General features: G+C 42.3%; 2 protein-coding genes across 7 annotated transcripts in view; both read right to left on the reverse strand.

Moving 5' to 3' along the window:
- POLR3B (RNA polymerase III subunit B) overlaps positions 1 to 27216 on the reverse strand; it is a 133492-nt gene extending 106276 nt beyond the window's left edge. The window contains exons 1-9 of the mRNA XM_034778223.1: positions 27107 to 27216; positions 23597 to 23629; positions 19110 to 19166; positions 18964 to 19028; positions 18381 to 18456; positions 16163 to 16263; positions 11405 to 11496; positions 9228 to 9345; positions 7429 to 7537 (exon numbers count right to left, since the gene is read on the reverse strand). Coding sequence (XP_034634114.1) covers positions 7429 to 7537; positions 9228 to 9345; positions 11405 to 11496; positions 16163 to 16263; positions 18381 to 18456; positions 18964 to 19028; positions 19110 to 19166; positions 23597 to 23629; positions 27107 to 27178 — 723 coding nt within the window. The 5' untranslated portion in view covers positions 27179 to 27216. The remainder of the gene's footprint in view (positions 1 to 7428; positions 7538 to 9227; positions 9346 to 11404; positions 11497 to 16162; positions 16264 to 18380; positions 18457 to 18963; positions 19029 to 19109; positions 19167 to 23596; positions 23630 to 27106) is intronic.
- Positions 27217 to 34531: 7315 nt separating this feature from the next.
- On the reverse strand, positions 34532 to 59977 carry TCP11L2 (t-complex 11 like 2). 6 transcript variants are annotated; one of them, XM_034778245.1, is made up of 10 exons: positions 59773 to 59977; positions 49001 to 49170; positions 47604 to 47739; positions 46223 to 46343; positions 45450 to 45670; positions 44241 to 44377; positions 43162 to 43352; positions 40234 to 40415; positions 38295 to 38467; positions 37345 to 37589 (listed from the first exon to the last, which is right to left on the reverse strand). In XM_034778245.1, exons 2-10 carry the CDS (start codon positions 49134 to 49136, stop codon positions 37345 to 37347), a joined length of 1542 nt encoding a protein of 513 aa, XP_034634136.1. In that variant the 5' UTR covers positions 49137 to 49170; positions 59773 to 59977. The 6 variants fall into 6 exon arrangements, with proteins under 6 accessions (XP_034634173.1, XP_034634136.1, XP_034634127.1 ...); XM_034778236.1 differs by lacking the exon at positions 59773 to 59977 and adding an exon at positions 59074 to 59204; XM_034778271.1 differs by lacking the exon at positions 59773 to 59977 and adding an exon at positions 59027 to 59048.
- Positions 59978 to 65336: the final 5359 nt, after the last annotated feature.

A 65336-nucleotide genomic window follows, 5' to 3' on the forward strand; every position in this document is an offset into this window, starting at 1 on the left:
ACAGTGAGGGAGATATTAATCTGCTTCTTTAAGATTTCATATTACAAGCTTCAAATTATTACAAAGTTAACACCACTTCTTAATGAGACAACGGGAAACCCTGTTCAATTCTTTCTTTGCAGATCCCAGAGTGTGCTATTCATAGGCTTCAATACATGCAGCAATTAGAAAGGTTTCAGCGTAAAGATGTTTTACTAAATTATCTTTGGTCCTAAAATCTGACTTTAAAGTTCCTTTACACCAATAATTTTGGGACAGTGTATGATCTTCCATTATTTCAACTTCCAAGTCACTCACCCAGGTCTATATCTGACCACAGAGTAAGAAAACAATAGTCTCTAGGGGGAAAAACAAAAATACATACAAAATCGAATTGCCACTGATGTGTAACCAGCACACAAGTGAAATTTATTAAGCTAAAACAAGTGTTTTTTTGTTTGAAAACTGAACTAAGGAAATTTCTTAGAAGGCTGTTTTTAGTTATTACACACATATGTATAAATATTGCTTTCAGATCTTTTAGATGGAGCTGTTAGTGATGTCTATAGTTAAGGTTGCCCAACACTTTCCATTATAAAGCACTCTTCAGTTACTTAGAACTGACAAATATTTACTGTTTGGACTAAATTTTTCCATGCCAGGTGTTGGCCTCAGGGTGAAAAGAGATGTATTATCTTCATGAAAATTTCAGCAAACATGCCGCAGCCATTGCCAAGAATGAAGTTAGTAAAAAGTACCTATTTTTCCCTCTGTTTATATTAAAAAAAAAAAAAAAAAAAAGAAGGTCTGCCAATCGTTTATTGTAAGTGATCTATTGCGTCCATCTCGTGGAGCAAAGACTTGACATTTGGTGATGATGAAAGAGGGGGAAAGGAGGAGGAAAACAGTCTCTTACCGTCACTGTCAAAATCCAGCCAGCTAAGCTTTGGTCAAATTATAAACCCTACATGTTCAGTAAAGCTTGCTGCTAAAATGTCCAAATTGCACCAACTCCTATGAAACTCCGCGAATGGCTCCATATGGTATGCAGGCAATGCAGCCAAAAAAACCTTTTGGCCTGAAAGTCTGGAAGATACCATGAGTTCTAGCCTCAGCAGGAATATGTCATGTTAGTTCCATGTCTCTTATTTTAAATAAAAGATTTGTTTGCATAAGTATTAAACCTCAAACTGTTGTGGGGCATTAGCACAGTGGTCTTCTAGGTGGGGAAACTGAGGCAAAATAGTTCAACGACTTGCGCAAAGGATGCAGTGTGTCAGTGGCAGAGCATAAAATCCAGGACTCCTGACTATAAGTACAACATTCTAACCTCTAAATCAGGGGGTCTCAAACACACAGCCCTTTGCTGCGGCCACCAAGCTCCCCTCACCCGCTGCCCCCCCTTTTCCCCAGGGTGCCGCATCCCCACTCCTCTGCCTATCTTCAGGTGCTTCCCGCCACCAAACAGCTGTTTGGCAGCACTTAGCACTTTCCAGGAGGGAGGGGGGAAGAGCGGGGAGCCGCGCACTCAGGGGAGGAGGCAGAGAAGAGGCGGGGCAGGGGCAGGGATTTGGGGAAGGGGTTGGAATGGGGCAGGGAGGGGGCAGAGTTGGGGTGGGGACTTTAGGGAAGGGGTTGGAATGGGGATGGGGAAGGGGTGGGAAGAGGCGGGGCAGGGGCGGGGCCTCATGGAAGGGATGGAGTGGGGGCGGGGCTTTTGTATCTTTATATGAAAAGGTGTCAGTGATGCAGCCCTCGGGCCAACGTACGAGTCCTCATGTGGCCCTCATGGTGATTTGAGTTTGAGATCCCTGCTCTAAATACCACTCTCTATTTTGATAGTGTAAATAAACACACATTACATAGCATCCTCAACAACAAAATACACCCATGCATACTCTACCACTTTCATGGCACACTTAGAAGATCCTTTTCAGCAAGGAGCTAAGTAATAGCAAGACTGTTGGGCATATTTTCATGATGTTAAATCAAATAATCCAACTATGGAAACAAAAAACAGACACATGATTCCATATGCTATATATTTTTCTCTAGTCCCTCAAGAGTTTTTCTAAGATTATAACCATTGATAAAGTGGCATCTTGAAAATGAGGAAATCTTTGCAGGCCGAAAACTATTGATGTTACTCTCCTCCAAAAGAACTAAATGTTTTATATATTTGGTAGATGAACTTAACTGATTAGAAAGTTTTGATACAATCAGAGGTTGCTAGCTCAAGTGACTAAATCAACGGACATCCTGGTTAGCCAGGAGCAGCAAGTATTGCAAAGGAAAACAGTTTGCTCTGAAACACAAAAACTAAGTATTTTATTTTCTTACCTCCTATCCATATACTTAAAACATTTATAAACCAGAATATGGTTTATATAGTGCCATTCATACCCCGGATCTCCCAAATCATTTTACAAAGTAACAAATAAAATACTGATAGGAAAACAGCACAGCCATTATACACTCAACAATAGCTCTCTCACATCATGGGACAAAATAAATTGTTTTCAACAAGAGAAGGGGAAAGAGCTGATGCCCTGGCCAAGATTCCTTCTTAATAAAGAGTCCCAGGGGGTCCTTAATTTCCACTTGTATCATCACCAGATGTGGTGAGAAGGACCTTAATTTAATATTTCATAGAAAGGATATTGCAAAGGTATGGAAAGCCCTATCGCGGAGTAGGAGAATGAAGTTGCTACATTCAGGATTATTAAGTATACACAGATAATTGTTTATTTAGGCATATCAATAGAAATCTCTAAACTAGTTTATAAAATACATTGCTAACCACACTGCAGAGAACAGTTGTGATTACCTGTCCTACTGCAACACGGTGTAAAAAAATGTTCACGTAAGATTTACAAGAAGAGTAGGTGGGGAGGGAAATCAGTGATGCATGATGAGGAACGTTGCCAGGATTTGATTGAGGTGTCATTACCACATTGTAAAAAAAAGATTTTCTACCACTAACAGCAGGGAGTAGTTGAATACCTCTGTGTATCTGAATATTTGGACATACCACTGGGTGACAAGAAACTGACAGTTCAACTTTGTAAATAAAGATAGAATCTAACTTCTTACTACTTGGGCAGTCAGATCAAGACTTGCATAGGCACTTTAACATTAATCTGATTTTCTAGAATAAAAGGAATTGTGAGCCCATTGCTTCCGATACTTTTACAGTGCATTTCTACCCACCAATCATTTCTTAATCCCCTTTAACACTGGTTGCTAAAACAGACAATATTGCTCAAGTTTTTGAAGAGATCTGCATAATCAAAGATAAGAGATACTCTGGACTTGTTTCTCAAGACTTAATCTAAATATTATTCAGCTAGTTTCCATCTGCAAAAACAAAACTTGCAAGTCTTCTTGCAAGTCAAACTGCTCCCCCACATATTACCAAAATTCTAAAGCTGCCTACTAAAATGGTCATATACCCATCTCTGAGAGGACTGTTCTGATGTTATGAGCAGGTGCTGCCCTCTTCTGGAAATTTATTTTTGATTTGTGTAAGTGATTTTGTCGTCGTTGCATCATTTACATTTTCACTGACTATAGTAAGGATTTCATTGGCATGAAAATGGACTTTACAATTTCCTAATCAGGGTAGGGCTCTTCAAAATTATGAAAGGGATTGATTGAAGCCATCACATACATTAAGATGTTGGTGAGCTTTGGAAGTATACGAGAAAAATGGAACTCTGAGCAAGTAAAAAATTAAGGTAGAACTGATTTACAGAGAAAGACAATCATATGGAATAAGATGCAAGAAAAAGCAAGCTCTCTTAAAAATGTTAACCCTAAACATTATGAAAAACCTCAATCTGCCAAGGTACAGAGGACCTCCTGAGAAATGTTAATTGCTTTCAACTCCCTGTGATAGCTCTGGGAGTGGAAGATACCCAGGGCCTGATCTAAAAGGTGTTGAGCACCCACGGTTCTCCTGATTTCAACTGGAGGTTGGATGCTCAGCACTTCTGAAAAGCCAGGCCCATTATTAGGGTAAAGGTTCAAAGAGGGCCCAGATTGAAAGGAGTTGGAAAGCCTAGGACCTTCTGCATTCTGAGGAAGGAAGGCAGCAGCAGAGACAGAGGAGCCCAGCAAAAAAGTAGGAAGGCAGCATTACCTGATTTGTAATTTAGAAGAACAGCACTGACTGGAAGAGGACAGAACTGACTGGATTGGGAGGGATGAAGATGAGTGAATAGAAAATGAACACGCATGGCTTTGGGGGAAAATGATTTGGCAGGACTTTTCCAGTTTGCTACTAGACTTACGATTTGCACAAGGTGGTATTGGGAAAATTTTTATAAGCCCTGGAGCAGAGATGAAGTTGCTGTGAGAGTTTTACTCAGAATCAGGCCTTAACTTCACAAGAGTCAGAAAACGATCAGTGCAGAGTGCTCTCGGTATTCCCAGTGACCTCTTTCCAAAGCTAGCTCCTTTGCTTCTGCTACCTGCATCGCTCCTCAGGCTTTCCTGAGTCCTGATCATGTAGAAGGCACTGGGGCCTCCTAGCTAATCCTCTCTATCTGGGCTCTTTGCTCCTCTTGCCCCCTCCCCACCCCATGCACTGAAAAGATTGCCAGCTCATGAGGCACTCTCCACAATGCCTTTTCCCCTTCACTCCTGTGAAAGACGTAGTGGTTCCAACTTCTTGGATCTCTGCTCCCTTCCTCAAAAGGGACTAGCAGCATGGAGGATGATCTGCCCCCTCATCTGCTGTCAGAAAAGGAGCAAGTAGCATTGGAGCCTCATTCAGCCCACTCTCCAGAGAAAAATCCCCACTTACCCTGGGCAAGCCGGTTTTTCTAAACCCGGTCATGCTCCACTGTACATATGGATTATAAGGGGTCCTCCATTCTATGATCATACAAACGATGCAGGATTTTGTATTAATGCATTACAGAATATGCAGCCAGGGTTATAAGAATTGGCTAGATGCAGTGCATGTAACACTGAGAAAAACTGCTCTAAATAGAAAAGATTAATGGGCAGAACTAAACTAAACATAGTCCATATCTTTAAAGTGGGGAACAAAGAACCTGGGAAACTACAGCCTAGTCAACCTACCTTAGCTAGCTGGACAGTTATTGGAACACATTATTAAACAATCAATGTATAAGCACCTAGAAGATATCAGTGATAATAGTCAGCATGGATTTATCAAGAACAAATTATGCCAAACCAGCCTAATTTCCTTCTTTGACAGAGTCTCTGGCCTAGTAGATAGGCAGGTGTGACACAATGCTAGCTGGAGCAGTCTGGTCACTGAAGTAGCTGCAGCACAGAGAAGGCTGTAGGCTTAATTGTAGCCACGCAACCTGTTTCTAGTGGGAACTACTGACACTGGGTGGTAATTGCTGGGGCTAATGAGAGAGTTGGCTCAGTAATCAGGAGGATATGTAACTGGGAGGAACAGGAAGCAGGGGGAAGCTCAGAGAGTGAGCTGGGTGGACAGAAAGCTGTGTGAATGGCTCCTCCTGCTGTACACTTGTGCCATGGTCTGTCTTGTTCGGAAAGAGAGGATTAGAGGTGCTCATGGTGGAAAAGAAACAGACTGTGTGTTTGTGACAGAGACCATGAAAACAGGCTAGGTAGTGCGGCTCACTGTGTAGCTGAAGGAGCACCCTGTGACGTGGGAAGCAGCAGATGTGATACATCTTAATTTTAGTAAAGCTTTTGACACAGTCCTACATGATGTTCTCTCAAACTAGGGAAATGTGGTCTAGATGAAATTACTATAAGGCGAGTGCATAACTCTTCGGAAAAAAACACACTCAGAGTAGTTATCAGGGAGGACATATCAAGTGGGGTCCAGCAGAGGATCTGTCTGGTACTATTCAACGTTTTCAGTAATGACTTGGATAATGGAGTGGAGAGTATGCTTATAAAATTTGGAGATCACACCAAGCGGGGAGGGGTTGTAAGCACTTCCGAGGACAGCATGAGAATTCAAAATTATCTTGACAAACTGAAGAACTTGTCTGAAATTAACAAAATGAAATTCTAGAAAGAGAAGTGCAAAGTATTTCTTAGGAAGGAAAAAAAATCAAACACACATATACAAAATGGGGAATACTTGACGAGGTGGCAGTACTGCTGAAAAGCATCTGGGGGATATAGTGGATCACAAATTTGATATGAGTCAATGTGATGCAGTTGCAAAAGAGGCTAGTAGTTTGGGGTGTATTAACAGGAGTGTCATATACAAGACACAGGAGGTAACTGTCCCGCTCTACTCAGCAATGGTGAGACCTCAGCTGGAGGTCTGTGTCCAGTTTTGGGCACCATAATTTAGGAAAGTTTTACAGAAATTGAAGACAGTCCAGTGCAGAGCAACAATAACGGTAAGAGATTTAAAAAAACGTACCTATGAGGAAGGGTTAAAAAAACAGGCATATTTAGTCTTGAAAAAATAAGACTGGGGGGGACGGGACCTTATAAGTCTTAAAGAGGATAGTGGTCAATTGTTCTCTATGTCCACTGAAGGTAGGACATGAAGCAATTGACTTAATCTGCAGCACAGAAATTTTAGGAAGTTCCCCCGATATCTAACCTAACTATAAGGATAGTTAAGTACTGGGATAGGTTTCCAAGGGAGGCTGTGGAATCCCCATCATTAGAGGTTTTTAAGAACAAGTTAGACAAACACTTCTCAGAGGTGCTCTAGGTATACTTGGTCCTGCCTCAGAGCAGGGGCATGCACCAGTTAACCTCTCAAGGTCCCTTCCAACCCTACATTTCTATGATTCTATGAAACATACATGGTTACTTTCACCATTACTGACTCAAACACTCTTTAGCTGTTCACCAGTTCTCTGATTCAGCTAATAAAAATGCCTTAAAGATCTTTCAAAATACTTTAAGCAATCTACATTTTATAGTTCTATTTTGTATCTTGTACATATACTACCTTCAATAACTGGGTTTACAGCATATTATAGGAGAGAGTAGAGTAAAATATAGAGATACGGGGGGAAATGTTCAAACCTTTGGGGGGAGGGATAGCTCAATGGTTTGAGCATTGGCCTGTTAAACCCAGGGTTGTGAGTTCAATCCTTGAGGGGGCCACTTGGGGATTTGGGGCAAAATCAGTACTTGGTCCTGCTAGTGAAGGCAGGGGGCTGGACTCGATGACCTTTCAAGGTCCCTTCCAGTTCTAGGAAATGGGATATCTCCACTAATTATTATTATTATTTCAAAAGAAATATAGCAAGGACAGCTTTTGGCCTTTGCAGGAAGAATTAAAGGTTTGAACATTTCCCCCCGTATCTCTATATTTTACTCTACTCTCTCCTATAATATGCTGTAAACCCAGTTATTGTCAAACTGTTAGTGTCCAGAATTCCTTTACAGAACATATTAAATCTTGAGTGCTACTACAGAGCTTTGCTCTTGAACTAAAGTTTTGTAAACTGACAGTTATATTACCTTAAATATAATAGCAATGGGAATATCTTCTGACAGAGTGTTATGCCTCAGGTAAAATCTTCCTTGTTTCACAATCATATTTGTTCTGCTCTTCTTCTCATGAGTGGAACTAAAGTTTAAAAAAAAAAAAAAAAAGTATTATGTTTGATTCACATCTTGCATTGGTAATTCCTTTGCCTAACCATTTTAAAGTGCTCCATAAAGAAGATTTCACTCACTCAGATCAATAAATTCCAATGCCTTTTATTGATTTTAAACAACAGCTACAGATGCATAGACCAGAAATAACAGAAGGTTACACGGGAACATCAGACTTAAATTTAGCAGGATGAGGATTAATTGAAAATTGCAAAACATAAGTGGATAATACATAAACAGACACATGGATCCAATTAGCTCTTTCTATGCTCAAGGACTGTTACAGTTTCAGCAGTGAGATATAACCACATATCCTGTTGTAGTCTTTTGGGACTCACATGGATTGCTTGTGTAATAGTACTCTAGTAGGAAAAGATAAGTGCTATGGGCATCTACTAATAAAGCAAATAAGGTGGCTCACAACACAGCAATAGGTGCTTTAGGATGCACTGGTTTTTGGTTAAAAATTAACACAAAAGCTGAAATAGAAAATAAAGCTGGTTGGCTAAGAATAAGAGGCCCAACCCGTAAGAATATATCTGCAGTCTTCAACAATCTGTGGAGTACAAAAACAAAACCCTCAAAAAACACAGCTATAGATTTTGGGTCCATACTAAGCTGACTTAGCCAAAGATTAAGTTGCCCCCCCGCCCCACCATCAACAGATTAACTTTTTCCTTGAATGGAGCTTGTGTAAATAAGTCTTCTAGTTAGCATGGCATCCATTTTCCCTACCCCACTGCGGAGATGCAGCCATTGGGTAGCCCTAGATCAAGGGTCTTGTAAAGGACAGGCCGTTTCATCACTAGTTAGATGGTTCAAATCCACTTCAGATTTGTGTGACTGAATACTGCCATACTCTAATGGCCATTGAGCCGTCCAAGTAAATTGACCAGTACCAAAAAGGCAGGGAGCCACAACATAAAACATTACACCCCAACTGGTTGCTGGCAGCATCAGCAGGGAGGTCAGAGTGGGTATGGGAACCTAACTACCCTCCTAGTTTTAGAGGTCGTAAGAGGTCATGCAGAAGCACATTGGCGAGGCAGTGAGGGAAGGCCTGAAAGTGTCACTATGCATGCTGTACCTGATATATGACTGAACACACGATTCAGGCTCCATGATGTTTCAGACTCTGACAACTCTCATGAGCACTAAAGAAGTTATACTTCTAGAGCTTGAATAAGCCTCCTACACAGACACATGTGAGTGAGAGGTCAGCATGCTTATGCATCAAGGTTGGATGGCAGGTTTCCAGCATTTACTAGAAACCAAAGATAGAAATCTTCCAATGTTGTCACTTGGAGTTTGCCACTGATAACTGGAGCAAGATTGGGTCAAATACTATAATGTAGAGGTGGCACTTGTTTTCTGTATTTTTACAGCAAAAAAAAGTGTCTCAGCAAAATTTGCTCTATAACAAAAACTGGAACTCGCTTCACTAACTTAGGGCCAAATCTGAAGTCTCCCATTGACTTTGGTGGGAACTTTGGGCAAGTGGACTTCAGGACTGGGCTTTAAGTTATTGGAACTACGTTAGCAGGAGAGCGGCGCTAAATGTGCTTTCAATATTTTTTGCACTAAATTGAAGTAAATGAAAGTTAACTCCCAAGTGATGACATAAACAAGACTCTTAAGTGATTGCAGTGCATTTGCCGTACCTGGTAACAGAAGCGCCAACTGTCCCTTTTCTATCAGCTTCCACAATGATCCTGTTTTTGGATAACTGCTCTTGAATAAGAATGACTTTCTCTACACCTTTGACAATGAAATAGCCACCTACCAGAGAAAAAAATGGGTTTGCACTTAATCTTCCTTGGCTATTATTCGCCTCTTAGGATATATTTTCAAAATTGTTACAATGTATAAACACAAAAGTAAATTAAAAAATTAAACTACAAGAAGTGCATAAAGAGAATTACATATTAGGGAAAGAGGAGGAATAAACACCATCCCCACAAAATGTTATATATATTTCTAACCCAAGGGGAACCTCATAACTATGGAGAGAGAAAAGACTATTTGATCTTGTTGGAATCTTGTTATGCTGATCTACACAGGATCTTAAGATCTTGCTGGAAAGTGCTTATCTGCAATAATGATGGGTGCTAAAGAGAACCCTAAGGGAGACAGAAAATATTTATCAAAAGGATGTTGTTGAACTGTTGCTACTGCAAGTTAAACCAAAAATAAAATTGTTTGCCAGAACAGCACCTGATTAAGACATCATGATTAAAAGGACCGACCATGTGAGGTACTCAGCAAATTACAACATATGGACTCAAATTAAGAAGCTCGGTTTCCATAATTACTTTTTCCAGTGAAACATGAATTTTATATTAACCTTTTTTCACTCATTTCAATTCCATTGTAATAACTGAAGCAATGAAGACTCTATACTTCATGTTATTGTATTCTAATCAATCTGACTCGGAACAATCCCCAACTTGTATAGCATTTTACGCCAAGGTGTTTTGTGATCATAACAAATGAACATAGTGATAAAATGGAACAGGGAAATGATAAAGGCACTTCCTGAAAGCAGTTTGATAAATGACAGGAAAGGAGCGGGGGAAGGAAGAGTGAGAAGTCAACATACTGATGAAAAATACAACCAATTTAAATCGGTCTTTAATAAAAAAAATAAAATAAAAGTGGTATGGACAATTAAGAAATTATGAAGATCTTGGCAGCTGTTGCTAACAAGCAGATATATGAATACTTAGGTAGAGATAACATCTGTATTTCCCCAGCTCTCTGGATTTTTTATTTATTTATATATCTTTCGGTGGTTTCCTTATGAACCATTAACAATTTTTTTTTAAAATTATGGTAAAGCCAGGTTTTTGACATTAGTAATTTTAATTTAAAATCCCTACTTATATAAGGGAAACATAGGAGATGCTGTACTGGATCAGAGCACTGGGCTGCTCCTTTAAGCAAAAGTACACCTGGCCAATAATGCAACATTGTATCAGTGAAGGAAAATTTCACTCATACTCTAAGAAGTCATCAATTTATGTCTTGAAGCGTTAGATTTGTCTCTAGCTTATGTACTCTAGCTATAAATGCTAGTCATGCATATAAACAATTAAAGAAACTATTGAACTATTTGATACAGTATCTTTCGTGAGCTGTGAATTCCACAGGTTAATTATACAATGTAAACAAGTATTTCCTCTCCTTTGAGGATTGCTTCTGTATATCCCACTCATGGGATATATATATGCCCACACCAAGAAAGAACAGATATGCAGAAACAATATACTAGAAGAACAATAGATACTGGTAAGTAACCCTTCCCTTTTGTTAGGTGCAAAACTTTAAAAAGCCGCCCACTTTCAGTTTTATCACTTTCCGCCTTGGTCTTGCTCTACAGAAGAAGGGGAACAGAAGTACTTTCTCTTTTTCCACCATACTGTACATTTTTAAAATGTCCTTTTATCCTCTTAGCAGTTCCAGGATTAATAAATTGAATCTTTACTCTCCCCTCACAAATCAGCATTCTTACCTCAACGCTTTCAAAATGTTGGGATTCTGAGGCCAGGGGACCTGTCTGACCATACGGTTTTCCATATTGTCATAACTGTTTCTCATCCCGTTTGAAATACACATGAAAGCTTATTTGCTTCTTTAACCACTAGTGTATATTCAGTAACTACCCATTATGATAATTAGACAGAGTCTGAATGATCTTCTTAGGAAAATGACTAGTATATACAAGCAGATGAGATTATTTTTCTCCCAATATACATTATTTTTCTAAAAATATCTTTGAGAGAGGAAAAAAAAAGACACTAAAGCCACAGAAGGAAAAATAATTGGATGAAGACAGTACCTGGATCTAAAGGGCATTCATTAAGTTTGGCAAACTCTGCTGGAGTTTTCCCAGTAAGAACACAATTGGAGCTGCGCAGCATTATAGGCATTCTGTAAGAAAACCACAGTTATCCTTATACTGTAAATTAAGAACAACAACAACAACAAGAGAAGTCACAGACCTTACAACAGTCAGTGATGACAAAACTGGAGAAAATGTGTTGAACATTTAAGACCCAGGGGACTTGGAAAAAGTAGAGATCAGAAGCAAAGTAACAAAAGCAAGGAAACTGAATTAAAGTTCCTCTCCTTTTACTCCATCCCATGTTGTGTAACATTGTCAAATATTCTGACAAAATGTGTAAAAAACCTAAGTGCTGTAATATGTGATCCAAGCAAAAAGAGTCCGAGATCCCAGGAAACTTTCATTCAACTGTTTCACTTTTGCCAATGTAGGTCTGAGTTTTTGCTGTTGGTTAATAAGCAATTCTGGAGTTCTCATAGTAAAATTATCCACTGTGCATCTGTGATAACTAAGTCTGTAAGTGATACAGAGGTGTACACCCTTTTTCTTATTGTAGAATGCTTTTTCAGTCAGATTCACAAGATACTTTTCCAAACCTTACATTTTTCATTGAAAAAGTCTATGAAAAGTAAGGGCACTTTATTTCAAAAGAAAAGGAAATTGCGTTCTGAACATGATAAAAAGTAATTTAGTCACACACTGTATTTGCTTAAAAAACAGCCATGTGCCACGGTTCTTCCTACAGATGAGTGTAACTAATTCATCATTACAGTGAAATTCACTCCTTTGTAGAGGCCCGCGTAAGGCCCATGCGCCACACAAATCCTCCAATTAGGGCTTATGAGAGACTTCATAAGTCTCTCATAATCCTGGCCCCCTTCACTGGGATGAATTTCATCCTAAAGTAAATATCCACTTCATCAAATGGAACTCCTGAAAACTTTAAATTCAGTCATCTCTTGCTAAATAAAACTTTATTCCTTTCCTTTGAAGCTTTTCAATTTCGTGGACTTCTTGGCCATTTTTACATACTTAAATGTAAAAATAAAAAGTGATTGACCTAGTTGTATGTAAATTTCTGTATTTAATTAAAAAAAAAAAAAGAATTGCTATCTTCTCACAGCAATGCATCTACGCAGATATCTTAATTGCTCCAGTTATGTCTTCTTGGCACAGTGTTCACTCGCTCACTAGAGATAAGTAGCTTCATATGCCAGTAATTATCCTAGATCATAAACGTGATCGGCCTAATTCTTTGGTTACTAATTTCAGGAATCATAACCAGTTGTTAGAGAGAACCAAAATGGGGCATGCAAATATCATGATGAAAACCCAAGGGGAACAGGTTTGACAAACCCTCAATTTTTCAATGATGGAAAACAAGTTACTTTGCAGCTTCCGTGTCACGGTACAAGACGACAGATTTACTCATTTGAGGAAAAGGAGTCAGATTGATCTTTTTCTCCCAAACAAATAGCTTCAAATGTTTTGTTTTGTTTTTCAAAAAAAAACAAAAAAAAATGGGGAGAGGAATAATGAGCCAATGCACATTGAAAGTGCATACAGAAATACAAAAGGCTTGCAAACTAATTTGGAATGAAATAAAATGTTATAGTTTGTTTTTCTGGCCAAAGATTTCGCTCATACAAGATAATAGAAGCCACTTTCCCCACCAAAACTTATAGCTGCTCTATGCTCCCACTACAATGAGCGCAAGAAAAAAAAATTGATGAAAACTTTCTGTTTCCAGCTGAACTGCAAATCAAACAGGAGAGTATGACGTGCTCATAAACTCATAGACTCATAGCCTTTAAGGTCAGAAGGGACCATTATGATCATCTGGTCTGACCCCCTGCATGATGCAGGCCACAAAGCCGTCCCTACCCTTTCCCTTGACTCTGCTGTTGAAGTCCCCAAATCCTGTGGCTTAGAGACTTCAATTGGCAGAGAATCCTCCTGCTAGCGATCCCTGCCCCATGCTGCGGAGGAAGGCGAAAAACCTCCAGGGCCTCTGCCAATCTACCCTGGAGGAAAATTCCTTCCCGACCCCAAATATGGCGATCAGTAAAACCCCGAGCATGTAGACAAGAGTCTCCAGCCTGACCCTCGTTAGCCATTATACTATTTACCTGCCATGGCATGGTATTCCTTTGACTAAAATCATGTTTTTCCATTAAACCATTCCCTCCATAAACTTATCTAGCTTAATCTTAAACCCAGAGAGGTCCTTCGCCCCCACCGTTTCCCTCGGAAGGCTGTTCCAATATTTCACCCCTCTGACGGTCAGAAACCTTCATCTAATTTCAAGCCTAAACTTCCCCATGGCCAGTTTATATCTTCCCCACGGCCAGTTTATATCCATTCGTGCTCACTTGGGGAAAGCAAATTAACTTAAGCAGTGTTTCTCAAACTGCGGTCGCTGCTTGTGTAGGGAAAGCCCCTGGCAGGCCAGGCCAGTTTGTTTACCTGCCCCGTCCACAGGTCTGGCCGATCGCGGCTCCCACTGGCCACAGTTCACCACTGCAGGCCAATGGGGGCTGCTGGAAGTGGCAGTCAGTAAGTCCCTCAGCCCGCACCGCTTCCAGCAGCTCCCATTGGCCTGGAGCGGCGAACTGCGGCCAGTGGGAGCCACAATCGGCCGTGCGGATGGGGCAGGTAAACAAACCGGCCCGCCAAGGGCTTTCCCTACACAAGCGGCGACCCCAGTTTGAGAAACACTGACTTAAAGGCTTATGAAAAGATTAACACATTGTTCCAAAAAGAGGTGGAAATATATTCCCACCCAGATATTACCGGTTTTAACATATTTAAAAAACACACTTTTTGGAAGCTATACATTTAAAAACGTATTTAGCGATCTACTCTAGAGTAGTATCACAGGACTGATGTGTTTAATGTTTATATCATTGGCTGTTCTTGTATATAAAATGTTCATTGCTAACCAGTAGTTTTGGATACTGTTTTGAAAGTAATATTTCTACTAAGTAAACCAAGCTGAAAGTTTGTTGTTTATGACTTTCCTTTCATCCAGATATGGAACTTGTTAGTCTACTGGATTTGGAATTAAAATTATAAATGCATAGGATCACTGGAGCCATTTTCAAATCACGAAATAGATTGGTAAATCAGTGCTGTGCCAGAAGAATATTTTCTTTTTCCTTGCAGTAATGTTCTCACTTGAGAGGAGAAGAGAAGGTATATACAGCTGCTGGTTTTTGTATACTTATATAGGGCACTAGGTCTGTGTAATACTTTGTTCTTTTTTGGCTTATTATGTGTCACTATATAATGCCTGCATCTGTAATGTTCACTCCATGCATCTGAAGAAGTGAGGTTTTTTACTCACGAAAGCTTATGCCCAAATAAATCTGTTAGTCTTTAAAGTGCCACCGGACTCCTTGTTGTATTTGTGGATACAGACTAATACGGCTACCCCCTGATACTTTATACCATGATTGCTTTACAAATCCTCATTCCTTCCATTGTTAAAAAAATGTAGAAAAATCAAGAAAAATATTAAGTGAATTATGATAATCTAAGTGCTCACCCAGCTGAATTTCCCTCCTGTAGCCACAAAATATCACTGTATCTGATGCAACGGTGTAAAAGTATCTTGAGAAGTGATCACTACATACAAGTTTTTGTGAAAATGCACTTTTTTTTTAAATTACATCTAAGTCACTGCATGAAATGATTATGAAAGCCTATTTGTACCCAGAAATTCTTTCAAACTATCTTTCAATCAATTAAAGGCTCAGAAATAAGAATAAATTTGTTATTTTCATTTACGGTAAGTTTGGCTCTATGATCCATGTTCTTTTAGCAAATTCAATAGAAATTATTTTGCTTTGGGAATTAAAGTCAGGGACTAGAGAATGTTCAGAGCTTAATCTCTTCCTCCTGCTGCTTGCAGCCAATATTCAGTCTGTGTTATTTTTCAGGTGATATATGAAATATTCTCTGTAGGCCACTGCCATTTTTTGCCAGTTAGACACTTGTTTATAGAAGAGCCATTTTATCTTGTTTAAGGAGTTTTGGAATCCTATCCTAGTGAAAACTATGGGGACTGGGTCCTCTGGCCCCTCTAGAATTCTCAGGACTTCTTTTTTTTTCCCCCCTTCTTCAAACATTCCATCCTCTTTCTCGAGGAACTAAGTGTTCTTAGCCATACTGGCAATCACATCCTTGGTCTATTCAACCGGTTTTCTTGCCTCTACATAGCCACATCTACCCAAAATATCAATTGGCAACATCCAATGTAGACTATAAATTGGTAGAATTTTAAAGGAGAATTTTATCAAGATTGGAATCCAGCGATGCTTGCATTTATTGTTTTTGCCATCCATTTTCAGTAGCAGACCTCCCAAAATTCTCCAATTCAGTTAAAGAAGGCTGAAGTGTCAGGCTAATGTGCCTAATTTTTGCTTTGAAATAGTCCTGCTTCAGGCTGTAGTATTTGTCTCTTAGATATTTCTCTCTCTAGGTAGGCATAAATCAAGTATTGGGGAAGAGATTCAAATTAAAACTTCCAAAAGGTCTGGAAAAACAAAAGAAATTTGCAAAGAGACCAACAGAAGCATATCTTCTCGGCTGCTATTCACCAAGCTCCACTTGTGAGCTTATATTTTATCTTAATTTTAAGGTGGAAAATGAGCTTTCCCTCATTTTTTTATATAGTGATTAACTTTCACACCAATGGAATTGATGGCACACACAAAAACTGATACTGCTATCTTGATATTTGTATCTTACCTGCCAATGGGTAATGCATTGCGAATAATCCTCTGGCTACCTCTAGTGTACTCAATGTCCACTGTAATTGGGGCAGAGTAGGTCATATCTCTCAAGCGACACTTAAAAGGAAAGAGATAAATAGTTAGACTTTTTCACCCTTACTTCAGAGTGGAGATTCAAGATCTACTCAGAAGATCCCACTTTTGCCGGGCCTCTCACCTACAACCATGAAGGATGAAAGCAAAAGAGAGCTAGATGGAGTCTCTTCAGTGTCTGTCAAACAAAATCCAAGGAACTCCAAAGTCTTTTTTTTTTTAAAAACAAAAGTTTCAAGACTTCAATAGCAGCCATGGTAACTGCTTCTTCAGATGGAAACATTGTGGCCACATGAAGCAGTTTAACTTTTAAAGCGATGGCACCTTCCTCAAATGCAGGTAGTGCTAATATGTAAAAATTGAAAACTGGATTTCAAGACCATTCCCACTCCCACTGGTGTTCAGATCTGGCGTTTTGATTCAGGCATGTCTCTACGTACTGTATCTTAACAGCAAACAGCATACAGCAATTGAAAGCCTTGTAAGGCAGCCAACATGTAAGATTAAAAAAGGACATTTAGCTAGCTTTTTAATATAATAATGGACAATTATATGGTGCTTCTTTTACGAAAGAGGAGTTATAAAAAAGTTGAAATTTTAAAATGTCCCTTTCTCTCAATTCCCTAAATCCCCACATGCAAGTTCCTCAGATATCAATAGGAGCAGCATGCACAGAGCTAGGGCATAAAATAGTCCAAGGCTCTGTCATTCTGAACGTTCTTGATCCCACCAGTCTTCTCTCCCCAGTCCCCATGCCAGTAATCTAATGTCAAACTAGTTTTGCATAAACATACACGTCTGCAATGTTAATGCAAATGAATCTTGTATCAACAGAAGACTTCAAAGCTACATACTGTATCTTATTCATGGCCTCAGCCCTTGAGTATGTTACCTTCATTTAGGCACATAATTCTCAGGATTCTGATGTACTCGTTGAAGGTTTTGTACAGCTATGAATACAGAATTAACAGTATACGGAGTAAAATGCGGGTTTATGATGGAAGACAGTTTGCCCTATGGGTGGGGACATGTCTATACACAAGATGGGCCCGAAGGATTACTGCATATTGGATGTCTCTTTTTTTCCCCCCTGCTAAAGGCAAACGGTTTCTCCAGTAACAAAAATTAATTTACACCAGCAGTTCTCAAACTTGTTGGTCACGTGGTGCCAGCTCTCCTCCTATTTTCCCGCTGCTAAATGGCAGTAAAAACACAACATTAAATAATCCCTTAATATTACTTGTGTGTGTGAGCAGTTGGGATAATGGTCACAGGAACGGTATGTGATGATGAACAGACAGGGAGGTGGTGATCCATGAGACAATTCCTTTAAAAAGTAGTCTGGATCACAAAAGAACTTGAGAACACCTACCTATATTTTATCCCTTTTAGAAAATAAAATGAACACAAATTCCATGAAGAGCAGAGAGGTGGAACAGGAGCCAGTCAGGTGCTTAAAATCTAAAGTGCATATGTAGGCCCTTAAGTAAATGGTCTGATTTTCAAGAGTGTGGAGGACCTACCAGCTCTCAAAGACAGGTACTCGAAGTCTACAAAGGTGCAAAAAAGATTACATTTAAAGAACATTAAGGATGTTCTGTTGTGGTTAAGGCACTGGATGGGAACCCAGAAACACTAGGTTCTGGGTTCTAGTCCTGGGTTTGTCTCAGACATCCAACATGATACAGGGAAAAACTATCATAATGCACAAGGGACTGAATTAATATTACACAGACAACTTTAATTCTGGCACTTCCTAACTTATGAGTGGTTGATTTTGCAAACTTAATGTTCTTTAAAAGCTGTTTTTTCTATGAAATATGAATATATATTCTCTCATACAATATTCATTTTGGTTTATCAGGAGGGCCTGCTGCTTTAAACCGGAAGAAGATATTTTTAAAAAAATGAACAATTACTTATTCAGGTATTTAGTCACTTCACAACTACTGGGGTGATTTTCTTTCAATTACAATCTTAACTAATAATGCCTTCTTTTCCCAAACTAGGAATATACCTGGCCATTATAAGAATCTTTCCTGATAGCAAAGAGATCCTGGGCAGGAAAAACTACACAACATCTACCCACCCACTCCCAACAGTAAACATGAAATGAAATCCACAGTTGGATTCACTATTACCTCATGAGGAGACACAGGTCTCGTTACATTAAAGCTTTCTTCAACATCTGGAACTCCCACATAGATATTGAGGTATCTGTAATACAAACATTGCTATTATCAACCACTAAGATATTTGTGTGGTAGAACTGAAGGAAGCAGAGTCCATTTTTCAACACAATTCATTTTGATAATCTTCCATTTTAATAATAAACAAATAGCAACTGTCTTCCCAGAGTATCCCATAGCGCTTGAGCTACGCTCTATCCGGAATTTTGAAATAAATCTTGGAATTCATATACAAAAATAAAAGCAAAGTTACCGTTGCAAATTAAGAGCTGTATTGGGCCCTCAACTATGAGAATTCACCAAACTACTGAAAAACCATCGCTGCAATGTCTTTTTACTGCATTGCTATCAATTCTGTTTAATGGGGTCACTCAAAGCTCTATAGTGATCTCTTTTTTGGAGTGTCGTTTACCTCATCCTACTCAAGTATAATCACAGTGTAACCACACGTACATTTTTATAGTCAATTACAAATTGTTACGCAAGATAATACTTATACTGCTACCACCAATACAGAAATCAACCTTATGCTTACTTCAAATACCACATTGGGTCAGCATCACTTGTGACTTTTTCATTGGCTTTCATGATTTTCTTTATCTGCAAAAGAGGAAAAAAAAGAATTGAGTCATGTGACTTTTGTAAATTTAGGCCTATTCCCTTCCCAGCAAGGAAGCATACCTCTACATTGATGAAATAGTTGAATGAGTCTATGTGCTGCTTCACAAGTCCTTTCACCTAAAATAAAACAACACATATACAGCAGAATTAGCCTCAGGAAAATTGGTCACAAAAGCAGTGCAGAAATTAATATGTAGGAATTCATTTTACTTATAATAGTTTCTGGATCAACTTTAAGGTTTTTTAGCTGAGGAGTTTCTGAAAACCCACAGGGTGACCAGCCTGATTCTACACTACGTCTCCAGGTTTACGCCAGCATAACTCCACAGATTTCAACAAAGCCTCAACTGAAATGTACTAGTTTTATAGCACAAACTGTGCATATAACTGAACCTCATAAGTTTGCATGATTAATGGGGAAAACAATTGTGAATTAACATTTTTTGCCACTTTGCCATTATGGCAGATGCCTGGCATATTAACCATTTGTCAGATGTGAAGACAGAAGAACTGTGGGATTAAAGGAAAAGGTCAAGGAGCAGACTCAGGTTTCAGCTATAAGGTGGGGGAGAAAAAGGGAGAGGTCCAGCAAGATGTGAGAGACTGAATGAGGAAAAAAGCCTCAGACAACCTGCCCCAGAGACACTAGAGTTCGGGGAGGAATGTAATAAGTAAGGTTAAGATTCTGTCATGGGTATTTTTAGCAAAAGTCAGGGACAGGTCGTGGGCAATAAACAAAAATTCACAGAAGCCTACAACCTGTCCCTGACTTTTACTAAAAATCCCCTGGGGCTAGGGTGACCAGACAGCAACTGTGAAAAATCGGGACGGGGGTGGGGGAGTAATAGGAGCCTATATAAGAAGAAGACCCAAAAATCGGGACTGTCCCTATAAAATCGGGACATCTGGTCACCCTACCTGGGGCTTAGGGGGAAACAAATAGAGCACTGTCGCTTGCAGCTGCTTCAGCCCCCCCTGGTGGTGGCTGCTACTCTGACAGCACCTGCTTCGGCCCACCCCAAGGCTGGCTGTCGCCCGTGGCTTCTGTTCTGGTGGCACCCAGGCTGACTGCCGGCATCTGCTCCAGTCCCACTGCTGCTCCTGAGGAAAAGGGTGACTGCCGCTGCTCCAGCCCCAGGGATGCTCACCCAACCCCAGCCGCTGTTTCAGGCTTGGGGCTGCTGCTCCAGTGGCCCTGGGGCTGACAGCTGTTCCAGCCCTGCCCCAGAAGTAGTCACGGAAATCATGGAAAGTCACAGAATCTGTGACCTCTGTGAATCTTATCCTTAGTAATAAGCAAGTACCAGGAGACACAGACATGAAACTAGTAGCTTCTAGGCCTATCCCGCAGGAGAAACTTTAACTAAACTCCAGACAGAGCCTCCCATCTGCTTGCCGAGCAGGAAGCATAATCCTACCAGCACTTACACCACCCAGTGCTTATTGATGGTTCAGAAGCCGGACCCACCAGACATCAACATGTAGAAATCAATGCTGCAGTTGTTCAAGATTCAGTTTAATCAATGCAAGCATTAGAAAGGTTGTACTGTATTATAAAAAATGGAAGGTAAATATAACGCACTGCATTTATTCATTTTTTTTAAACATAGCATCTCTAAGGGACACTGGATCTCAGTACTCCACGGAAATAATTAGCCACAAGCTGCAAAGGAAAGGAAGCTTTCATAGGGGAAGGTTTGTCCAGTGGTTAGGACTATCTATATCTAGATACACTGCTACCTCAATATAACACTACCCGATAGAACACGAATTCTGATATAACGCGCTAAAGCAGTGCTCCGGGGGGGCGGGACTGCGCACTCCGGTGGATCAAAGCAAATTCAATATAACGCGGTTTCACCTATAACCACGGTAAGATTTTTTGGCTCCCAAGGACAGCGTTATATCAAGGTAGAGGTGTATATATAAGCAAATGGAAACATACAAATATAATTCACTTTATGAAAATGTTTTAAGGTTCCCTTTAAAATTAATTGAAAGCAATAGCTAACTCAAGAGTTACCCAGCTGGCTCCACACTGATTAAAAGTCTAGAAAACATGACCTATAAAAAAAAAAAAAAAAAGATTGAAAAATTGCATTTGTTTAGTCAGAGGAAGAGAAGATTGACAGGGAACATGAGAGCAGCCTTCAAAAGTATGTAAAATGTTTTTTATAAAGAGAAGGGTGATCAGTTGTTCTCCTTGTCCACCGAGGACAGGGCAAGAAGTAACGGGCTTAAAATTGCAGCAAGAGAGATTTAGCTTGGACATTAGGAAAAACTTCCTAACTGTAAGGGCAGTTAAGCACTGGAATAAATTAATAAGGGAGGTTGTGAAATCTGTCATTGTAGGATTTTAAGAACAGTTTAAACAAAACAACTGTCAGGGATGGTCTAGATAATACTTAGTCCTGCCTCAGCACAAGGAAATGGACCAGATAACCTACTGAGGTCCCTTTCAACCCTACATTTCTATGTAGTCCCCATGGATTTAAGGAAAGCAATACAACAAAAAATGACTCCCAGACAAAATTATTTTGATATACAACATTTTACAAAAACTCAGCATATGAACAATGAATGAAAATGTAGAACCTACAAAATACGTGGTTCTATCACTATTTGTCTAACTTTTAAACTTCTTTCAGAAGACATGAACAGAGATTTATCAAAAATTTGACTCCAACACAAAAATCACAATACGCAGCATTTATATTGTATGGTGTCGGCACAAACACAATGCTACGTAACAAAAGGACACAGTGAAGGATGTAGACTTTTGAGGTAAAGCATGCAGTAAATTGCATCTCCTCCACCCACGCCTGCAGAACCAGGACACTGGGGTACATGGGCCCAACAGCCCTCCCCCAGTAAGAACATTCTTACAGCCTCGGGAATTCTGATGATGTCACTAGTTCAAGCCTCTGCAAGTAGTTTGTGGGGGCGGCTGGTAGAGATGTAAGGAAGGGGTCGTAAATGAGATGGGTATTAGGTATTGGGCAGGCCCACGGTACCATCACAGCCCTGGGCCAGAATGACATTAAAGCACATAAATGACTGCTGGACTTTGTTCTTCTGCACTGGATACATGCAGGGACCCATTCTGCCCCCATGCAGAAGCAGAGGTAGTGAGAGACTCCTGGTGGTTTAACAGCCCTACATAGGGGGAGGAGCAGGACTGTCGTGGAGCAGGAGTTGTGGGGTATATTGAAAAGGGAATTAATAATACTAGATTGCAGAGAGTCTATATAAAAGTGAAGGAAAAAAGACAATGCAATAAGAATATAAAAATAGGCAGTGCACCCACGGTCACTTTGGAAGGGACTGCAGTGATGATGCTACAGGAGCAAAGGGGGCTGTGGTTTGACAGAGAATTTATAAAGTGCTAATATTAAATGTTTACATCTAGTTGTGCACATTAGCAGCTTAGATTGCCATCTGCACGGTATTGTTACTGTCAGAGTCATCCTACCTCCTACTTATTATTACTCACAGTTTGTGAGTTAGCTTTGCAGATTTGGGTCCTAAACACTTATGAGAGTTGTCCCTGAGTTCAGCAGAGCTACTCACATGCACGAGTGAAGTCATGCATGCATGCATCTTTGCAGGATCAGGATTTTAGATTGCATGCTCTATGGGACAGAGACCATATCTACCTAGTAAATGTTTTACAGACCCTAGACCAATGAGCTAGATTGGTACTTTGGGTAACACTGAAATAAAAAACAAACCAAAAATCACTGCCTGTATTTCATAAACTACTGTTTCAAACTGGCTAAAAAAATTGACTACCTCTAGAGAGAGACTGCCTCAAACTATTCCCTTTGAGATTAATCAAGAAACTTTCATTTATGTAATAGGCTTGCCTCTCATATTATGGGGGCAGGAAATGGATGACTGTAGAGAGAATGCAAACTCCAGATGCAAAGGGGACAGATGGTCTGGGAAATAACAGAGGAAAAGACATAGAAGAAGGTTAAAAAAAAGAGGAAAGGCAGAAAAAAGAAAAAATAATGGACTTGATAAAGAGGGAAAATGTTGTAGGGAATAATCAAATAAAAAAACAGAAAAAAGCCTGAAACAAAATGAGAACTTTTGAGGTTAATCAGAGAAAGGGAAGCTTTCTGATGCTCTGGAGGGTGGACTTAGGAGCATACAGGATTGGAGGAAGGTCTGGCTATACAAGGCATTAATGGATTGTGAGAGGTTGGGCTGCCATGAATTAGAGTTGGGAGAGGAGAAAGAGAGACCATTGGGAGTCCCTACTTTTACAAGCAAAGAAACTAAATGTGAGAACGCAAGGGTTTTGGTTGTGCTGAAGGACAAGGGCTGAAAATAAAAAGTTTAGAGAATCTGCAAGAATGTGCAATGCTGACATAGGATTTTAAAATGAATGCATTAGGTTTTAAGATTAAAACACAGTTCTGACCATCTTTTATCTTGTCAAAACAGTGTCTGTAGCAAATCAGTCTTGCACTAGTTAAATTGTTTTCAGTTGAAGAGCTTGAACATTCATGTACAAGTGAAACATATAAAGCAACACTGACCTTTAGAAAAGCTGGAAGAAGCCTCCATTTTTCCTAAAAACAAAAAAAAAACAACCACAATTTGAAATAGCTGCAGGAGTGTACCTAACAAAAAATGTAAAAAACCTAATCATTATTCTTCTACCTAGGGTGGCCAGGTGTCCAGTTTTCGACCAGAAAGTCTGGTTGAAAAGGGGACCTGATGGCATCCAGTCATATCTACTGACCAGACACTCAAAGTCCAGTTACTGCAGGCAGGGAGGCGGGAAGGCGCCAAGTCATCACCCACGCCAGCCCCTACTCAGCCAGGGCCTTCTTCTACCTGCGTCTGGCAGCTGCAGCTCCCAGTCCCAACTCTGCAGGTGAGTCCCTCCTGACCCATGCAGGGGAGGAGGGGGTAAAAAGGGGAAATGCAGCAAGAGATGGATGGAGGGGGAAAGAGGAGCAAATGGGGGGGGGGGCCTCAGGAGAAGGGGGGGGGCGGGGGGGGCCTCAGGGGAGGTTCTGCATTCCTGCTGGAGTGTCCAGTTTTTATATATTACAAAGTTGGCAATCCTACTTCTACCATTAAGACTATTTAAAGTCAAGTCAATGTAGAGAAGAGGGACTGTAACTAGTCAATCAAAATTAGTAATATGAACAAGCAAATGACAATTTAAATAATCCAGTAATCTATGTGTGCAATACAAACTATATTCAAGGCACAGACAAAGGGATACGGTTAAATTAGTCAATTTAAAAACAAGTTAACAAAATACAAGTTTCTGAGAAAACACCTCTTAAATACTATGTCCTGATTTATTTAAAAAAAAAAAGAAAAGAAAAAAAGCCACTCCTTTAAAAAAGTTTAAGTGTTTTGTTTTCAACGAGAGAGAAAACTATGGTCCTAATCCTACAAATGCTAATGCACATAGCCAAACACAAAACACTGTCAAAACTGAAAAAATACTTATTCCTGCTAACTTCTTTCAGCTGTACAGTAATCTCAAGTATTACGGTAGTTAAAAAGTAGGTTCAAAACATTCAGACAAACGTGACTTGCAGGTTAACAAGTTATGTCTAACTTTATAGGTACCTAAAGAGTCAAAGACAGCTAAGATCCTGAACATTTAATAATATATTCAACTGGTCTGTGCAATTCTAAAATGCACTAAAAGTAAGTCAAAAAACTGTTATTGATATATCCTATATTGGAGTCCCAGCTATTGTTTGTACCACTTGCTTTCAAAGACATGAAATTCAGTTGACTTTTATTCAGTCTTTATTTATTTATTTATTCGGTCTTTATTTAGTCTAACTTTGTTTTTCATATTTCAACAGGAGAAAGATAAAAAACATAAAATAAAGGGAACAGCTTAATGTTTACATTTCAAATCTAGGGAGGAAGAAGTGAATGCAAATCAAGTTAAATTTTTCCACCACTGTTTAAAAATAAATCTTGCTGTATCACAACAAACTATTTTGGTATGTAGTAGTATGCATAAACATGAGCATGGAGGAAGGTGGGTTCAATAAACGGTTATAACTTTGCGCAGTTTGCCCTGTAGGATAAACTTATGTGCATCACAAGTAAATTTGGCCTCAAATTAGTTTCAGGGCAGCTGTACAAATACAGGACCAACTAAGTATCAGAGGGGTAGCCGTGTTAGTCTGAATCTGTAAAAAGCAACAGAGAGTCCTGTGGCACCTTTAAGACTAACAGATACAGGACCAACTAAGTAAAATCAGGATGGGCCTACATACAGTGCAAGTGGCAGCCTCAACCCTCTTGCAAGTACTATATGTGGGCTTGATTCCATGAAGCACCAGGCACCCACAATTCATTGAGCTCAGTGGAAACTAAGGTGGCTCAACACCTTGCAGGTAGGATGACCACCTTTCCCTAACTGGATGGCACAGTCCCAAAATGTATATTTCAAGTCCTGGTCCCAGGCTGAATGACTCTGGGACAGCTTTTGTTCCCAATTCCCTGCAGTGCTACTCTGCATCTGCCCGAGGCTTAGGGACAGCCTCAGCCTCTTCGCAGTCGCGGGCGCTGAGGTGGGCCGTAGCCTCCTCTCGCCACGAGGCCCTGCCCCCTGCGCCTCCTCTTCCCCTTGAGGTCAGAAGCCAGAGCTGGGCAATAGTAAGAGCTGCCCACGGAGCCTGGGCACGTCCCATGGGGGCGGGGACACATCAGGTACTATTCTTGGGCACCCTGACCCCCTCCACCCAGGGTAGGTGGAGAGTCCGGGGCTCCCTGGGTGGCTCTTAGCACAGTCTGCTCCACCTTCCAACCTGGCCAAGGGACAGGGCCCGGGGGGAAGAGGAAGAGCAGGGGCAGGGCCACAGAAGGGGTGGGGTTCTTGCATGTGTCTTCTTTTTGCACTTTGAAAAGGTGGCCACCCCACTTGGAGGATGAGGCCCTAAAGGGAGCACATGATGAGTTAACTTTGCAATGGGATACAGTACTGGGCTCTTTGCCTTATGTGAGTAGCAGCTACTGATGCAGTCACTATCAGCACAGTGTCGGATATGTTTCAGAGGTGGTAACACGGCAATGAGTCATTGGTTTAAAGGCTAAATTTCTGACATCCCCCTTCTATCCACTAAACCCCTACCAAAAAAAGGGGGTGGGGAATTAAAATCTAAAAATGTCAAAAACAAAGCCCCTAACCCATGCAGTGCTTTTACCCTGAAAAAGGAGAAGTGCCAGAGACTCCACAAAGTCCAGGAGGAACATTGCTATTGATTGTACGTGGAAGGGGCTCAAGTACTGTGGTGATGGGCAGCAGTGAAAGGTAGATACAGGGTTGGATAGGCAGATTTCCATAGGGGTAGGTAGGAGCCAGGCTCTGTGTGTGTCACCCTCTACAAGCGTTATAGAGACTGAAATTACACTGCGTTAGGAAGGCTGCTAACTGCCCCACGTAGACAAGGCCTGCGTGTCTCACGTCGTGTTAGGCGGCCTAATCACGGGCGGCTAACACGACCCTGCACGCCCCTGCCCTTGCCCACGCTGAGTGTGTCACTCCAACACCGAGCAGCAGGGGCACTCACTGGCCTTGTAATATCCTGGGGCAGCCAAGGTCCCCTGGGGCAAGGCTGGGAGCCCTCTACCAGCTGCTGGGCTCAATGGCAAGGGAGGCTGCACAGCACCTAGCAGCACCAGGCCGTGCGCCCCCCTGCTAGCATCTCACTGGCTACCATGTCACTGGCACCAGGCCCGGGGGCTGCCAGGCAGAGCAGCCAGCCTGGAGATTGTGGAAAGGGGCAGGCCAGCGTGGATTGATCCCGCGCATGCGCCACAGGTGACTCGGGACCCAGGTGCCTGGAGTCCGGAAAGCCCACGGGAGAGCCGAACCTAGGGGTTGCGCGCATGCGCAGCAGGGGATGCTGCTGAAAGACCTGGGGCTGAAGCAGGAGCCTCTGCGCAAGCGCAACAGGGGCCTCGGCGAGACAGCTCGCGGGGGCTCCGCCGCTCGTTGCCATAGCGGAGCGAGCTCCTCCTCCGAAGGCTGCGGCGCCTTTATGCCCCCTCCACTCGCTCACCTCCACCGTGTTCACGGGAGCCGCCGCCTGCTCCGCGGTCAGAGTCCCCAGCTCGGCCGCTAACGCGTCCATGGCGAGCGCGGCAGAGACACGAGCCGGGAGGGAGCTGGCGGACGCTCCGCGCGATGGACCCGCTGTGCGGCGATGCAATCTGCCCCCACTACAACAGAGGCGCCGCGGGACCGTTCCGCTTCTTTTAAAGAGCCCGCGGGGGGGGGGGGGGAGAGATGACCCGCCCGCCCGGAGCGAGCTGCTGGTCCTGGCCCAGGAGCTCGGAAGCTGGGGGAGGGAAAATGCCCCCCTGAAACGCTCAGCACAAACCTCGCTCCCCAGAGACCGACTCTGAGCCTCACCCCCCGCCCCTAAACATAAGGGATGGGTCTGGTGAGAGGCTTGGAGAACTGCCCTAAACCTGATGTGACGTGATGGGGGGCAGCAGGTTCCCTCTCTCAGAACAGCTCCTCCCCTCCCCCGCACCCCAGCCAGCCTGGGGTGGCATTTCAGTGCGACTTGTGCCATGGAAAGTTAAACTGTCTTCTACTGTTCACCCACCAGGGGGCGTTGTGTATAAAAGACTTTATTTAAATGAAGTTCAGCCCTGCTGGGCAGAGCACACGGATGAACACGCCTGGTACAAACGAAGCTCTGTAGCCAGCAGCTCATATCCCTGCATAAGTATGTGACAGTATTGCATAGGACAAGTCCCTTTGTTATTATTTGAAGGGCACCATGGGAGAGTCGCTGTCATGTCATCATTTTCTGTATAGTGGGGAAGTACAAGTGAGCCAAAGCTGGAATCTGCACTAATATTTTTTTTTCTCTTATCTGCTGGTTAGGATTCCATGGGTTGAGAACTAAAATAGACTCACAGATAATCGACAAACCAGCTGCAGATCAGCAACCAACTCTTCGATTTTGACTTTCTGCAGAGGACAGTTTGAAAGTGCTACTGCAGTCTCATTACCTTCTAGGTTGTCAGTTTACACTCTGCAAAGCCACACAGACTGTCAATACGTAACAGTCATTATGATATTTTTTCCAGTCTTAATGCTGTTTGCCTTGTATGCACTATGCTCAAAAAGTGACATTTTATATCTCACAGATATTAACAAATTTATATACACAGTACTCTCGTGAGGCAGCAAATTACTATAATCTCCATTTTGCAAATGAGGAACAAGTAAAGAAAGGTGATTTGCTCAAGGTCATATCTCCTGAATCCTATTCTGATGCCTGAACCACAAAACCATCCACAACACTGCAGAAAACTTTCCTCATGTGGCACTTATTGTCAGGAATTGAAACTCCATGGGACTCCTTAGCTTTGGAGTTACAAGGCCTCCTATTGATTCAACATCTGAAATTGGGAGTGGGGTGGGATCTGAGCAGCCATACATGTGGAGTCTTGGGATTATCAACAGGGAACCTCAGGAGAATACTCAAAAAATCACTTTCCTATCTTTCTGTGGGAGGGGGACTTTCCAGTTGACTAAAATGACAGCTCACTAGAAGCATCAATATACACAGTAAAAGTCCCTATGTTGATTTTCTTAAAAGTTGTGTGTAATGATTTTTAGGCACCATTTAAAAGTAAAGGTCACACTGGAAACATTCTTTAAACAAATCACTGTACTTTTTGTAATAAAAAGGAAGTCATACTTCAATAAGTGTGACTATAGCACCCAAGGATATCTATGTACTGTGAAAACAATTAAATTAGGAATTGCCATACCATTCCAGACTATTGTTCCATTATTCTGGTATCATGTCTGGTGCACATAAATGGCCAGTACCAGATGGTCAGAAGAGAGCGCAAGGAATACCACAATGGAAAATTATGTAATAACCTGCCAAGGGGGAAGAGTTTCTTCTTAACCTTAGTGGTTGGCTTATGCTCTAAAGGGTGATGGTGGATGTCCTAAAACTTTTATCCTACCTTATATAATTACGAATGTTCTTATCCACATAAAAGTGCAATCATCTTTTGAATCCTAAGTACTTGGCATCAGGGATATGTTGTTGGCAGTGAGTTCCACACATAAATTAAACATGGTATAAAAATCAGCAGATTTTTTTGAGATAGGATTCCACTGTCAGGTAGGCATGTATTTTATTCCTTTTACAGATGGGTAAATTGCAGAAGAAAATGGCTAAGTAATTTGTACCATATCAGTCAATGAATCAGAGGCAGAGCCAAGAACAGACCCAAGAACAGACCCGGGGGGTCCTCACTCCAGCTGTAACCCCTAAAACACATCCCAGTTTTGAACATCCTTGAATAGAGTTTAAACTTAAATAATAGTATCATTACTGCATGCTGATTTTTTCTCATATAGATGATGACCAAGTTGGATAGTTAAAGGTACAAGGCCAAGCAGGTTGTGGAGTTTGCAGTGAATGGTTTTGTTACTATTATAATTCTGAAGGCTCTGTAAATCAGTGGTATTATGCTCACTTATACCAACAGTGAGTTTGGGCCAGGGTTATTTCTCTTTAAAACCTGATATGTTGCTAATTGGTTTTACAAGTGGTGGATGCTGCTTTATAATAAACATTTCTAAAAGGACTGTGAGTCAAAGACATCTAAGCCCTACACCCAACCTGCAATATAAACAAAAAAATTTAAAAGGGAAAGAAGAGCCCCTCACCAATAGCGTGGATTGATTTAATTCAGAAGCAGGAAACCTTGATTTAAATAATAACTTTAAATCTTGATTTGTATTTATACTTTTTTGTTATTTTCTTCAAGAAAAGCTGGTTTGCACTGGCTGGTAATCCCTGAAAATCAACAGTTTTTAACTAAATTTACCCTTTACACAAAATTTAAGCATTCTTTTTGGTAACCAGGCCAATACACTATATCTATACATTTATTTAAACAATTATATAGCTTAATATACATTTATTCAGATTCTTAATTTTTACATTTTTTACATTAGAAAATGAACAATTCATTTCTTGTTTACTAGATGGTTAATTTTTTACTTGTGATTTGTGTCAAGCTCTATTTGGATGAAAATTAGAATTAAAATAAAAATGAGTAAAACAGCTTTTAAAAATGCATTAGCTAAATAAAACTACCTTCAGTATTCTGGAAACAAAAGCCAAATGTTTTGATAAACATGTTTTGCATTTAAAACTGATTTTTTAAACAAAGGAAGTATTGTTTGTCATTGGTGATTTGAAGTGATTGTTTTGGTACCATTATCCTTCAAGATTTTAGGACAGACCTCATCCTCCCTCACCTAGTTTTTATTCACAGATTGGGAGAGGAAAATGAGTTTTCCTGCTTTATCAACTCCCAATCAGTTTCTCAACTTTGAATAAACTAGTGATTGAACTGAACTAGCTGACTACACTGAAATGAAGAAAATATTCTCTCTGCACCTGCAGAAGAGGCTACTGCTGTTAAAAGCTGGTTTAACACTTCAACAACTCTAGTTCCTGGTGCTTAGTCACCAGTTCAGTGGCTTGACTTTCTTTTAAACTTGGACCACAAACAAGTACCATTTAATATTTTTTTAAATGTATCTTAAATTATTTTAATAGATTATATCAAGTTTAGGTCTCAACATAGGTTGTCATAATTTCAAATTTAATTTTAAATTGGTTTATCTTTAAAGACAAAAATGTAATTTACATTATATCTTTTTTTAAATTAAAACATTTTTTTTTATCCATGCTGATCACCAAACAGTGTTCTTCTCTGCCTTCACCTCCCCCCGAAAAGGTGTGAGCAAGAGAAACCCAAGATTGAATGGAAAGTAAAACCAGATGCAGGCAGGGTGACACAGCTGGACTTTAGCATCTGTTTAAATGAACCATGTATTGATTTGCTGTTCAGATTCTTTCCACTGAGTCTCTCTCTTTGATGGCTTTTTAAAAATTATTTTTAGCACTCTGGCAGTTGTGAGCAAAAGGGCAAGGATTGCTGGGTTTTGGTGGCTTCAGGAAGAAGTTCAAAAACAATAGCTGTTGTCCATAACATTCTCTCTATGTACATAAAAGTGAAATAAAGGACCAATAATGTATACTCAAGTTTGTCAAAATAGAGATCACTAATGCATCTTCCAAAGGGAGGTTGCATGCCTAGCATAGGGTTCTAAAATAAGATATGCAGTCCCCAGAAAACCCTATGCTGTGCATTATTGAAGAAATATGTAGAGGATAATATTAATGCCTGATGATAAGCTGCAAGAAACAGGCCAGTAAATTAAAAGCAGCTTTTAGCTGTGAACTTACTCCACCACCAGTGATGTTAATTCCTGATTCAAACAAACGCAAGATATTTTGGTTTTGTTAGTTTGGAACTTCTGTGCCCTGTGTCTGACCAACACCAGATGCTTCAGGTGAAGATGCTGCCCCCTCCCCCAAAATATTGTTCACACAGTAGTTATAGAGTAACCTACCTACAAAGTAAGATTTTCCTCAATATATCTCAGACTGGTTTATGCCCTGAAGCATGAGGGATTTATTACAGTTGTGTGGAGAAAGGTAGTTCTCTTTCATGGAGGATTTTATTTCAAAATTTGGTTTCATTCAGATTAGGATCCCAACAGTTCTCCACAAAAGGAAATGGAGCCCCAACCAAAGGCAGGTTGCCCTGAAACCATGGACCCTGAAAGCCCTCTCTGAGGCAAACCACCTGCAGCTCTGCTGAGGCGCCAGATGGGCAGGCTGCATGAAAGAATCCTAATAGAAACAATGCCTCCTAGGTTTTGAAACGTACCTGAGTTCTGTTGGAATTTTCAGGGATGTTTCAGATTTTGACAAATCAGCAAATTCTGACAAAATATTTTCTCAGAACTTTTTTGAACAGCTCTAGGTTTTAATCCCGACCAACTGTTTGGGTTTTTTTGTTGGTTGGTTTTAAAATCCTCTCTATGCTAACTCTGGCTTGTTATCCATAGAAGTTTGTGATCCTTTTTTTTTTTTAATCCAACTAGAATTTTAGCTCTCAAGACTACTTGTGGTAACAAGTTCCTCAACTGGGTTCACTGAGAGTCCCCTGGCTCATGTAGCATGAGGATGAATTGGCATACCCAATTTACCTGCTCTACACCATTTGTTATTGTACATACATACACACACGTCATCTCTCACAAATAGCTGCAATCTTTTCAGTCTCTTTTCTTTCAGAGTTTGGTGCTAGGAGTTACAAATTCATTCTGAGATTAGAAATCAAGGAGTGTTCCTTCCCACTCATGCACCATCACCAGTAAGATTATACTGGCTAGCTTCTATCATCCAACCTGGGAAATTAGTTGAGGTGCTGAGTTTGCATACATATGAAAAAGAATACTGTCCTGCAATTGGAATGTGTATAACAATATTTTGGACAATGTTCAAAGGAGAAATAGAATTCAGTTCAATTGCTATAGCATTACAAAGCCAACATAGGCAGCAGCTGTAAAAAATGTACGTCACTAATGGACAAAGGGGTGCGTGTGAGAGAATAAAATCCATTAATTGTAAGGCACTCAAGCCTGGATCCTCAAAAGGTATTTGGGCTCCTAACTTCTGTTGATTTCAATGGAAGTTAAGAGCCTAAATAACTTTGAGGATCTGGGCCCCAAATACTACAGTAATGGATGGCTATGACTAACTCTATACGGGTGACAATATAGCTATGTTCACATCCTACACATGTACAAAATTTATTACAAGGCATGTCTTGTAAGGTATCATTTCAAAATTCATAATTTGCTAGTCAGTATAATCCTGATAAAGTATGCGTAGCAACATTGTATGTAATGTTATAAGATTTGCCTGAATGATGTTATTAACACATGTTCCAAACTCCACAGCCCTGCCCAAACTGAGGCTGGTAGACTGGTCTGTCCTAAACAAAGGAATGTGGGCTTTGCCTTATTTTGTATTTAAGCAGTAAACAGAGTCATCCAGCAGGAAGGGAAGCAAAGAAAGCTCAAACAGGTGAGAAAAACCCAGCAGGGAACATCCTTCCACATAGACTCTGTCTCCTAGTGACCAGCTGGAAATGTTTTTCAAGAGAGGGACAAACTATAAAAAGGAGGGACAAATGCCCCAAGGCCCCACTCTCTCTCCCTGCCCATTCCATTAGGGTTACCATATTTAGTGCCTCCGAAAGGAGGACACTCCACGGGGCCCCGCCCCCAGCCCCGCCCCCTCCCCAAAGTCTCCGCTCCCTCCCCTGCTTCCCACGAACATTTGAGTCGCGGGAAGCCTGAAGCAGGTAAGGGGGGGTGTGGGGGGAGGAGGCGCGGCCCAGGCTGGCCCCCCGCCGTTTCCAGCCTAGGTCGGCTCGGGCCCTGGGGTGCTGCCCCCGGCCGACCACCCCCGGCCCGCCCAGCACTGCGGTCCCCGGCCGAGCACCCCCGGCCCCTGGCACCGCACCGCCGGTCCCCAGCCCGGCCCGTCCCCCGAGCCCCCGGCCCAGCCTGGCACCGCCGGCCCGGCCCCCGAGCCCGGCCCCCGAGCCCCCGGCCCGGCCCCGCTCCGATTTTCCTGGACATGTCCGGCTTTTTGGGATTTCCCCCCCGGACGGGGATTACCGGACGTATGGTAACCCTACATTCCATTCAGTGCATCTGAAGCAAAAAAAGAAACATTTGTTGGACTCTAGAGTGCAGCGTGGGGTCCTGACCTACAGGGTTTGGTCAATATGATGGCTGAAAGCATGTGGTGAATCTGTGCTTGAATCTGTTGTAGTTTGTGAAGTTAAGTATTACTAAACATCTTATGTTTATTTTTCTTATAACTATGCCTCATTACTCATACTCGCTTAAAATCTTTGTAGTTAATAAAACTTTTTACAATTTTATCTAATCCAGTATATTTAAATTGAAGTGTCTGAATAACTCAGATAATAAAATGGCATATTATTCCCTTTAAAGAATAACAGATTTAAGATACTACATAATATCTAGGAGCGGGCTGTGCAGTACAGGACATATTTCTGGGGAGAAAGCTGGGACTGGGGGTGTGTTAGGGTCACCCTGCAGTATAACCAAGACCAGTGAGAGCCAGTGTGTAACCCAAGTGTCGTTTGCAGGCTGCAGTTACACACAGACACATAGGGTGGGCCTTGCATGCTGGAAGGCTGGCTGTGAGTGACCCTGATAGGAACTACTTCAGCAAGGCATTGTAAGGCACCCAAGCTTGCAGGGCAGGAGTGATACAGCTCCTCATTAGTCTGGATTGCACCCTGGTATGTCACAATACATAATTAGAAAACAGATTAGAGTCAGAAAGTGCTATTTTAAGCCACCTCTCCAACTGCACTTAAAACTGCTCTTCGATTTGATTTAAATATGATACATTCCTGAAGGACTCCTTGAAAAGAGAAAAGTTACAGAAGAGTCATTTTGCAATAATGTATCAAAATAACTGACTGCATTACATTTAAATTGAGAAGCAGCTTGCATGAATGACTTCTCTCCAAAGTTTTACTACAAACAGACTTTTAATGCATACAAAAACGAAACAACGCAAATGCACACCACAAAAATTCATTTGTACTTCATCTAATAAAGCTACTGCTACATAATTGTCTATTTTCAAGAAGCAAAATTCAGACCAGAGGTAAACATTTGAACCATGAGCATGCAAGAGACAGAAGTTAGAGGAAACATGTACATCCAAAGCACTATTAAAATATATCCTAATTGTAATGCTTAAGTGATCTCCGACCTATACCATGCTATAAAATGCCCTTTAAAAAAAAAGTCACATTAATGCAAACTAACTATTGTGTCCTCATTTTCTAGTGGGAAGTTACAGTGACAATTTCCCAGATAGTTTAGAAACCTCTGGTCTAAAACATACTTCAACTGATCTCACCACAGTAAATTTTTTGGTTTTATACTAGAAAGTTTAGAAAGATAAATTGCTATGATAAGAAAGTTACAATACAATTTTTTGTACATGTTAAAAATAAAATCTTTTTTTTTAGGCTCAAAGCACAAATTTAGAATAGTTGGATTTCCCAAGATTAGGGAATTACTAACAGAACTTCCCTTTTTAGCTTTTGGGATATATTCTTCTTTTGATACATGTGAACTATATACTGAAGTCCCATATTCATGAAGACAAGAATGTACCACTTCCCTTGCACACTTGTTACATTGTAACAGCTCCTTTCAATTTTGAGTTTCTCAAACTAAAAACTGTACTCATCTATTTGGAGCAATATTTTTAACAAGGCATAAAGAGGAAATGGGGTGAGAAGTCATTGAGAACTGTTGCAATTGGAGACTTTTTAGCCTCCCTCCACCCCTACATGTACATAGAATTTCAGTAGTAGCTTTTGATATGAGTCCAGAAGAGTGTGCACTTAATACAGGAGTCTGCTGTTGCTTAGTCCCACATGGAAACCTTCCAAAAAGGAAGTTAAAAATAATTCCTGCTTTGTTTTTCCTGGGACGCCAGCCTCAGTTTGAGAAACTCTGGTTTAAAAAGTATGTTTCCCCTGCTAAACAAAACAAAATAAAACAAAAAAAACTAATTCTGTAAAAAGGAGGTTGGACTATAAACCAACCCAAAGTGCTTCTAATGCCCAGCCATTTTAGAACTTCATGAGAGATACACTAGTCATACTGTATATTTATATATTGTGTGTGGCACATTAATCCCATATGGGCAAAGTTTATTTTTTAAATAAAAATATACTGTATATAAAACACTAGGAAGATATCTGGAAACTTGTACCAGCCAAAGTTTACATGTTTTGATATTTAAAAATTGGATTAATTCACTATTTAACAGTCAAATACTATAATTCTATATTTTGAGTATACTTGATTAACTCTGATCAAGATGGGAACATTTTACACTGAATATTTCAGCACTCCTATCCAATAATGTGAGATATGCAAAATAATTGGTCTATATTGTGTAGACTTTTAGAAGTTTATTCCCGTATCAAAGGTTCAATCCAACAGTCTCTGCAAGACCCCAATTACCCAATAGGCCTGCCCCAAAGCCCATTCATGACAGTGGGAGTCATTCTATGGTCTCCAGTGGCTTTGGATCAGGCCAGCTTCCAGGCTGCAGTATTGGCCTAATGTGTGGGGAATTAATAGCTTTTGGCTTAAATTTTCAAAAGTGATTAGTGACTGGTTTTGGATGCTGAACTTGACCCAAAAAATTGAAATATCCACTTAGTAAACAAAATCACTACTCACGTTCAAAATTTAGGCCCCCATCCAGTAAGATATTTAAATACATGCTTAACTTCAAGCAAAAATTGTTCCATTGAAGTCAATAAGGCTACTCTCATGCTTAAATGCTTTCAAGATCAAAGGCTTAAAGTCCCAATTCAGAGGTGCCTAAGCACCTCTGAAGATCAAAGTTGCAACTGCTACATGTATAAAAAGCAGATTAGGCCTCCAAATGTTTAATTAAAGGACAATATGACCTCTTTTAGATAACTTTTAGATCCATTTGTTTGTATAAGGAAATTGAAGTCAGCACCCAAGTTAGTTTTCCATGAATAAAAGAATTGTTAGACTTATCTTTTATTGCTGGATTACATTTGACAAATTCTGAAATGTTTCTATTTTGCAAGACATATTCACTCTATAACTGGTACACTTAACACCATTTATAGTAATGTGGCATGCGCTAGTGAAAGATAGGCCAAATTATGATCCCAATAACTATATCATCAGGATTTGACCTAATTTGATTCTTTACTTTGTTACAAGTTCAATTACACTATATTTTCTGCTCTAAGTCTTTCAAGAAGTGATCCATATTCAGTTATGTAGTGTCACCAATAAAGCACTATAAGTAAAGTACATTTTAACTAAAATTTCATCATTTTATGTCATTGCACCAGTATACATAATGTATTTAGTAAGTTTTTTTTAAATAAGAGTGCTAAGAGTTCCATTAATTAAATTGTAATAGTAGCAAAACCAAGAGGTACTTCTCCATATTTACACTAAGTCAAAAATGCTTGCTTGGGAAGAAGACACTTGCAGTGATCAGGTACAATGAGTGTTAAAATCCAATAAACAGATTAAGTTCATGAAAATATATATATTAATTAGTTTAATTCCAATGAATTTTGGAAGCTTTACTTGTACACACTTTATAGGGTCTATTCTCTTTTGGATACACCTCTGTCTGTCCCTGTCTCCGTAACAGTCATTGGAGTAAATTATGCACATTGAGGGAACAGAATTCACAATATCTTTATAATAAATACTGTGAAGGGAAAAGGGCTGGATGCATAACCAGATCATTCTTTTCCCTCAATTAGTAGAAGCATCAGTTCCTGTTTTTCCCATTGGTGCCTCACTAAAAAGCAGTTTTCGAAGAATATTGGCATAGAATGGTCCATACACTTGTTTATTAAAATTCACAATGCTTGCGTACTGAGATCCAATAGATTCCATCTCTGCCTGAATCACAGCAAGGCCTCCTGGAATCGTAGGCATACATTTCTGAATGCTTGGAAGAGTAAGCAGGCTTTTCATATATAGCTGGATTCGTTTATCTGAAACAGAGAAGATAACTGAGTTCATGACAAAACAGACCATATAAATGTAAATCCAAAGTGTCACGCCACAGTTGCCTTAGAAATACTTCACACATTGGCACATGGAAGAATCAAAATAAGCAGAGACACAGCTTGAATGCTACCTTTCCCTGTCTTCCTCCCTTCAGTTTTAATTTAGAACAAAGTCACATTTTTCCCATTGTAGAGGGACAACCTTCAGACTGAGCCATAGGATTTATGTTGTGAAATAGATGCACAGCTATAATGAAGATGGAGTTAAACCTGAAGTTGTGGGAGGTAGATCCTTCACTGATGCACACAACCTGCAATTAGGTATTAATTAAAAATTCCCCTCTGAAATCCTGGCACTTTTAGGTTCACAGAAAACATCCCAGAATCACAGAGCATTCTGCTCATATTTCTGGACTCTTTCTAACTTTGTTGTCCCCCCGAACCAATCTTTCAGAAGACTGTCTTGATATAAACAATAGAAGGAGCACAGGTTTGCACACTTTATGACCCAATATTTACTGTAAGAAAGTTACTTTAATTTTAACTTTTCCACAATAAAAAGTCAATCTTTAACTTTAGTGAATTAATTTAATTTTTACAGTATGGATGAGCAATTAGCCTTCATTTATTTAAAAAAAAAAAAAATTGCATACATGCATACAACCAGAGAACCACATAAATTATACTAACCAATCAGGGAGCTCATGGGATTATCTTCTTCAACAATGCTACAGATCTGACCCACTAGGCTGTTTTGAATTTCCATACTGAGAGTGGGAAATCCTCTCTCAGACAGGGACCTGTTCACTTCACTGCAAATCTGAACACCTATAGTATTCAGAGCCTCTTTCAAATCAAATTTTCTGAAAAGAAAAAAGTTTCAACATTTAACTCTAACAGTTCTTGTAACATCAGTTGCATAGCTATTCCCCCATTTTCTTTTTCTTTTTTTTTAAATTAGTCATCTCCAATAAAAATAAGAGAGCCAGGTGAATTTTTGTAAACTTTGTCAGTTTTTCCAGATATGAGACACAAATCTTCCACCCCAGGATAAAAGTAGATCCCATTGGCAGGGATGTGAGGGAGGAGGAAGAGAAAGGACTGCTCATATGATTAAATTCTGTTGGTGTCAATGAGACTAATACATGTGCTTAAAGTTAAACATGCACTTAAATACCGTGGTCCCAGTCCAGGAAAATACTTAAGTATACTTAGCTGAACCTGGGTCCACAGTTCAAACTGCCCAAGTAATGACTGACAGAGTTGTTGCAACCAAACAGCTGTTTGGTGGCACATGTGAACCAAGTTTCTATTCTTAATGCCAGTCCATATAGGGCAGTGTCCACAACACACACAAACAAAATCACCATCACCACAATTTGTAGCACTAGTGGCAATTGCAGCAGGGGAGCCAGGAACTGAATGAACAACGTGAAAGGCTGAAGCAATTGGCAGAGCAACACGATGAAGCTTGTACTGCCACTGTCTGGCTGACCTGAATGGTGCATAATTGGAGAAATTTCCACACTATACACTGAATTTGGTGTCAGATTTTCAGTACGAAAGTTTAAATTGTAAAAAAGAATTAAACTATATGCATGCATTAGGCCAGCGGTTCTCAGACTGTGGGTCAGGACACCAAAGTGGGTCATGACCAGTGTTCCCTCTAATTTTTTAGGCCCATGTGCAGAATGAATTTTGTTATGTGTACCAATATGGAGGTGATGTGTGGTGGGGGTGGGGCCGAGGGGTTCAGAGTGTGGGAGGGGGCTCAGGGCTGGGGCAGAGGGTTGTGGGGCGGGTTCTGGGGTTGTGGGGCAGGTTCTGGGTAAGGCCAGGGATGAGGGGTTTGTGGTACAGGCTGCCACGGGACTACAGCGGGGGGGGGGGGGGGGGGGAGGGGGGAAGAGAGAGAGAGAGAGAGAGAGCGCGAGCGTGCGCACTCCCCCCCATCCCTCTCTCACTGCAGCAGCTCAGGGCCAGGTGAGAAGCCCCTCTCTCCAGCCGCAGCACTTCCGGTGGGCCTGGGCTGGGCCAGACAAGGGGCTCCTCTGCCAAGCAGCCCCGGCGGGCCTGGGCTGGGTGCCTTGCCGCACAACTTACAGGGAACTTCGGTCACAACCACATTTTAATGGGGTTGCCAGGGCTGGCTTAGACTTACTGGGGCTCAGGGCTGAAACCCAAGCCCCACTGCCTGGGACCGAAACCGAAGCCCAAGAGATTCAGCCCTGGTGGGGGCTGAAGCCCTTGGGCTTCAGTTTCGGCCCCTACCCCATCCAGATCAGTGGGGCTTGGGCTTTGGCTCTTCTATCCAGGGCAGTGGGAATCAGGCGGACTCAGGCTTTGGTCCCCTCTCCTGGGGTCATGTAGTAATTTTGGTTATCAGAAGCGGGGGTCGCAATGCAATGAAGTTTGCATTAGGCAACTGTTTTCACTAGTACACATGTAGGTCTGAGAGTGATACATAATAAATGGATTATTACTATCGATTATATTCATATCAGTAACCAGGTACATAGGCTATACAACATCTTAACTATTTCTGTAAAAAACACACCACCAGTAAAGTTTGTTAAAAGCCACCTGGCCTTTTTCTTTAAAGAGAAAAAAAAAGTGAGAAAGAACTTACTCCTTGTTCATCCCTTCCAGCAGAACAGCTGAAATCCTTTTTAATTTGTCAGCAAAATCAGGTAAGCCCACAATAGTTGTGCCCACCATATTGCTAGTTATAAGAGATACACAGGCTATAATCCGTAACTCATTCAGCTTCTCTTTCAACTTCTGAAGACGAACTTCATCTGTTATTAACGTCTAGAATTAGAATAGCATTGATTACTGTAAGTGATACCAAGTTGAGATTTAAGCTAATGCCCTAACAAGTAATTCGAGGGGGACAGGGGAGAAGCTACTTTCATGCAACATTGCAGCAGAAAATTTCAGTACTCAAAAGTCAAGAAGTTCACAGTAATTATAGCCAACCCCTTGCATATGTAGTATTATACAGTTCCTTTTAAAACAAAACAAAATTACTTTTTAATAGATTTAAAAAAATCTTAAACAAGAAATAGAAAAATGTATGGCGAAGTCCTACCCCAACTCTTGCCCCTTTATAGAAAATAAAGAGGGCCAGAGTGGCATTAGGAGCCCTAGAAGTCCTGAACACAGTCGAGGGAGGATTCCTTCAGTTTGTGAACTGCGGAAGACTGACCTAAGGTTGCCTTCAGACGCCTCCCTTGTGAGCCCAAGTGTGTGGTGGGGGTGGGGGTGGGGCTGCAGCTTGCTGCCCATACGACAGTCCTAGGAGCTGGCCACTTAAGCCCCTGGAGCAGCCCAGGATCAGGATGATGCTAATCATTTTCACACTAAATAAATTCACCCGCACCGAGCAGAAGAACATATCCAATATATACAGAACTGGGTTTCAAAAAGGAAGACTTAATAGTTTCAGGGGGGTTGGGTCATTAAATATTCAAAATATTTTGACCAGCTCCAAGTAGTATTAGTAACTAGTCATAAAACATCTGGGTAGATGGATAATTTAATGTTAGTAACAGGACACTTTGGTGGATTTTAAGGTGTATCTACTCTTTCAGCAGTTTGCAATGGAAAAGTAACTCCTAGAGTAGTACAATGAGAATGTTCATCTAGCTTCTTATATGGAGCCCTATCACTGTGACATCAAAGTGCCTCTCCAAAAATTAAGGCCCCGATCCTGAAAAATACCTAAGCACAGTTATCCTTAAGCATGTTTGAAGTCCCGTTTACTTCACTGGGACTACTCAGATTATTTAAATCCTTTGCTGGACTGGGGCCTACGTGTTCAGACATATTTCTCTTCCCTCCAGTCAAGAGAGGCTGGATTTCTCCCACACTCCTACCCCTTTTCTTAAAGATAGTTATAGTACATTATTATGGGATGGCTAAGTCAAAGTAGTGGGTTGGCCATTTTCTCTGAAAATTCTGAGGTTCTTAGCAGCATTCTGATCTCTTGCGGAGAATTCCAGGTTAACGGACCATTTATAGCTGAACTGTTATCTGTTGCATAGAGATTTCACCGTTACAGATGACAGTACCATTGTTGCAGTGGAATGTAGCTGTCACAAGAGATGGTGAGCAAACAGGCTGAGGTGATCATTCAGGGAACTTGGATCAATGCCATACAGGGGTAGAAGATGGGGACTAAAGCCTTGACTGTGACCCAGTATGGAACAGGGAGCCAGTCACAGAGAACAACACTGGGTTCATGTGCTCTTTGTAGCCTGCACTGATGAACAATTGGATGCAGTGTTCCACACTGACGTTTTGTTTTCAAAAACTTAGTCTACAGTTTTCATTCACAGGAAGAGAATTAAGATAATCAAGCCTAAAGCCCACATATCCATCGAGTTCCATGGATAAGTACAAATCTGACAGGAACAGGAACAGTCTTCTTGCCAACCTTAGATGGAAGAGTTTTATGCAGCTCAAAAGCTTGTCTATCTCACCAACAGAAATTGGTCCAATAAAAGTTATTTCCTCGTCTACCTTGTCTTTCAGATGGAAGAGGGCACATTTTACTAATCTGGGGATAAAGGCATTCAGAAATTGTAAACAGTTCAGGTGAATATGAATGCTGCAAACGCTTCACAATCGAACAGTACACGTCCTTCGAAGTGAGGTTACAGATTTGGTAAATGCTCCTTTCTCCCCACCAGCATCACTTCAGTCTTCCTGGGTTTAACTGCTGCCAATCTGGTCTTCATTCATTGTTGTTCTCAGCCAAGTATTTAGATAGCTAGCAGATAGATTAAATACACCACTAATTGTACAGGTAACGGAGGTAGGCATCATTTTCTTACTGCTAGTATTTAAGTCATGCTACTTTACCATTTTCCTCTAGTGGGTTTATACAGTTGAACAGAATTGATCCCTGGGGGACTCTCCAGATGGCAAAGCAGGTGCCAATCATGATTCCATATATGGCCCAAGGGGAATGACCAACTCTTACTAGCAGGAAACTGCTAATACTTGCTATTTCTGGCAGAACAGCAGGATTCCATGGTCAAATGTCTTAAATGCTACAGAGAAGTCCAGTAATATCAGAACGGATGCACTGCCTTTGTCCATGGCAAGGAGATCATTCATAATGTGAACTAATGATCTGCTGTCTTATTAATTCAACCTTGGAGAAAATTCTCTAGCCATTAACATTAGTTTGCTCTTATCATAGTTAAGGTAACTAAGAAGGCTATTGGTATGTAGGAGAGAGCACGCACACAAGTGCACACACACACACACACACACACACACAGTATCACCAGCACTATGACACTGTAATGCAGAGAACAACCAACCAACTAATATTTACCAGGAAAGTGCTCCTTGATTATGGAGCATGCTACTATGAAACCAGGAAATTTGTGGAATTATTTGGCAAGAGAAGTCCTACAGGAGAGTTCCACAACATTTAGTGTCATGAATAGCGTAACTGCTGTACCAGTACTTCCATGCAGTGAGAATTAAGAGTAAATTTTGGGGCACTGGGATAATTTAAGAAGAGTCATGAGAATTCACTTACCTCTGGAATTGCTTTTTTCTGATAATCCCATTGTAACAGTTTCAAGTAGCCATTGTTTAGCACCAGAGTAGGACTGAGATTTGGTTTAGAGCTACCATCAGCACCAGGGGATGAAGAAGTTTCACAAGAAACAGACAACAATTCATCTTTTATTGATTCCTTTATCCACTCTGTTGTTAGATCCAGAGCACCTAAACAATAACAAGATTCCGTACAGGTTTATTGTATAACTTTCTGTGCAAGTGTACAATATATTGACAAGTAAGGTAGGTGAACAAGACAACTCCATTTCTGATCTCTAAATAGACTGCAGTGGACTTAAGTCTGCTCAGGTCAGTTTTTCCCGAAGCTTTTTTCACCTAGCCAACACTGGTGACCAGCTGAAGCTTCTGGGCAGGTTATAAAAACCCCATAGCAGACTAGTTGCACTGGAGGCACAAGCAAGATTTAAATACAGTTATCTGAATCTTCAGCAAGTCTAGTGCATTAGCCATCAATGTCACCAGTTTCCCTTCCTCTTCCAAAATTTCTTAATGGTTTAACTGTATTATCTTTACATTGCAATAAGACTCACTTGTGCCTTCACAACATCTAAACTAAACTTTTATTTTCACTAGAGAATAGGTTTTGTTGTTCTATGCTTCATTATGGGCTTAATCCTGCTTCTGCCTGCTACCAATTACACAGCATGCAATGGAACGTATTCTGGAAAAACCAACCACTGTGCATGTGCATATGAACAGTAGCAGATTTTCAGATGCACAAAGAGTGGTTCCATATATTGCAAGATAAAAACTGAGCCCTATGTATGCAGAACTGTTTTAATCAGATATCAAAAGCTTTGATTGCAGGAACAAGTTTTTCACAAACTATCATTTTGGTGTGGTCTTATGCATTTACAACAGCAGCGACCAATAAAGTCAGCATTTCACAATTATTAGTTATCATATAAAAAAGTATGATATGGTCACATTTGCCCCCAGGTGCCTTGCTCAACAGATACCTATAGTAACAGAGAGAAAGGTTGGCTTTAATGGTTTCCACTGTATCTGATTAACTGAAAACATCATAATACATACTTGGTGTTTCTTCAAGAATTTCTTGGAATTTTGTTCTTTCATAGTCCACCAAGTTACGCTGAAGCTGTGGTCTAATGTTTTGAATGGTATAATTAACCATGTCCATTTTCATGAGGTCCAGAACATGGAATATTTGTCTGAAAGCAGACACAAAATTACAGTGCAACATCACAGAAGAAATTAAGTTCAAGTTTCAAGACGAACTCATATGCTCTTGAACAGCCTGATGTACACCTACATACTTGACTTGTCTTGTAGTCCTTCTTCCTTAGAGAACAGGCTCCAAGTGCTGAAGAGAAAGTACTGGCACTGCAGTGACTTTCATGGTAGTTTATATACCAAAGCATTTTGGAGAGTTAAATAATGTATTGGGATATTTGGTGTAAGATACAAAAATTAGGGCAAAGATGTTGCATGATCAAGACATTAGTGCCACAGGCCAACAACAGAAAGGTTTTGAAGCAATATGGAGTCAATTAACACATCGCAGCCAACGCAAACTGAAATTTAAAGCATTCTAGCAACTCTGACTATGCCAAAACAAAACACCTCATTCCCTCCTACTCAACCACTTTGCTCCCTGTAGGTATGCCTAAGTGATAGAAAAAAAATTAAAATAGTTTCTTGCTTTATATTACAGAGCTAATACATTTGAGGCTCATGCAGATTTGTTAATCGAACTTTAATAGTGAAGTCTTTATTAAAGGGAATGGTACAGACAAAGAATTGAGCTTCACTTTCATATTCCAGATGGAGTGTACACTTTTCCCCCTGGACAGTTCTAAACAAGAACACTCACCTTTTAACTTGTAAGAATAAGTAAGTTTGATATGGAAGCATGTGTAAAACACATGGAACTGCATGATGGTTTTGTTTTCTTTTCTTTTTTGTTTATAAAAAGAGTGACACTTTTCAGGGTCTGGCAACACTTTAACATACACCATTGAAAAAATATGCTTGTGAAAAAACCCAAAACAATTAGAACTCTTAGATGAAGTACCACGCTACCCAATTCTACTGCTAATCTAACCCAACTTGAAAGTATTTAGACAGTTTCTTAGCTTAGCCCGCTATTCTAGTTTAATGTTAGTTTTGAGTTCCTTTCTTCTCCACCCAAACACCTTGTCTGTCAAAAATTGGTATTTTCTAAACACACACACACACACACACACAAAAAAAAAAAGATATGAAAAGTAGCCAAACACCAACCTCAACAATTCTACAATATTTCCAGTTGCTTTTAACTGTTTTATATCGTCATCTCTTATTGGAGCACATAATTTCCCCATAGTGATGATGACATAGTTAGCTAGCCCAAGAACGTCAACAGCATCATGCTCAGCCTGCTGTCTTATAAGATCTGCATCCAGGACTTCACAGATTTGGTTTCGAATCCTGTTTGCTCCAGGAGTCAAAAAGGAAAGAAGAGTCTGAAGTGCAAAAAAAACAAAAACAAAAAAACCACAAGACATTTCAATAAGTGCAGCAACACAAGACCAGCAAGCCCTTAAGAACGGTGATGAAATGAAAGCAGCTTTTTGAAGAAGTCAAGGGTACACTGTAGAACCTGACTGCAAATCCCCAAATTGGAAAGGCTATTTTATTTAGCAGCATGGGAAATGCAGCCAAAGGGAACAGAATACAGCTACAGAAGCTGGTGAAGACAAGTTTACCGGCTTACTGGCTGAGACCTTTGCAACCTTTCAGAAACACCTTTAGGTCTTTACTAATAAGTTAATGAATTGGTACCAGGATTTCCAGTAATAAGGGAAGATCTTGATCCTATTTGGAAAGTTGATTTCTGACTTTGTAGTCTAGGTGTACTATAGTACTGTATCACATCCCCATCCTGCAACTGACATGCAGAAATATCCCACTGACTACAGTGGGGGTCCACCCACATAGAATCATTAGCAAGACTGGGGCCTAAGATGTCAACACAATACTGGAGGTGTGAAGGAGGGGAAAAAAAACTAACTTGCCTCCTTAATTTCTTCGAAGAGCTTGATAGCATGATAATATTCTGGAGGATCTTCATTCAGTTCTGACTCCAAATGATCCCAGAATGCCTTATGCACAATTTGTTTCACTCTACCCTCCAAACTGTGGGGAAATGAATTTGCACAAAAAGATTTAAAGAAGTAAACAGAGTTTAAAAACAAAAACAACCACCACACACAATCTTAAGACAGTCCAATGACTGGTGGAGAACCATCATCATACCTGGTAATTGGAAGATATGGATCTGCAACCAGATCACCCTTGGACCCGGGGTTATCACCCCCCAAAACTAAGCAGGATTAAGAATTAAAATGAGAGGTTTCCCAAGAAAATCCTGGTACTGCAGAAAGTGGTGCTGGCAATTCAGTATTTGGATATAAAAGACTTTTATCCCAACTCTGTATTAAACCAATTCCACTATCTTGGCGCTATTGAGTAATACATTTTTGGAGAAGCATTTTTTGTCCTATATATAAAAAGAACAACTCTAACTTGTTATCAACAATAATCCCATTGTATTTTTGTAAAAATTGGCTCAATGGCATGGCCAGATTCCCTTTTAAATTATAATCTCTCGCCATTCCCACTGTAGTCTAAACTGGGTATGTAAATTATTCCTTTCTTCCTCCAACTTCCCAGGAGCGTTTTAGTATGCAGAACAGCACGAGTACTGTGTTCGTTACTGAGATGAGTATAGCTTATACACAGCATTTGAGCTACTGAGTACGCTGTATAGATAAAAGCCATACATACCATACACACGGCAGTACTACAACTTTATCCCCCACCCCCTCCTCCTTTCCAGAGGTCTTAGATTGGCAAGAAACATTAAAGGTGGACTCCAAAAGTACAGTGCATACCACATTGCTTACATATCTCCCCTTATAGATAAGGCAGAGCACCATATGCTCCAGGAGCAGGGCTGACGCTTCCATTTAGGTGACCTAGGCGGTTGCCTAGGGCACCAGGATTTGGGGGGGTGGCAGGGGATCCTTCCGTGCTCCGGGTCTTAGGCGGCAATTCTGTGGTGGGTCCTTCACTCGCTCCGGGACCCGCCGCCGAAGTGCCCCGAAGACTGGGAGCACGGAAGGACCCCCCCCGCTGCAGAATTACTGACGACGATCGGGAGTGTGGAAGGACCCCCGCCTAGGGCGCCAAAAATCCTGGCGCCGCTCCTTTCCAGGAGAAGAAAATGTGTTAACCCTACCAAATTGCAGCACTTATGTCACAATGTTGCAGCCTTGACAGTTCCCCATTAAGTGTGGAACACCTTCGCAGGTTGTGTACCTTCAGACCAGTTTCCCTTGCATGCACACACATACCCCATATCAGTTTCTGCAAAATGTATAAAGACTAACTTACCTGTTCTGTGGGAGGTCTACGTGTTCCATGTGAAAGTTTTCATTTACAGCAATTTCGTGAGCTAGAGTCAAATTTGACAAGTTTCTTGCAGCAGCCATCAATTCATCAAATGTAACAGTTTTTGGAGGGCTTGTTGCTGTAATGAAGGGAAGGAAAGGAAATGAGAGCCACAAGTCAGTTGTAGGTAAGTTCAATTTTAAAAGACAGATTGGACTGCAAAAACCAAACCTGGAAATAGTTAGGCATGGTATTTTATTTCCTGTTAACTGGACACTAATTTATGAGAAACTAGCTAGACTGGGAGTTCTTAGCATCTCCTTAAAATGATCTGGTAAAGGAATGTCTTCCCAGCTCATCTTTGGAAGGTAGAAGACTCTCATGGCATGTTTTGAAGAGCAGCAGTTTACTCTGATATCTTGGCCAATGTACCCCTCTCACTTTAAACACAGGACCCAGAGTTTTGGGCAGGCAGGTTTTACATAAGAGTCAAAATAAATAAGCATGCATACAGGCTGCATGTTATTACTGAGCAAACAGATGCATTTCTCTCCATAATCATTGTAACCACGGTCTAAGCTCATTACTTTGAGATATGCAGCTTCTGCTCCATAGCATATGCCAGTGTCTTTGCCCCACTAATCATGTCTCTTACTGAAGAGTTTATGTTGTGAAGGACATAACACACCCTTACTTGAAAGAAGGAGAGGTTGCTCAGAAAGTATACAAAGTTTCTAAAATAAACTTCTGTAGTTTACTTTTCATATTTGGAAACTGTACTTTTGAGAAGAATGATATAGGACAGGGAACATACCAAATACAAACTTTCAGTTCCAGTAACAAGTTTACTTTTAAACTAAGACACATTTATACATACTAAAAAGATTTGTTAGCATCGGTGAACTGTATTTTATGTACAGTAATATTTATTCTCATAAGTCATTCAAAATAACTTGCTTCTTCACATGTCTATTTTGTGTTTTGACTTCTTACTGTTCAGTGAAAACAAGTCACAACACTATTGATTTGATTTCATAATTCTGAAGTTTAAAGGTTAAGTAGAGGCATCTTGTCCTTTGTATATGAAGCAACATTTGGTGGATGGACAGAATGGTACTATTTTATAACCTATAAGCCAAAGCCAGAATAATCCAAGACAAGAATGCCCTGCCAGGCAAACTTTGGTTACTCTTTTAGAAGGAAGTAGTAACAACTGTTGCATGTATACTAAGGATCTGCTTGTGCTTCATGGTGGCAGACTGTACCACTTGGAGCTGTGGTGATCCAAACAAGAAGCTGTGTCTAACACTCTGAAGTACCAATTATAAATCCCAAGTCTCACTACATGCGTATACACAAATACGGCCTACGTATCTATTGTACAAGTTAAATCTGCTTACAAGCTGGGGAGCTGGGTTTGCTTGAAGAGTCACTAGTAAAACTCTGCCTTGAATATTCAGAGTCACTGGAAGAAGCTGTGCTTTCAGATAGCCTTGAAGAATCAAAATCACTGTTCTGGTCATCATTGAGGGGCATTTTGAATCACTTCACTTCGTACAGTACACAGAACCTGGAAAGAAACAATTTTACATGATCAACATTTTCCAGAACTTCATATTTTCCAAAGACTTCTTTACAAAAGCAGCAATATTTCAATAATTACTGTTATGAGCATTGAATATTACATTGCAAAATAGGGATAAATGCTTGCCTACTTTATAAGGGTGTTATGAAGTTTAGTGGTTTTGTGAAGTTAACTTGTAACATGTATAGGATTGTACAAATCCTAAGAATTAAACTTACAATTCTGCAAGAAGTTAAATGAATATTAAAGATGAATGTCAGCAGCATCAACCTCTAATCTACGCTTTACGCAGAAGGTATTGTGCTGTCAGGAGCATCAGAAGCAGAGCTCTCAAACTCTTTAAAGGTACTCCTTAAAGCACTACCCTTCTGATGAATTTAGGTGCCAAGTAGCATTCTGAAGGCACCTTAGTTTCTGCTCTTGGTCTGCACTGTCTCCCACAAAGTTACTGCAGTTACAGGAGCAGGAGCTATGTTTAAGGGGAGAGAGGGGACTAATACATCTTGTCAAAGACATTCAATTTCTTCATGGATTTTGAAATGTGAAAGGACTCCCCTAAAAGGAGCAAGCCACAGAATCAGACTAATAATTGTGTTGAATTGGAAAGGTTTTCTCCAGAGATGAGATGAGGAAAAAACAAACAAACAAAATAAACAATGAAGTTACTATTAATAAAAAAAACTAATGTTACATTTATGGTATATGGCAACTCACAGGGCCCTCACACTTCACAAAACTGTATGTATGAAATCGCATCCCACAACAGAGAAATTAAGTCACATCTGGGAAGGAGCAGGACAGTTGCGTAGCTTCACTATGCAATGTTTTGCAGACTTAGGACAGGAAGTAAATACATTAATTAAAATTGAAGGTGGAATTTAAACAGATAGTCCATGTAATTACCCAAAATGGAGTTTGCGCAGGACACCAAGACTGGCACAGCTAATCTTGCCTAAAGTGCTTGATGCCCACAGTTAGACACTTCTAATACGAGAGGCTACCTAGCACCATTTTGTCTCAGAAGAAAGTGAGATCTACTGAATCAGCAACACCAACTTCATCAGTAGTTCTTTGCAAACTGTTAAGTTCATTACTTAGTGATTAAGAAAGCTAATGGACTCGATTTATACCTAAGCAGTTACAGCAGTGTCAGTGCAAGCTTCCTTGCTATTTTAACTCTTAGTCTGAAGAGGCCATGTCTAGGGGCTAGAGGGCAATTTGTTTTCTATGTCTATTCAACCCACCGTCTCACCGATGAGAATACCAAACACCAGAGTCAGATTGCTGGAGTTTTTAATGTGGGTACCTATCCACTGCTTAACTTGTTTTTTGGGCACCAGCTCATTCAGAAGGAACAGCTGACAATATTGTGCAGTAGCTTTATGGAATTCTTATTTCAGTTAGAGGGCTCATGGGTTCAAGACCCTGGGAAGTCTCTTGTGGACCTTTTAGTTGTGGGCTTGATACATGACTTACTGTCCTGTGTTATGCAGGAGGCCAGACTAGATGATCAGAGTGGGCTCTTCTGGACTTGAAATCTACAATAGTGACCTACTAAAACTACTAACTAGGAAAGAATTGAAACAAGTAACCTACGGTAGAAATGAAGGGCTCCAGATTCCTTGATCAATGTTATTCAGCCCCATCCCTCAAAAGAGAGAGCATAACAGAGCGAATATGATTATATTTAAAGGATCTGCAGGGTACCTATTTTTTCCATCTGATGACAGCAGGAGTATGTCATTGTTGGGAGCAGCAACACATCATATTTCAGGGCCTAAAGCACATGTGGAGAGGCATGCACACAGCTAGCTTCCAAAATATTGAATATCTGAGCTGACATTATAAGTTATTCTACCCAGAATCGTGGCTTTTTAAAAAGTCACAACATCTATAGAGAATAGAAATATACAATAAACACAGGATTTATCGTGGATATCTAGGGCTCAACAGACTGATGATGTAGAGGCTCTCTCTTTACAACTAATGAATTCTGGTTGGTATTATGAAGTTGTTGCTATGGAAATTGCTGTATCACGAATACCTCTCTGTGTATCCAACATCACAGACAGAACCTGAAGCAGGTACATACCAGACTGAGGACAACAGGGAGTACATAGTTTTAATGGCTGTGCTTTGACCATACAATAATTATGCTATGAAAGATCCCCAAGCTGGGAAACCAGTTTGGCCAAGCTGGTCTGTAGGTGGGCAGGAGCAGTGGAAAGCTACCAGAGCAAAAGGATTCACAGGAAGTTTGAGCAAGAAAGGATAAGAGGACAGACCAGCCACGGTCAGAGTAGGCAAGCTGGGGAAGAAAGCACCACATTTCAGAACACAAATCATGCACTGCTACAGAAGGATATTGGATGGCTCCAAAGGACTGACCCTAGCCCAATGAACGTTACAGAGTGGTGAGGAAACTGAAGCATGGAAATGAATGTAGGGTTTATTATTTTTGTATAAATGTGAGTTAGCTCTTTAATAGCAAGAGGTGTGTTATAAACCTGTACCTGTTACATCTTATCACTTGCCAGAAACTGGGACTGGCCAACAGGGGATGGATCACTCGGTAATTACCTTGTTCTGTTTATTCCCTCTGATGCATCTGGCACCAGCCACTGTCAGAAGACAGGATACTGGACTAGGTGAACCATTCTTTTATCCCTGTGTAGACATATTCACAGGAACATAAGATGTGCAGCATGGCTGGCGCTGGCCCAGGTTAGCCGACTTGGGCTCATGGGTCTAAAAATTGCTGTGTAGACAATTGGGCTCAGGCTGGAACTCAAGCTCTGGGACCTTCCACCCTCACAGGGTCCCAGAGCTTGGACTCCAGCCTGAATGTCTACACAATGATTTTTCAGCCCCAGAGCCCGAGCCCTGCAAGCCTGAGTCAGCTGACCTGAGCAAGCCACAGGTTTTTTTATCCTTGTGTAGACATTACCTCTTCAAGGGGCACATAGGGTAACCAGAAGGCTCACTCCTTTACATGGAGTTCTGGAAAAGGTGGTATTTAAGCTACTGAGGTGGTGGGGGTGGAAGTCTGAGGGGCCAGTACTAGTTCCAGGAACTCAACAGTGGGCCACATGCTCTGAGCTCTCAGAAGTGGGTGCCAGATAGATCTGCACCCCACACTGTCGGCAGCAACTGGATTCTGTTCAGACTGGAGGCTTAAAACACACAGGATCTAGCAGCTCTGTTCCCTCACAGCAGTCTGGTGACTGGCCATGAGTGCTTGACTAGACCTCTGACACATGGCATTATATTATATGCTTTAAAAAAAAGTTCTTCCTCACAATGTATAATATTCACTACAAGCGTTAATTCTCAACTGTGAGTGTACTGAGCTGTCGTGAATAGGTGCCTTGCAAACCTGAAGATTGAGGATGCCTGTTTCCCCCTCCCCCCCCCCCAAAAAAAAGACTGAACAGATTGTGAGGAAAGCTTGCAATGTCACTACATGCTTCACCATTGAGCTGGAAGGTCCACATTCATGGGGTGAGCAGTGAATCCACTGTCTATGCCCATTTAATCCTTTTACTCTGCTGATATTAACAGCCAAGGGTCTTGAATATGTTATTTAGTGATGCACACACCTGTGTACCACCAAGTGACTCAAGACTAACACCTGTTCCTGTAGCAGAGGCATGTGTATGCATGAAACAGAGGAAACCTATTCATTTTTCTGATGTAGTTATTCACAAGCTTTTAATTATAAACTCCAGCAGCCCAACACAAGATGACACAGGGAAAGAGTATCAAGTCTTTACTGGCAAAGATCGTATTTCTTAGAGAAGTTCTCAGGGGTTTTGGGGGAATGCATTCTGCACAGATCTTAATATTGTGGATCTGGACATTACTGGCATATTGTCACTAACAGATGCACCAAACAATAAGCATCCCCCCTCCCTGTATTTTCTGTGGTATAACAAGCAGAAATTAGAAATATAAATTCAGTACTTCTTTAAAAAAAAAAAAAGAAAAGCTCATCCAACAGCTACCAGGTGAAGGAGAAAGAGACCCCTTAGGTATTTGTCAGAGGTAAGTACAAACTGCCCAGGTGAGGGCTTCACATTTTCTAAATGTATGATATATATACACCCTGCATCCATAAACATTAGTGGACATTCTTGATGCAGAGGTTGGTTGCTATGTAGCGTGATCATTTCTCTGCAATTTAGTCTCCTTTCTTCCAAGTTGTGCACTCAGTTTTTCTTCCTTGATTTTTGATATAAAATGTTTATTATCCCTGATAAATCCAGGAAATCTCTTGTACTCCTTCATATTTGGGGATTGGAAAAAGAAAGCCATCTGCCTACATTTTCACTTCTTGATTTAGAGTGTTTGTATCCCCCCATTTGTGGCCACCAATTGGGTAGCTGGCAAGAGTCAAACTTAGCTTTTTACATTCAGTGTAGTGCGGTATTCTGCTCACATGATAGATTATTGAAGATCACGGGACAGAACTATCTTGGTTTTTATTTGTTCTTCCCAGTGGCTTTTATGTGTTGGTCCAATGTCTTGAGTATTTTTTTGATACGGGGTGGTACTGATCATGTTACTTGTCAGGATATGATAGTTGTTCAGCAACAATATATGGGAGTGGATCTGGTTTTCACTTGGATTTATATTTATTTATTTTAATAGAATACCTTCCAGAAGCTTGAGATGGAAAGCAAATTTGCTGTGTTGGCTGAGATGGCACTAGAAGGAGGAAAGCAATAACTCTGCTCTGCAGTCATTGTTTGGGGTGCAGTGTGTGGGGGAGGGGGAAATGTACATATATTAACTTGCAGTTGTTTTACAGAGGTTATCCCAAAAAGTGTAATTAACTGCTAAAATTGGGCTCAAGACTGCACTTCTATTTAATAGACTGAGTTGAATTATAGTATTATGTTTCCGCAATAGTTATCCTGGAGGGTTAATCTAGTAGTTTATTGTGTAAATTGGAAGAGCTTTTTTTATAGCCAGTCTAAGCTCCCTGAAATTTTATTTTGGAAGGCCAAGTACAAATATAATTTAGCACATGTTCAGTTTCCTTATCTCTGTAACAGCATTTTAGTTTGTTTACAGACTTTTGAAATGTATTTGTTTTCCAGTTTCACTTACTGGGTCCTATGTGCTGCCATCTTGTCTAGATGAGAGTACAACTACATAGATGGGATTCCCACTATACAACGGAGAGAAAAACTTAGGGCAGGTCTACACTACTGCTTCAATTGATTTAACTTATGTCACTCAGGTGTGTGAAGTAAAGACACACACCCCTGACCGATGGAAGTTAGAGCGACCTAAGGAGACGCTTTTCCATCGACCTAGCTTCTGCCTCTCATGAAGGTGGAGTAATTATGTCGATGGGAGAGCACTCTCCCATTGGCATAGAACGTCTTCACCCGACGCACTGCAGTGTTGCAGCTGTGCCAATGTAGTGCTTCTAGTGTAGACCTGCCCTAAGTCTGATGATTATTCCAATAAGGTTGATAAGTCACTAGCATGCAAGAAGGTTCAACCTGAAGTTACATCCTGTTTTACTCCCCTTTTTACATGAAGGCCTTTTATGGCATGCTTATTTTTATCCTGTGCTGGGTGGATTGCACATGAATTTTAATTAGGTTATGTGGTTTTCCACCAATTCTATTGTGCAGCAATTTAAGGTTCATTCCTGGATGCTAGACTGAGTCAACAATTATTTTTAAATCTTCTCCCCTGGCTTTTTACATGTTTGTTACACAGGATACCCAAAACAGTGTTAAAAGCTCAGAGGGACAGAGAGCATGATCAACAACTTCATTCCTTTGGCACAGTGGAACTTGCAGCAATAAAAGTAAAGCTTGTCTGTGTGGAAGACAACCTTCTCTGGGGGTGGTCTGAGACCATGGAATGAACTCCACCAGGAAGTAAGCACTATCACAAACAGCACCACTATCTGCTCCCAGTGCAAGGCACATTTCTTTGACCGTGCCTTCTCTAACGCACACATCCCAACAGGTATATTTAACAAGACAATCCACTGGTTTCTCCCTCTGGGGAAGAAATGAGAGAACAAACAAGTGACAGCTGTATAGCCACATTGCTTAACATAGTATTGGAAGGTGCTCAAATACTATGGTGATAAACGCAGTATAAAAGCCTATATTGAACAGGACCCGTAAGGTAAAGATGTGGTCAATTTCTCAGGAAGGAATCCAATTTGACTTTCACAGATTAAGGGTACCCAGAAGTCACCCAACAAAGAAAATAACAGAACGCCACTAGCCATCATCTACAGCCCCCAACTAAGAACTCTCCAGCGCATCATCAAGGATCTACAACCTATCTTGAAGGACGATCCCTCATTCTCACAGACCTTGGGAGACAGGCCAGTCCTTTCTTACAGATAGCCTCCCAACCTGAAGCAAATACTCACCAGCAACCACACACCAAAAACACTAACCCAGAAACCAAACCCCGCTACAAACCCTGGTGCCAATTCTGTCCACATATCTATTCAAGGGACACCATCACAGGACCTAACCACATTAGCCACACCATCAGGGGCTGGTTCACCTGCACATCAACCAATGTGATATATGCCATCATGTGCCAGCAATGTCCCTCTGCCATGTACATTGGCCAAACTGGACAGTCTCTACGCAAAAGAATAAATGGACACAAATCTGACATCAGGAATCGTAACATTCAAAAACCAGTAGGAGAACACTTCAATCTCCCTGAACACTCAATAACAGACTTAAAAGTAGCAATTCTTCAACAAAAAAAACTTCAAAACCAGACTCCAGCAAGAAACTGCAGAACTGGAATTAATTTGCAAGCTGGACACCATCAAATTAGGCCTGAATAAAGACTGGGAGTGGATGGGTCACTACAAAAACTAATTTTCCCCCTGCTGATACTCACACCTTCTTGTCAACTGTTTGAAATGGGCCACCTTGATTACACTGAACTCATTTGCATTACAAGAGTGATTTTCCTCCCTTCTTGTCAACTGTTGACAATAGCCCACTTCCACCATCATTGAATTGGCTCATTAGTACCAGGGGCGGCTCTATATTTTTTGCTGCCCCAAGCACGGCAGTTAGGCGGCCTTCGGTGGCACGCCTGTGGGCGGTCCATGGTCACATGGATTCAGCAGCATGCCCGCGGGCGATCTACCGGTCCCCGTGGCTTCGGCATACCCGCCACTGAATTGCTGCCGAAACTGTGGGACTGGCGGACCTCCCACAGGCATGCTGCCAAAGGCCGCCTGACTGCCACCCTCACAGCGACCGGCAGGCCACCTCCCGCAGCTTGCTGTCCCAGGCACGCGCTTGCTGCGCTGGTGCCTGGAGCCACCCCTGGTTAGCACTGACCTCCCACTTCATAAGGCAACTCCCATCTTTTCATATGTTGTGTATTTATACCTGCCTCTGTATTTTCCACTCCATGCATCCGATGAAGTGGGTTTTAGCCCACGAAAGCTTATGCCTAAATAAATTTGTTAGTCTCTAAGGTGTCACAAGGACTCCTGGTTGTTTTTACAGATTCCATTGTTAGTCAAATTTTGTATTCTTTTAAAGGAAGATACTATGGAATATTTTGCTGCTGACATAGATACCTCTATAGTTGTTTGGGTTGAGGGAATCTTGCTTTTATATATTAGGCTAATTAGTCCATATGACACATCAGGGAAGTGTCTAGACTGCAGGATTAGGTAAAACAGTTTTAGAATGGCTGCCTAGGTATATTAGGTATCGTCTTTGACATTATCTGGGCCATGTGATTTCCCCCAGTTTAAGTTTCCTGAAGGGTTTCCTTTTGTTTATGTAATATATGAGGTATCTTGAGGAAGGATTGAGTTTCCTTTAATAGAGGCTTCAAACACATTTTTTAAAAATACAGATGCTCCCTGACTTACACAAGCTGTTCAGACTATACATATCGCCAACCATTACGCAAAACAAAACAAAAACCCTCCTATTTCTAGTTTATGGAACTTTTTCCCATAAACTCAGATTTGCGTACCTCGGATTTGCGTAACTCGGGGAGCGTCAAGTAAGATTTCCACGCTGGATCCCTTTGTGTAGGCCTTGGAAGTGTTCTCCCCAACATTTACTAGTCTGGATTGATGAGTCTTGTTTCTTTTCATTTGGTTTAAGTTCTTTTTACCTTTGCCAGAACAAGTCAATGCCTACTGCATCTTCAGTTCGTACTACTCCCCTCCCCTTCCCCCAAAATCAGGTGCTCTGACTTCTGCTGTAGCATTGATATGTACTTGTACAGTATGTCAGGGCTAGTGGAAGCTCTGTTTTAAAAGTTAGAGAATTCCCTCACTTTCCCTCTTAGTCTATGGTAGTTTGTAACAAGTTGTTAGTCTTGTTTGGTTTGAAGCACCAGTCCTTTTTTTTATTGTTAGGAAGCGTTTTGCTGAGAGATCTACACAAGTTTTTGTGTGTGACATCTATCTTTTGTCTGCAGCATTTGTTTAGAAACATCAATTAATTTTCTTGATTGGGGTTTTCAGGGCTTCCTCAGTTTTCTTTCAAACCTTTATTCCCACATGTATTTCTTCAGGTCTATGGCATGTTTATTGTTGGTTGATTAAATTTACATAGACAACCAGTTAGCTATGGGCTGTGAAGTATGATGATGGTTAAGGTACAAGCACATTTATGTCAATAGAGTTTACACTGAGTACTGCATGCTGTTGTCCTTTGCTAGTATAAAGGAAAAACTCTGTCTAGAGCCCCCTCTTGCTTTTCTATTGAGAATATACAGACAAGTTGTTTATGGGTTTTTTTGCCCCTTTAAAAAAAAAAGCAAGACATGCTTAGTTCTCACAGAATCATCAACACAAGCAGTGAGAACTATGTCAGTTTCAGTAGAGCTAGGGCAGTGATTGTCAAATTTTTTTCATGTTAGGACCCCATAAAAGTTTAAAATGGAGAGGCAGATGCCTTTGAAAAAAATCTTACACATAGTTTGCAGACACCCTCCCCAAGGGTTCACAGACCACAGGTTGAAGACCACGGTCCTATTTTCAAATGTGCGCTCCTTTCCCACTGAAGGGACGGATGCTGCTTCTCTGCCAGCCTAGGTGAGCACTGACGTCTCCAGGGGTAACAAATCTTTCTACTGCTGAACAGCTGCTAATTTCCGAAATGATCTGTGTCAGGCACGGGGCAAAGTGGGCTGTCACGTAAAGAAGCCGACCTCAGAGGGCGGCAGCAGGTCGGCCCGGGGATGTTCCGGCCCGCAGGCACGCTGACCTTTCCGAAGTGAGGAGGTTACCAGCCCTTGCAGCCGATCCAGGCCATCGGAGCCTAGATGCAGAGTCCCTCGGGCACGTGCAGGAGCAACTTGCCCCCACTCCTCTTCCTCCTCACGCACAAGCAATAGGCCGGCGGCTCCGTTCCCCCTTCTCCCGCAGCTGCACCACGGGGCGGGCCCCCCTCTCCCCGGCGGCTCCGCCCCGCCTGGCCAGGGCTCCTCCCCCAGCGGCGCTTTTGGCAGTGCCTGGAGGCAGGAGCTTTGGCACCAGCCCAGCAAAACAAACAGCGCTTCCAAGGGAACCCCGGCCGGGCCGGGCGCGGAAACCCCCCAACTCCCACCCCGCACGGCCGCCCCCCGGGGGGGGGACGGTCCCTAAGGGCCAAGCGAGGTTTGTTTACAAACACGGAGGTGGCATCAGCGACCCCCCCACACACACCGCCGGAGGGGCTCAGCCGCCTCCCTCGTACAGCGGGGCAACGTCTGCCCAGAACGTGACACCCCGCAAACCCAGCCCCCCCGCCCGTTTTTGGGGGGCAGAGCCAGGGGTCCCCCCGCAGGGGCCCGGCCGCTCCCGGGGACCCGCGCTCACCCAGTCCCCGGAGGGCAGTCCCGGGATTTGGGGGAGGGGGGGCTCACCCTGCGGCCTGGGCTGCCTCTCGCGCTGCCGATCAGCTGTCGGGGCTTTAAACCCCCGGCCCCCCCGCGAGACACTTATCCGAGACTATTAGTAGCTCCTTGGGCGCTTCCATTCCGCCGAGAGGTGGGGGGGGGGTTAACCCTTTGTAGCTCGCTCAGTTCGGCCACGCAGATGGAGGCTGGGGGGAGGCTCAGGCTTGGGGGCGAGGACGGACAATAATCAGAGAGAGGCAGGATCGCCCTCCCGCTCCGCCAGTCCGCGGTTCTGGGTTTAGTTCGGGGGGGGGGTAGGTGCCCCCCTCTCCGGACAGAATGGAACCGTCCAGGCGGGAGGGGGAAGGGCTGGATGGTGTTTACGGAAGGTCCATGTCCTCGGTGCGCCTCCCCCCGGCCCCGGCTCAGGAGGCGCCCAAGGGGAGGGGAGGGGATCACCCTGCTGCCCCCTCGGTAACCTCCCCCATCCTCAGCCCCCCGCGGGCACGGAATCCCCCCATCTGCCACCCCCATCCACTGCCCCGCTCCGCCCACCCCCGATACACTCCCCGCTCCTCACCCCCACCGCACGGAATCCCCATCTGTCTCCCCCTCCATCCGCTGCCCCCACCCTCGATAGCCTCCTTCATCCCCTTTCTCCCCAGGGGGAGAGGCGGGTTCGCAAAACCTTTGCTGGTGCACCAAGAATAGGAACATGATCCTTACGTTTGCAAGCTGTGTTGGGTGCTGCTGGGGGCGCTGCTCCTCCGCAGGGCACCCACCGGGGACCAGGTCAGCCTGATTCCGGGAGCGAAGCTCCATGAGATACACAGAGGCCCAGGCAGCTTCACTTTGTACACTGCCAAGGAAAGTGATGGCTGTACAAGACGTTTGTCTCCAACACGCCAAGCTGTTGTTAGGACGGAAGTTCGGATTTAAAGAGACGATTTTTTTTTTAAACTTGTCCTTGTACTTTACATTGCGTAACAAGCCGGATAACACGTGCACGCCAAGGTTTTGTTTGCACTTCTGCCATTTTCTTGTTTTGTGGCCCTAGCCCAGTCACTCACAGCCTCTCTGCCTCAGTTTACTCATGCGTCTAGCTCACTGCTATGGTGTTGCAGGGCTTGCTCAGTCCTTTGAGCCTGCCAATGGAATGTGCTAAGGAAATGCAGACTGTCATTACTGTGGCTCTTCCTTCAGCTGGACTGACTTCATCAATGGAGCCCAAGCACTACAGGATTCGATTATTCACTAGTAACAGTGTATGACAGTGTCATCTTTGCTTCTTGCTAAAAATTCCTGAGCCATGTGCAATGTGATCTCCTACCAGGAAGCAAAATGCTAGCAGTCATCTTACTGCACTAAGTAGCTCTTGGTAATAAATCATACCTTGCTTGTCCTTGTTATACATAGCTCTTCCTCCCTCCTTGTGAAATAATTCCATTAACATTAACACACCTGACAAGTAGTACATGTGATGAAGGTTGTATTACCTTCTATTAAATTGTAAACTCTTTGTTTTTTTGTTCTGTGTTTGTACAGCTCCCAGAACACTGGGGTCCTGGTGCATGTTGGGGCTCCAAAGCACTACCATAATGCAAATAATAAATAAAAAATAAGAATGCTGATGCCTGCAGTACCTCCCCATTAACACAAGCTCTGCTACAGAAAACTGATGAATAATAGCTGAAGGTATGGGAAGGAGATCATGCATGCTGTGATTCCTAGCCCCCTGGTTGAATAAGTGTTTGTTTTTCCAAGAGATGCATTCCACCAGTCAATCTTGCCTTTGGTGTCCCTCACTCTGAGACATTAGATGGGAGATTACATTCAATAGCCTAATCCGATGACTTCCACAAGGAAGAAGACATTTCTAATGCATGCTTGTTTATTTACAGTGTCCTAGTTTTGCATTGCATTGGGATACAACAACCTCAGGGAAGGTCTCTTTTCATGAAAAGAGCCAGGGAGAAGTCCATTTGTAATGCCTAGCCATTTGAGAACTCACAGTTTCGCCTTCCAGGGATACCATTCACTCCCTTTAAATTAGTGTTAGTTAAAATTATTTGTTTACCCATTTTTGTAGAGTATTAAAAACAAACACTAAAGACCTCTTACAAGAAAATTAAAACGTCCAATTCCTATAGAGACTTGACAGGCTCAGCTGAAATTTATTATTTGTACTGTGATAGCGCAACTGGCACCAGTCAGTGACAAGGGCCCCACTAGGCTAGACAGTATATAACGAAAGATAGTGCTTTCCCTAAAGACCGTTGTGACGGGTTGGATCACAGAAACCCCCTTGGTAACTGCCAACTGATGTGCCCAGACTACTTCTGCCCCTGCTTTCCCTGCCAGCTTGGAACTCCAGCACCCTGTCTTGTTGAGCCAGACACGCCAGTCTGCTCCAACACAGACCCAGGGTCTGAACCACGTGCCCCAAAGCTGCAGACTTAACTGAAAGTAATTTAAGAAGTGTTCCTGTCTTTAACACTCAGATGCCCAAGTCCCAGTGGGGTCCAAACCCCAAATAAATCTATTTTACCCTGTATAAAGCTTATGCAGGGTAAACTCATAAATTGTTCGCCCTCTATAACACTGATGGAGAGATATGCACAGTTGTTTGCCCCCCCCCCCCAGGTATTAATACATACTCTGGCTTAATTAATAAGTAAAAAGTTATTTTATTAAATACAGAAGGTAGGATATAAGTGGTTCCAAGTAGTAACAGACAGAACAAAGTGAATTACCAAGCAAAATAAAACAAAACACGCAAGTCTATGTCTAATACAGTAATAAAACTGAATACAGACAAAATCTCACCCTCAGAGACGTTTCAATAAGTTTCTTTCACAGACTGGATGCCTTTCTAGTCTGGGCACAATCCTTTCCCCTGGTACAGCCCTTGTTCCAGCTCAGGTGGTAGCTAGGGGATTTCTCATGATGGCTCCCCTCTTTGTTCTGTTCAACCTACTTATATATCTTTTGCATAAGGTGGGAATCCTTTGTCCCTCTGGGTTCCCACCCCTCCTTCTCAATGGAAAAACACCAGGTTAAAGATGGATTCCAGTTCAGTTGACATGATCACATGTCACTGTAAGACCCCAAGCCTTCATTCCTCCCAGCCTGACTCACAGGAAGGCCTGCCTGCAAACAGAGTCATCCACAGTCAATTGTCCTGGTTGATGGGAGCCATCAAGATTCCAAACCACCATTAATGGCCTGCACTTTGCATAATTACAATAGGCCCTCAGAGTTATATTTCATATTTCTAGTTTCAGATACAAGATGATACATTTATGCAAATAGGATGATCACACTCAGTAGATTATAAGCTTTGTAATGATACTTTACAAGAGACCTTTTGCATGAAGCATATTTTAGTTGTATTATAGTCACAGTCATCAGCATACGTTCATAAAATCATATAGAGTGCAATGTCACAACCATATAGTTTAAATCTGGAGCATGGACTCTGTTGCAGAAAGGGCCGGCTCCAGGCACCAGCCCACGAAGCATGTGCTTGGGGCGATGCCTGGAGGGGGGCAGCGCGGCGGGGCGCTCTGGCCCGAGAGCGGGGCCGCGACTGGGCTCGCCGCCCTCCCTGCGGCGCTCCGGCCGCCGGGGAGAGCAGAAAGCCGCGGCGGGCTCGCCGCCCTCCCCCCGGCGCTCTGGCCGCCGGGGGCTCTCCGCCCACCCCTCGGCACTCTGGCCACCAGGGAGAGCGGAGAGCCCCGGCCAGGCTCGCCGCCCTCCCCCCAGTGCTCTGGCCACCAGGGAAAGCGGAGAGCCTCGGCCGGGCTCTCCGCCCTCCTCCCGGCGCTCTGGCCGCCGGGGGCTCTCTGCCCTCCTCCCGGCGCTCTGGCCTCCGGGGAGAGTGGAGAGCCCCGGCCGGGCTCGCCGCCCTCCCCCCAGCGGTCTGGCCGCCGGGGAGAGCGGAGAGCCCCGGCCGGGCTCCCCACCCTCCTCCCGGCGCTCTGGCCGCCGGGGAGAGCAGAGCTGCGGCGGGCTCGCCGCCCTCCCCCGGCGGCCGGTTGGGGATTGCTCGGCGCCCTCCCCTGCCGCGCTGGGGGGGGCGGCGGGTGGCTTTTTTGCCTAGGGCGGCAAAAAAGCCAGAGCCGGCCCTGGTTGCAGAAAAGACAGAGGAATTTGGACTGGAGATAACTCAAATATTACGTACAGGGCCGGCTCCAGGCACCAGCCCAGCAAGCAGGTGCTTGGGGTGGCCAACGGAGAGGGGCGGCACGTCCGGCTCTTTGGCAGCAATTCGGTGGCGCGTCCCTCACTTCCTCTGGGAGCGAAGGACCAGCTGCCAACTTGCTGCTGAAAACTGACGTGGCAGTAGTAGAGCTGCTGCAGATTGCGATCGCGGCTTTTTTTTTTTTTTTTTGCGCTGCTTGGTGCAGCAAAAACCCTGGAGCCAGCCCTGATTACATATATTGAATTTTGGTTTAGATTTCAGAGTTTGACAGCTGAATAGTCTTTATTCATGCTAAATTGGTTCAGCTGCAAAGGAGAACAGGGACCGTTGAAAGTCAGATATAAGGGTGGGATCAACAAAGGTACTTAGGCACCTAATCCTCTGACCTAGGCACCTAAATCCCAGTTTTAGGCTCCACTGTGACCTATTCTGGTGGGGGGGCTCCCTCAATCTCTCCTGTTAAAGCTGTGCCACTGTGGATAAATAATGAACGAGTGATTGGAGCAGGGGGACTAGACCCTGGTCTCCCATGTGGATGCCCTAACCACTGGACTATCGAGTCACTCTCTCTCTGATCCAATGACTGTCTGCTGTGGATAAATACTTAAATAATCATTGGGTCAGACAGAGTCAGACAGATTGTCTTTAACTCGAACAGATGGATGTTAAGACACTGAGTTTCTTGGGACCTTCGGGCCTGTTTTTGATAATAAGTTCAACAGTGGGACAAATTCAAAAAAGCTGGTGTAGGGATGTTTAAAATATACACTTCCTGCATCACCTAGTTTTCTTGCATTCTATGAGGAATTCAGACTGGTGGGAGGCAGACAGTATTTCTGCCTTTTCCTTTCATCTGGTGCCTCTTCCTGCCATGGTGTGCAGCTTCAACACCCACAAGGGTTTCATAGGATCTTTGCATGTGCACGCCTCTGAGGGGAAAAATGCATCAGTGAACTTCCTGAGCACCCTTACTGAGCATGCAATTCAGCCAGCATAGCCTTTTAGTTACTTTTCCCCATAGCAAACAAGTGAAGTTGCAGCATCTTTGTGCCAATGCGCCCTCCCCTCCTAGTCACAACTGCCACCATGTTTCTCTGTCATCATTTAGAGGAGTACAAATTGAGAGTGGAATTTGGCTCAGCATGTCACGAGGCAAGGTGAAGCTGTCAGAATGATGGCCTCCCAGCTTCAAAAGAAATAGTCTGCATCAGACCATAGGAAGAGCCTCAATAATGAGAGATCACAGAAAATGACATCAAGGAAGTCAGCATGCCACAGCCACAAGACAAACCTTTGTTGGACTGTCTTTGGTTTGTGGGGGTCTATTGAAAACTAAAAATTACAAGCTGTCTCTTTAAACCTGGTCCTGCTTGCTGGTTAGGGGGCTCTATAAGGCAGTATGTGATCCGGGCTTAGCAGAGTCGGTTTGCAGACAGATGGTCACACTCAGAGTACCTTTCCCTGACCTGAAGAAGAGCTCTGTGTGGCTTGAGAGCTTATCTCTCTCATAGGGTGACCAGACGTCCCGATTTTATCGGGACTGTCCCGATATTTCTTTCTTTGTCCCGCGTCCCGACGGGACACTGGACAAAAAAACAATTTTGCCCTCCGCTCCGGTGCTCACCCCCCCCCCAACCCCGACTCTGCCCCCTCCTTCCCCCATTGGATCCCTCCATGGAGGGAGGAGGTTAGGAGGAGGGATGTGTGGAGGGAGAAGGGTCGGGCATCTACCAGGAGCGTGGGAGGGGAAGGAAAAGTTGCAGCGGCTGCCGGGGGCTAGCTGGGCATGGCCCGGGCTGCGTGCAGGCAGCAGCCGGGGCTGGCTCTGGCCCGGGTGGGCAGCGCGGACCGGGGGCATGGGCTGCCGGAGACACGCAGCGAAGAGGGGCTGCGGGGATGAGACTTGTCCCAGGCGGGGAGGCCGGCGGACAGGGGTGAGGGGCCAGCCGGGATCCCCATAACCCATAAACTTCCCCGCCACTGCCAGGGAGCCCCGCAGCACACCGGCCGATCCAGGCTGCACCGGATAGCCCCGCCGGGACGGGGCCGCTGGAGGGGAGGCGCGCGGTGGACGCCGGGGCCTCCC

This window comes from Trachemys scripta, chromosome 1, assembly GCF_013100865.1.
Source record: "Trachemys scripta elegans isolate TJP31775 chromosome 1, CAS_Tse_1.0, whole genome shotgun sequence".
Classification (NCBI taxonomy): Eukaryota; Metazoa; Chordata; order Testudines; family Emydidae; genus Trachemys; species Trachemys scripta.

Excerpts from the sequence above, each read along its gene's own strand:
- TCP11L2 (XM_034778282.1), bottom strand. The coding sequence starts at position 49,136 with ATGCCCCTCAATGATGACCAGAACAGTGATTTTGATTCTTCAAGGCTA. Across the intron at positions 46,344-47,603 it reads GTAGACCTCCCACAGAACAG|TTTGGAGGGTAGAGTGAAAC; the intron begins GTAAGTTAGTCT and ends ATTTCCCCACAG. Across the intron at positions 38,468-40,233 it reads CTGGAAGGGATGAACAAGGA|AAAATTTGATTTGAAAGAGG; the intron begins GTAAGTTCTTTC and ends TTTTCTTTTCAG.